Raw genomic sequence first — 63,182 nt, forward strand, 5'->3', positions numbered from 1 at the left:
ATCATTCCATATATCAAAACCAAAACCACTTGGATTTGATGCCATCATCATCATCTCATCGTTGGCATCGAAGAATTGCAAATCTTCCTCTTGAGACAAGTAATCCATTATAATTATTCCTTGAGGGTAGTTCAATCCATAAAAAACACAGAGCTTAAAGAAGAATGCTTTATTTCTTTTCTCTCAAAAGAGGAACTTCCCCAACTGCCAGTTTTGCTTCCAAACAAGCAACCTACAAGGCAAACTATATATAAAAGTTTAGAAAATAATATTTAAAAATTAAAAAATTCGTAAGAAGTTTACAAATTAAGCAATCACAGAGTTCGAGACAAAACGAGTTCACAAAATAAATAAAAAGAGTTGAACATCAATCTCAACCCAAAAACGCATTGAATCTAGTCTTTTATCTTCTCAGAGGCATTTCAACAAACAACTTATGTGGGTCGATCAATGTGTAAGCAAACGAAACCAAAAAAAACCCAATTTTTTAAAAAGGGTTTCATCTAAGCAGCACACAGAGAAGCTGAATTAAGCATAGCCAAAGTGAAAGATCTCATTTTTAGATCCTAAGCAAACAAAAATGCGTGAGCACGAGCATCATCAAATTCAATTTAAGTAATTGAATTTTTTATTAAAAAAAAAACAAAGATTAAAAATTGCATACATGGGTTTGTTCGTCTTCACAAGGTTTCTTCGAAATTGAAACAAACACATCCCAAAGAAGTAGCAGCAGCCAGTAGAGGTAACAGAGAGAGAGTCTCTATTAACCAAAACCAGATTAAAGAAAAGAAAAAAAAAGTAAAAGAGACAACTTTAATTATTTAAAAAAAGAAGGATCAAAGGTTTTTTATTTATTGAAACCCGTGAAGAAGACAGAGACAATAGAAGAAGAAGAAGAAGAAGAAGAATGGATTGTGTGTTGTCCGGAGAGGGAAGAGATTGAAGAATTGAGAGTTTTCGTTTTTAGGAGACGAATCTTTTCTTTTTTGTGTATGACCGTTTAATATGCCTTATTTAACCTCTCTGTCTTTATTATTACAACTTTTTTTTTTCTGTTTTTATGATGTTGTTTTCCTCTTAATCCATAAAATTATTCGGGTAATTAATTTATTAATTAACCACACGAGGCACGACCATATATATATTTTATTAATACTTAGGTTCACCCCTAGCGGTGAACCCCCTCTTCTCTCAGCCAATCAGAATCTTCCATCTAATATTTTATTTCAAAAATAAATTAAAATTAAATTAAAAAGCAAACCAAATTAAGGAAACAAATTCTGTATACTTTTAATTAAGAAAAATTAAATATTGGCTTGGTTTAGATTTTTAAACTTAGAATAAAATTATGTCGGTTTGGGTTTACAAATGAAGTGGTTAGGGTTTAGATTTTACAATTAAAACGAAATTATATGTCGGTTTGGGTTTACAAATGAGGTGGTTAGAGTTTAAATTTTACAATTAGAATGAAATTATATGTCGGTTTGGGTTCACAAATGAGATAGTTAGGGTTTAGATTTTACAAGTAAAACAAAATAATATGTCGGTTTGGGTTCACAAATGAGATGTTAGGGTTTAGATTTCACAATTAGAACGAAATTATATGTCGGTTTAGGTTCACAAATAAGATGGTTAGGGTTTAGATTTTATAAGTAGAACGAAATTATATACGGTTTGGATTTACAAATGAAATGGTTAGGGTTTAGATTTTATATATGTCGGTTTAGATTTATTAAAGTGCGGTTTAAANACAAAACGAGTTCACAAAATAAATAAAAAGAGTTGAACATCAATCTCAACCCAAAAACGCATTGAATCTAGTCTTTTATCTTCTCAGAGGCATTTCAACAAACAACTTATGTGGGTCGATCAATGTGTAAGCAAACGAAACCAAAAAAAACCCAATTTTTTAAAAAGGGTTTCATCTAAGCAGCACACAGAGAAGCTGAATTAAGCATAGCCAAAGTGAAAGATCTCATTTTTAGATCCTAAGCAAACAAAAATGCGTGAGCACGAGCATCATCAAATTCAATTTAAGTAATTGAATTTTTTATTAAAAAAAAAACAAAGATTAAAAATTGCATACATGGGTTTGTTCGTCTTCACAAGGTTTCTTCGAAATTGAAACAAACACATCCCAAAGAAGTAGCAGCAGCCAGTAGAGGTAACAGAGAGAGAGTCTCTATTAACCAAAACCAGATTAAAGAAAAGAAAAAAAAAGTAAAAGAGACAACTTTAATTATTTAAAAAAAGAAGGATCAAAGGTTTTTTATTTATTGAAACCCGTGAAGAAGACAGAGACAATAGAAGAAGAAGAAGAAGAAGAAGAATGGATTGTGTGTTGTCCGGAGAGGGAAGAGATTGAAGAATTGAGAGTTTTCGTTTTTAGGAGACGAATCTTTTCTTTTTTGTGTATGACCGTTTAATATGCCTTATTTAACCTCTCTGTCTTTATTATTACAACTTTTTTTTTTCTGTTTTTATGATGTTGTTTTCCTCTTAATCCATAAAATTATTCGGGTAATTAATTTATTAATTAACCACACGAGGCACGACCATATATATATTTTATTAATACTTAGGTTCACCCCTAGCGGTGAACCCCCTCTTCTCTCAGCCAATCAGAATCTTCCATCTAATATTTTATTTCAAAAATAAATTAAAATTAAATTAAAAAGCAAACCAAATTAAGGAAACAAATTCTGTATACTTTTAATTAAGAAAAATTAAATATTGGCTTGGTTTAGATTTTTAAACTTAGAATAAAATTATGTCGGTTTGGGTTTACAAATGAAGTGGTTAGGGTTTAGATTTTACAATTAAAACGAAATTATATGTCGGTTTGGGTTTACAAATGAGGTGGTTAGAGTTTAAATTTTACAATTAGAATGAAATTATATGTCGGTTTGGGTTCACAAATGAGATAGTTAGGGTTTAGATTTTACAAGTAAAACAAAATAATATGTCGGTTTGGGTTCACAAATGAGATGTTAGGGTTTAGATTTCACAATTAGAACGAAATTATATGTCGGTTTAGGTTCACAAATAAGATGGTTAGGGTTTAGATTTTATAAGTAGAACGAAATTATATACGGTTTGGATTTACAAATGAAATGGTTAGGGTTTAGATTTTATATATGTCGGTTTAGATTTATTAAAGTGCGGTTTAAATTTTTTAATTTTATAATAATGTATACAGATTTTATTGCCTTATTTTATTAGGGGGTGAATGGAGAAGTTCACCCCTAGGGGTAGGGGTGAACCTAAGTATTGTTCTATATATTTCCTTGTAATAATAAATCATTGTTAGTAGTAGTAATCTCTCCCCGTGCTCTGTCTTTTAGTAATAACAATCAATTCCTAATTAGCATTTGTTCCATTGAGGAGGAGATTTATGTAGTTACCGGTGGGTAAACTAAACTAGCAAAGGACCTGTCGAGGGCCGAGGGGGATACATTATTCATCATCATTGAACTAGATTCTTAATTACACATCAATCAAATCTCTTTTCATCTGATTAGTTTACTACTACTACTAGTATCAATAATTATATTCGTTATGCGTAGACATCTCTTCTTTTTTTTTTTTTTCAACAATAATAATATTTTGTGGTACATGCTTTGTTGGAGCCCACATATCTGCATGATGACTACGCGGCATGTTCCCCATTCGCTTTGCCTCTCTCTCTTTTGATCGTATTGATTCTAAAAAAAACTCCTTATTATGATCTCTCAATTATATCTGTCATATTAACAAACTTAATCTCCAGTTGTTTGATACCTTAATTATTCGTCTTCTTAGTATTAAACTATATAGTTCTTCTTTTACTACTCTGTGATTGTTTTGGCAGCACACAGGGAATGTTTGTTACTGCTACTCTTTTAAGTTGATCATCATGTATAGAGATAAAGATTAAAATAATTGAATTTTCAAGTTTGGATAAATCGGTATAATGGTAACAATTTGGAGAAATGACTTACAAGAGAATTTAAATATAAATTGAAAGAGTGATGAGACTTAATGATGTAATCATCTATCTGGACCATCTAATATAAAGAACTAAAACGACAAGATTAAATCGAGTTGTACTATATATTAACTTTTTAAAATATACTTATTAATTACTAGTACTACTACTAATTAAAGGTCCGTCATGGCTGAGCTAAGTCTGTCTTCCTGTTGAAGCAAATTCAACAAGTAGAAATTAACAAATCAATAATTAATTTAAATAATGGAATGATGAAAAATACTGCCTTTAGAGTTGCAAAGGCAGATTACCTGGATTCATGCAGGCTTGTATTGTAAAGAGAATATCTGTTGTCCCATTTACATCACATTTTTTGTAATTTTTTTTTTATTTCGAACTCTCTTAATATTTGTTTACTTATATCGGTTAAACAAAAGATCTTCAAGTATATTTCTTGATAGTAATGATATTATTATACATGCATCACTATATCATACTATAATACATACTATGGGCAAGTTGGTTTTCTCCTCCTCCTATTTTTTCATCGATCTTCATCCGAGATGACCGAGAGCCGAGACTCTTTTTAAGGAATTATATTAGACATATCTAAAACCTTTATATATATATATTTATATTTCCATCAAAATTTATACCAGTCAACACTGTTGTTCATGAACCATTTTTCATTCACAAGTTTTTTTGTCTCTAGTAACACAAATAACACAATTCAAATATTTGGATCGTTTAAGAGGTGTTAATAAACGAAGAAACATGTTGGCTTATCGACAGCCATCAAAATTTTATCCTACAGTATCTAGAATAACTGATCTAAAGTCTAAATCTTATCTCCTTGTAAGAGATATTAAAAATAGTTTTATGTCCAAGTAAAAAAAGAATTGTTTATGTCCAAGTAAAAAGGAACTGTTATTAATTCATCAGCATGTGTAGTATCTATAATGTGCTGATGTGGCTTGCCAACTAGGGAAGCTATCAAATACAACAGTTTAAAGCGCACGACCACCCATCTTATATTATATATTTATTGTTTTAGGATTATTATATACTATACGTATGAATATATGTTATTATATTTGCTGATCGTCAAAAAAAAAAAATTTATGTTATTATATTTGCATATTAGTATATCGAGTTAAAGAATACAATTTCAAAAATTGATACGGTTCATAGAATGGCCACTTCATTGCTTTGGTTGTTGAAACGTTGATGTTCTTCCTTCATGTTCGTCAAACTCAACCAGATTCTCCTAACCTTACCAGCTTCATTATTATCTCATTATATAGTCCTGTCACTTTTCTTATTCATTTTAAATTTTGTTTGTTTCTTTAGAACAACAAGATAAAGTTTAAGATCGATCTTGGCTTATGATTTATCAACGTGAGTAAATCACAAAGATATCATAGAGTTGTTTCATTGAAGTTTCCAGTTTGTATTCATACTAATTGTTTTGTGTTTGTAATAACATTAAAGGTTGAAAATGACTAAACACATGTTAGTCTAGCACCAACTTTATATAGCTAAATCATTAGTAACACATGATAAGAAACAACTTATTAATGCTTTATATCTTCTTATTATTCTTATGGTGCAATGAGTAAAAATGTAAACATTAAATCATCGGAAGTAGTAAAAGGGTGATTAACCTTAATTATTTAGATGAATAAACCTCGATCCGTTACATGCATGTGTCTAATTTCATACCAAAAAACAAAAGACATACTTAAATTTATTTTATCTAAACAGATATTTCCATCTGTGTATATCTATTCATCAATTCTTAAATAGATTGAAGGAAGAATATTGCTGCGATTTAATATTGATCAAGATAATGAAATTATATATTCATGCTTTGGAGTATTGGCCTTTAAAAAACGAAATGACTAGTAAAGGGGTGATTCACCTTAATTCACTCCGCCGACATTATAAACAAAACTAATACAATAGTAATGTGATGCTTAATAATCTCGCCACCGTATCAGAATAATGATAGTTAGTTCATTAAGTATATGGAAATATTCTTGTACGTAGTGTTGGATATGGGTTTTGCTCCCAACATTTACAAAAGTCCAAGCAGAAGATTTCAGGAAGATTTGAGCTAGAAGTTTTGGATTTGGCCCAACAGGCCGCATGAGCAAAATCGTCATTCTACCCGAAGCCAGAAGAAACCCTAGATCAAGGTCCCACTATAAATACCTGATGTCATTGTCAGAGAAAAGGATCCGAAATTATGGGCAATTAGAGAGAGAAAATCAATTATTTTCATATTAACTGCATTTAGCTCTGTAATCGCCATTTTCCTGTAAACCCTTCTGCAAATTCTACGTTAAATAAAAGGACCAGATCTGATTTATCCCACTTTACTTTTATTATTTATACTGTCGATTTCATACATCAACACGTAGACTGAAATATATATATATATATATATATATATATATATATATATATATTATACAAAGTAAACTAATTAAACGGATTATCTTACTAGGTTATAGTATAATTAACATTAATAAAGATATTTAAATTATCAAACATTTGCATGTCATGTTAAAATGCGACCCTTATCCGGAAGATTGGTTACTCTGTTAATACAGCTATACATATCCATTGTATAATCAAAGCTTCAATGTATATATATATATATATATATATATATATATATATTTGAATTACGTGTACATGAGTACATCGCATAAATAGTGTATACTTACAAACGAAAAGAGCAAATTACGTAGGCGCATTCTTTGTGTTGTCTTTTCCCGACGTGGTTATAAAACTACCGACGTATTCACTTGCGATATTGGACTCATAAAACTAGCACCTTAGCTTATATTGTACGGACTCTGACAATATATTTGGACCCACTATATCATACAATGGACCGTATAGTATCTAGTAGCCATTCGTGAATAAAGATTGAAGATACTTATGAATTTTATACATACGCGTATATGGGTGTCGGTGTACGAGAAAATAGTCAAAGTTGACTTCGGAGTTTGGGAGAATGAATGGAGCTTCACTAGTCTCTATGTTGATGATAGTTATGCCACGCATCAGATTATGATATATGTAGTAGTTGTTAAACTTTGGAAGTCAAAGAGGGTAAACCATATATATATACACCGGTTTCTTAATAAGGTATGATCTTGAATAGATGATAGTTATACCAAACAAACACATCATTTTCGTTCTGTAATATATATCGTTTTGGATTCTTATTTACATTATTAAATTAGGAGATATCCTGTGCTGTACAGCACGAGTCAATATTTTTTCTAAAAATAATAATAAACTTATTGTTATATTTTTTAAAAAATATTATTTTGTTAAGATAGTATTTATTTTTAATAATGTAATTGTTCGGTAAATCTATATATATCTTTTTGAATATTAATTATTTTAGAATATTATAGTTTTAAATTTGTTTGATGTATAATACAGTTTTATATTGTTTGTTTGTATTATTTGCATCATTATTTTGTGAAATATTTTGAAGTAGTAATTATAATATTGTAATTGTAAGTAAATAAAATTTATGAATTTATCAGCCACATAAATTTAGTTTTACCAATCTACCAATGTGAAAAATTATAATACACATTTTTCTTCATAGATTGAGTAATATATCTTTGATTTTAAAAATTTAAATCACAACATATGCAGAAATGTTTTTATATATTTATCTTTTTTTAATGGCAAACAATTATATTATTATAAACATGTTACATAATACATGATACATGAACAATTCAAAAACAACCATTAATATAAATAAAAGAAATTGAACACAATTTCGATGAAGAAGTGGAAGTGACCCTGCTTTCTTAACGGAAGCCTTACAGGCAACAGATGAAATCTGTTAAGTTCCCTCTTCGTATACTCGTAAAAGACTAACATCTTATAGATGAAACTCCTAAATGCTTTTCCATCACTTTGATTAAAACAATACACTGATATGTTGCTTGAAAAGCTCTTGGATCATGTCTTTTGAAACGTTGTATGCGTCTTTGCCGGTTTGTGAGCATGGTTTCTCCGTTCATTAATCCTAAACTTTTTGATCGATGAATATAGAGAACATCATTGTCATACCATGTCATCCAAAGTCGAAGGCCAATACAAAGTCTGCGTGGATCAGTTCCTTCAAGCGAGATGGTTAATTTGTTGATTCCGGGATCGAAAATCCAAATGATATCTCTATACAAATGGTGCAGAGAAGAATCATCGGTTGAGAACCGGAGATAACGCCGGTGTACCACCGGAAACAAACCCTATATAGGGACAACCATCCCGATTCCAATGAATCGGTATTACATGAGACAAATNTGTAAGTAAATAAAATTTATGAATTTATCAGCCACATAAATTTAGTTTTACCAATCTACCAATGTGAAAAATTATAATACACATTTTTCTTCATAGATTGAGTAATATATCTTTGATTTTAAAAATTTAAATCACAACATATGCAGAAATGTTTTTATATATTTATCTTTTTTTAATGGCAAACAATTATATTATTATAAACATGTTACATAATACATGATACATGAACAATTCAAAAACAACCATTAATATAAATAAAAGAAATTGAACACAATTTCGATGAAGAAGTGGAAGTGACCCTGCTTTCTTAACGGAAGCCTTACAGGCAACAGATGAAATCTGTTAAGTTCCCTCTTCGTATACTCGTAAAAGACTAACATCTTATAGATGAAACTCCTAAATGCTTTTCCATCACTTTGATTAAAACAATACACTGATATGTTGCTTGAAAAGCTCTTGGATCATGTCTTTTGAAACGTTGTATGCGTCTTTGCCGGTTTGTGAGCATGGTTTCTCCGTTCATTAATCCTAAACTTTTTGATCGATGAATATAGAGAACATCATTGTCATACCATGTCATCCAAAGTCGAAGGCCAATACAAAGTCTGCGTGGATCAGTTCCTTCAAGCGAGATGGTTAATTTGTTGATTCCGGGATCGAAAATCCAAATGATATCTCTATACAAATGGTGCAGAGAAGAATCATCGGTTGAGAACCGGAGATAACGCCGGTGTACCACCGGAAACAAACCCTATATAGGGACAACCATCCCGATTCCAATGAATCGGTATTACATGAGACAAATGACATCGATCGGATGAATCTGACCAATACGGCAAGTTAAGATGATAGGCTATCGAAATTGGAGAATAAAGCAGAAACGAGTGAAAGCCCAAATCTTGAATCACCGGAAGAGAAGCATATATCACCATCGTCACAATATGGCAAAGAGCATAGATCTGAAATCTGTGATTTGCCGTTATTTACACTATAAAAACCAGAAACTTGGAGAGATTAAAGAGAAGTAAAAACTAGAGACGAAGGTGACCGACGCCGGAGAGACCGACGCCGGCCAAAAACTGTGAACTGTTAGTTTGTCTTCGATCGCCCTTTGAGTCGCTTGGAAGAGACGGTTACTTTTTTGTTTTTATATATTTATTAATCATAAGTATCATATGATAATTCAAAACAATTTGTAAATAAAATAAAAGAAAGATGATAGGAGAACCATAATTTAAAATTTTAACAAATCTTCCAAATCTAGTTATTAAAAATAATCATATCATCTACTTGAATATAAAATCTTAGTTTTAAAAATTCTGATTGGTTATATATTTTAAAAATAGATAATAATTTTCGTCCATAATTAATTAGAAAAAGAAAATATTTTTTTTTTCGAAAATTAATAATTATTTTTAAAAACTTATTATAAATTCTGATATATTGTTTATATTTGGTCAAAGTATTTATTATTTTTTTAAATTAAGTAACTAATCTTTATTAAATATTTTTGATGGCATTTGAATGTAATTTTTTTACACTTTTTAAGGTTAGTTTCATATTTGTACTTCTCAATTAATACAGTAGGATATCGCTTCGCATAGATTCTTTTAAAATATTATATAAAAATAGAATTAATGGTCATAACATTAATGAAAATCTTAATTAGTTAATTGATAAATTAATAGTCGTCTTATTATACTCCTTCTGTCCAATTTTATTAAATTTTCTAAATAAAAACACAGTGTAGAAACTATAAATTTTTGTTATTTTTACATTAAAATATATTTTAAACATCTATTCAAAAATTTTAACCAATAGAAAAAAGACTGGAGAATACAAATAATCATAAAATACTAAATAAATATAAATGATGCATAAAATTTTGAAAAATATCTTATAACATGAAAGCAAAAAAATATTGAAAATCTTATAATTTGGAATAGAGATAGTACTATTAATATATTGATAGATATAGTACTATTAATATAATGATAATTACAATGAAACGCTTGAATTTTTTATATTAACAATAACTTGCTTAAAAGGATTTATTAACTTAACATTAGAATGACTAAAGTGAATAACAGTAATAATAGAAAATAAAAATACCATATCAGAAGAATAAGTTAAATGAATACGTTGACAAGTTTATGAAGGATTAATGTTATTCGGCGAGTGGGTCGGAAGATAAAGGTATTCCCTTTCTGATGGAACGTCCCAAAGTTCAAGACGCATCATGTGATTGTGCTGTGTGTACCTTATACGCGCATGTATGATTAGGTGAGGTCGTTATACTATAACTAGATACTTACCTGTAATTGGGCTGTGTGGCTATTATGGGCATGTAACTTTCTTTCTATATATACATAATCGTTTCTGATTAATGTCCATGAAGTCGATGATCCAAGTTGAATATTTTTATCACTAAAACGTTTAGCGTAGTCAGCAAATCAGCAATAATAATAAAACCCACAGTAGATTTTTTTTTCCAAAGTAAAATTTTCAAACCATAAATTAGTTTAAGCGAATGTAACTAGATATAATTGTTCAAATATGTTTATGTGTGACTGTTTTACTTGTGTTTGTGATTTGGGATGCGGACTCTAGAGATATATTTAACTCATGTAGCTAGCACGTACATGTGACATAAATATAACCACGTAAACCTAAAACTGGAGATGATTTTAGAATGGATCAAACCAAAACTTAAAATAAGTCACATAACATCAATAGAACTAAAAATAAATCACATAACACCAAAAAAAAAAAAAAATCAAAACGGTTTACATTTATATTGCATAATCACAAATAAATATAAGTCGCAAAATAAAAAATCATATAATGAAAATTCGCATAGTAAAATAAGTATATATATTCACTTGTTTACACAATAAATTTTTTATTGTACTTTTTAGACAAAAACATAAATCATGCATTTTGGTAGACATTATGCAAATTCTTTTAATTGGTCAAATTCTTTCACAATCGCACTAAAACAGCCATTTCGCTATTATGCCTCTTACAAGATATTTTTATGGTTCTAAATTTGGATATCTGTCTACTTGAAAACTAGTGCCTTATTTTGAACGGATACAAAAATACAAAAAAACCTATCACATATAAGTTAGTGACCTCATAAAGTCACATCAACAGTGTTTGTGGGTCTGCGACCACCAATTATATATGTTAAATTGTAGATTATAGGATTGAAAGAACGATATGTAATATTGATTCTGTATTCCGTTAAAAACCCCGGACCAATTCTTTTTAACAGTTCAATTTATAATAAGTAAAATATAATTGTCTTTCTTGTTTTGTTTATCTATTTTTAAATGTTTATACAGTAGAATCTCTATAAATTAATACTTTCTGTAAATTAATAAATTCTTCCGGTCCGGAGTTGGACCGATGTAAAAAATGATATATTTCGATAAATTAATAAGATAATATTTTTTTTGGAAATCCTATGTAAAAATATGGTCTCATCAATATCATAAATTAATAATCATAAAAAGATTAATATATATATATATATATATATATATATATCTAAGAAAATCTAGTGAAATATGATTATTGTTTGCGTATTCTTGAATTTGCATTCTTATTGGAGCTTATCTCTAATTTTTTTCATTGTCGTCTTTTCAAATTGCATCAAAAAATTGTGAAGGGTTCTAAATATGATAATTGCTTCTTTATATGTAACTTGTTCTAAAATTACCGCAATATCTTATTCGACTTCATCATTACCGTGGATGATACTAGTAACAATTTCTTCTAAACTCTAAATTTTTAACTTCTATCATTTACCTAAACTCTAAACTTAGCAATTATGATAGACAAGATTATAAATTAAGATTTTTAAAAAAATATGAATGATAACAAAAGTATCTTATTTTATAATATAAAATTTTCAAAATTATGAAAATTAAAAATCTCTTCATAAATTAATAAAATATTAATTATTAATTTATCAATAAATTAAAACCTCTATAAATTAATAAAATTTCATGGTCCCGACTTTATTAATTTATAGAGGTTTTACTGTAAATGAGATGTTTGGTCGAATGGTTAACTAGCTTTAGAACAAATAGAAACGCAAATATGAACCAATCAGAAAGGAATAAAAAGGATAGTTGCTTCACAATTCTTGTAAGTTGTAACGTTGAACAGAGAATGAGCCACGTAGTCATAAAATTTGGTCAACGACATCGGAGAGTCTCCTTCGACCTTTATTATTTATTTTTTGCTATTCAGTGAGATTATTGTAATGGGCGATTTAGTGGCATACTGAATGATGTCATCATAGTAATTTAGGTCATACTTGAGGGGTTTACTAGGTGGGATACTGATGATTTCGAGGGCACTGTTGCTTTGAGTAGATGTATGACAATCTCGTACTACTTATAATCTTATCATTCACCAAAATCAAGGTCACTTTTTCTTTACAATATAATTCTTTCTTCAAAGTCAATATGAATACTAGCAATGAACAATGAGTTATTGACCGTGTACGTAGATTGTGTTATAAGTTATAACTATCAAATTCCACAACAACCAGGTGTTATAGTTTGACCCGTCTACCTCGAGTTGATTAGCGTTTTTAAACAGATGAGTCACAATTTATTTCGAGCTTAGTTAACGTTTCCATAAATCCTGACTGTTGATCTAACTTAGAGACTGATCAGTGTGACAAATTAATTCCGACGACATGCATATCCGATCCTAACTGTTAGTAGGGTTGGATAGATACATGGTTTTGTATCTGAGTTAGTAAAGTTCGTCAGAAAACAAATCTTGCGTTTATTATGTCGGTCTGGGGTTAAACTGTGTATCTTACATATATCATTTAAAATAATAAGAGTCATATTGAAACTCAAACTCAAACAATATATGAGTATTTATTTTGCTTGTTGGAATGGATTAAGCAATCCAACCCGAATTAACCGCTTCCGTTAGTGCATGTCAGTGAGCTACAGTATATTGTAGAATCCATTGTATACGATGGAAGTTAGGTTCAAACTGAAAATGTGTAGACATGCATCAATCAAAATACTAAGAGCGTGGGACAAGAAGTTGATGGAAGTTAGGTTTAAATTCAACACGACTCAAAATCCAAGACAACTGGACAAATAAACTCAAGACAGTTGTTAAAAACTTAAACTTAAGGAAATTAAATGTAGAAAAGAAGCCAGCCTGCTACGGTTTGGTCCATGCATGCATATGAGCAGTGAAAACGGGTACGCGGAAGGACCACGTACGGGATGTTATGGACTTGCGATGGAAGTAGGTTTCTAATTAGAACATATACCTCGACTTAAGTGAAGAAATTATAGGATCCACATTTTAAATGAAGAAGATAAGTCTATGACTCTTGTTATTATTTTCTCCTTAAAGCCTTAGTTACAACATAGTTCATATTTATACTATGAGGATTAGGTTTAACAAGTCACCTCAGCTTCCAAACCCTTAGAATCTATTGGTTAACACTATTTCCTGATTGGAACATTTGTGATTGCTTTTGAGGCATTGCTTGACAGCTTCTTCATCTAGATTCTTCTTCTCTTTATCTTGTTTTGTAGGTGGGCTTGAGACTTTCTTATTGGGCTCTGATTTCTTGTTATCGGATTTATGCTTAGTGGGCTCTGCATTCTTCTCAACAAGTTTGGGCTTCCAAACTAACTCCGGCCCACTATCCTTTTGCTTTGTCTTCTTGTTGTCTGAACCAAAAGAGAATTCCTCTAGGGTTTTCAATTCTCTTTTGTTGTCTGTATTGTACTTTGCCGAGGAATGAACCTCCGATCTTTTCTCTGACTCAGATCGTCTATTAGCCCCCCGCAAACTTGGCGTAGGTGGCACAACGACGCCGAGTTTGGACCGAAGCGAAGCAAAAGGCCCTGGTGGAAGAGATTTGGTGAAAATATCGGCGATCTGAAACTGATTGCTGATATGAGTGACAACAATGTTCCCAAGAGCAACCTGTTCCCGAACATAGTGGTAGTGAGTCAAGAAGTGTTTGGTTCGCTTGTGAAAGGCAGGATTCGCCGAGAGATAGACGGCGGAGAGGTTGTCGCAGTACAGATCCGGAGTGCGAAGCAGAGGGATCCCCAGCTCCTTCATAATCTTACAAAGCCAGGTAATTTCTGACGCCGCCTCAGACATAGCTCTATATTCTGCCTCTGTCGAGCTTTTTGAGACAGTGTTTTGTTTTTGCGATTGCCATGAGATAATGTTACTACCCAAGTAGGTACAGAAACCTCCTGTCGATCGACTTGTAGACTTACAGCCTCCATAGTCACTGACGCTATAAACTTGGAGACGAAAGTCTGTGTTTTTGTTGAATGAAATCCCCATTGTGACTGTCCCTCTAATGTATCTAAGAATTCTTTTCAGCAGATGGAAGTCAGATACTGTCGGAGCATGCATACGCTGACAGACAAAGTTCACCGCGAACTGGATGTCTGGACGGGTCAGAGTAAGATATTGGAGCTTACCTGCTAAGCTTCGAAAGTAGGTGGGGTTTTCAAAGAGAGGTTGCGAAGGTTTGATCTGTCCAAGTGTTTGTGGCAGAGGAGTTGGCATTGTGGCACACTCGGACATTCCTGCAACTGCAAGTAGATCCTCAACATACTTTTGTTGCGAGAGGAACAAACCACCGGGATGGAAATGAGCCTGAATTCCTAGAAAATAGCTAAGTTGTCCCAAATCTTTCATCCTGAACTGTTTATTTAACTCACTAAGTAATGTTTCTAACGCTTGTGAGTTGTTTCCAGTTATAGCCATGTCATCTACGTACAGGAGCAGGAAGATAATGTCCTTTCCCTTGAAGTAGTAGAACAAGGATGGATCAGACTTGCTGCAGCAAAAACCAAACTCAAGGAGAAAGGTACTAAATTTGTCAAACCAAGCCCTCGGTGCTTGCTTTAGACCGTAGAGAGCTTTGTGTAAGTGACATACATAGTCTGGTTTTGCAGGGTCAACAAAGCCAGCTGGTTGAGTCATGTAGACCGTTTCTGTCAAGTCACCATGCAAGAAGGCATTCTTCACATCCATTTGTTTGATGTCCCAGCCCATAACCGTTGCTGCATGAAGAACAGATCTTACTGTTGCTGTTCTCACAACTGGACTGTAAGTCTCAAGGTAATCTATGCCTTCTTCCTGGTCATATCCCTTTGCTACTATTCGTGCTTTTAACTTGTCAAGAGAACCATCTGCATTGAGCTTTGTTCTAAAAACCCACTTACTACCCAATACGTGCATCTCAGGAGTTCGAGGAACAAGAGTCCAGGTTCCTGCCTCTTTGCAGTTACCGTATTCTTCTCCCATGGCTCCATTCCAGCCTGGATGCTTGAGGGCAGCACTGACCGTTCTAGGTTCAGGGTTGGATACTTTTGAGGTGAGTAAAACGTATCTTGGGTTAGGTTTTCTTATTCCTGCTTTTGCTCTTGTAACCATCTTGTGACCTGGTGTTGAAACAGGTGTGCGTATAGGAGAAGGGTCTTCAATCAGTTCGTTGACTTGAGTGGATTCATGAGGAGCTGTTTCAATGATATTGTCAGTCATTACAGTGTCAGTCGAGACTGAAGGAGATGCACTGGCAGAGTCATCCTCGGAGTGAGAAGATGAAGGAGAGCAGTTGCCTATAGGAACAGGGTCAGAGCCTGCCGTACACCCAATACTCTCCTTATCAACCACAAGAGGTGAGACTGCAGTCATCAAAGGTGGAAAATCTTGTTCATTGTAAGTGAACTGAGCTGACTGAGGATGGGGAAATGTCCCATTGACAACATTTGATTCGATTGAAGACTTCTCTTGTATTTCTGCAGGTTTCTGACTGGTGAAACTTTTGTTCCAGGCTTGCAGAAGTGGTGTGCACAAGGTTTGCGTAGAGGAGGATACATTGTGAAACGGAAATTCCTGTTCAGCAAACAAGACATGTCGACTTATGAAGACACGCCCAGTAGAGACAAGTAAGCACCTATACCCTTTATATTTTTCATTATACCCAAGAAATACACACTTCAAAGACCTTGGATCAAACTTGTTATGAGCGTAGTCTCGAAGTGTAGGATAGCAAGCACAGCCAAACACTCTTAATGATGTGTAGTCTAGCTTTTGACCGTGCAGGACCTCATAGGGACTGCGATGATCAGGGAGAGTAGAGGTTGGCAGTAGATTGACAAGGAAGTTAGCTGTGAAGAAAGCTTCAACCCAGTATCGATAAGGTACTCTGCTCTTGCACATCATTGCTAATCCTAGTTCAATTAGGTGCCTGTGTTTTCGTTCTGCTAGACCGTTTTGTTGTGGTGTGTGGGGGCATGAGATTAACTGTTGAATCCCATTTTGTTGAAGATGACTCAGAAACTTAGTACTTACGAATTCTCCACCACCATCACATTGAAAACTGCCAATTTTATTCTGAAACTGATTTTCTACTAGAGCTTGAAACGTAGTGAACACAGAAAAGAAGTCTGATTTAAACTTAAGTGGATACAACCAGCAGAAGCGAGAGAAGTTATCTATGAAAATGACATAGTACTGAAATCCTTGCACTGACTTTATTGGTGCAGGTCCCCATAGGTCGCAGTGAATGCGTTGAAGAGGCCTTGAAGTAGTCGTGCTTGAAGGAGAGAAAGGTAATCTAGTGCTTTTCCCAAACTGACATGCTTCACAGATGCCATTGGAGCCTTTATTAATAACTATTGACTTTATTGCAGATAACTTCTGAAGGACTTGTTGACTTGGATGCCCCAACCTCAAGTGCCACACATCTTCAGAAGCTGAGTGTTGTCGAGAGGAGTAGAGAGCTGAGTGATGAACCTGAGAATCCTTCAGAGTGTAGAGACCTTCGTTACTGTTGTTTCCCAGAGCCAGAAGCTTCTTTGTTGCCTTATCAAGAATTTCAACATGATCATCATCGAAGTTAACAGAGCATGGATTATCCCTGGTAAGTTTCGAAACAGATAACAAAGATTTTGCAATGTCAGGGCAGACTAAAACATCTTTTAGAGTTAGCTTACCTGAGCTTACTGGCAGACTGGTTGATCCCGTGTGAGTGATGGGCAGAAAATCTCCATTACCAACCATGACAGCATCTGACCCAACGTATGGACTTGACTGTTGCAGGTTGTGGTGAGAGTTGGTGATATGAGAGGTGGAACCGGAGTCAGGAACCCATTCATTGCCAGAGTGATCAGTGACATCAGTAATACGCATAGCGGTTAAGGCCAGTGGGAGCTCCTCTTGACGGTAGCTGTTGTTGTATCGATGCCAACAGGACAAAGCAGGATGACCCGGTTTTTCACAGATTTGACAGATGACTCTGGTTTCTGAGTTCGAGGGGCTACCAGATCCTTGAGTAATTTGCTGATGGAAGCCTCTGCCTTTTGTGGTAAAACCTCCACGACCTCTTGAACCACCAGAGCGACCATTGCCTCTTCCTCGACCAGAGTAGTTGGTGAAGAAGGCTAAGTGAGAGGAAACATCAACCGAGGTGTTGTAGGTGGATAGTCTATCAGCAAAGGTAATCAACCGAGAGGCCACATCATCAAAGGTAGGAGATGGTTGAAGATCAATCATGCCTTCAACTGACACTTTCACAGGCTCATATTCTCTTCCTAACCCTTTTAATGCAGCAAAAATTTTCATCTTTTCAGGGACAGGACTACCTATGGACGCTAGCTGCTCACAGACATTCTTGATGTCTCTCAGGTAATCACTCATAGTTTTATCTTTTATCTCAGACCCTTGTAGTTACCTTGCAGTTCAAAGAGGCGAGAAGAAGATACCTTGTTGAAATGATTCGCTAGAGCTAACCACAACTCTTGAGATGTCTTGGTGCCAGATACTTCTGCTAGAATATCTTCGGAGAGAGAGCCAAGTAGCCACGAACGCACAATTCTGTCTGCTCGAAACCACTCACCGTAGTCTGGATTTGGAACGGTTGTGACTTTGCTTGTCTGAAGAGATACTGGAATCACCTCAGGTGGAGCAGGAAGACCACCATTGATGAAACCAAGTAAGTTTTGCCCAGATAGGAAAGATTCAAACTGCTCTTTCCAAGAAATGTAGTTTTTCTGTGTTAGTTTGAGAGTAACACAGTTTGTGATGTTCAAAGCAGGAAAAGAGTAGAGATCCATGGATGGATTAACCAAGGATCTACTGTGCTCTGATACCATGAAGAAATTATAGGATCCACATTTTAAATGAAGAAGATAAGTCTATGACTCTTGTTATTATTTTCTCCTTAAAGCCTTAGTTACAACATAGTTCATATTTATACTATGAGGATTAGGTTTAACAAGTCACCTCAGCCTCCAAACCCTTGAATCTATTGGTCAACACTATTTCCTGATTGGAACATTTGTGATTGCTTTTGAGGCATTGCTTGACAGCTTCTTCATCTAGATTCTTCTTCTCTTTATCTTGTTTTGTAGGTGGACTTGAGACTTTNTGAAGAAATTATAGGATCCACATTTTAAATGAAGAAGATAAGTCTATGACTCTTGTTATTATTTTCTCCTTAAAGCCTTAGTTACAACATAGTTCATATTTATACTATGAGGATTAGGTTTAACAAGTCACCTCAGCCTCCAAACCCTAGAATCTATTGGTCAACACTATTTCCTGATTGGAACATTTGTGATTGCTTTTGAGGCATTGCTTGACAGCTTCTTCATCTAGATTCTTCTTCTCTTTATCTTGTTTTGTAGGTGGACTTGAGACTTTCTTATTGGGCTCTGATTTCTTGTTATCGGATTTATGCTTAGTGGGCTCTGCATTCTTCTCAACAAGTTTGGGCTTCCAAACTAACTCCGGCCCACTATCCTTTTGCTTTGTCTTCTTGTTGTCTGAACCAAAAGAGAATTCCTCTAGAGTTTTCAATTCTCTTTTGTTGTCTGTATTGTACTTTGCCGAGGAATGAACCTCCGATCTTTTCTCTGACTCAGATCGTCTGTTATTAAGAACTCAAGACAGATCTATTTTGTACTTTGGTCTTTGGAATTTGTGCCTTCCCTTTTTTGTGATTCTTCTCGAACCAACCAACATGCCTACTTTAAGATTTATTCTAATTAGTTTGCACGAACATAAACGATTATTTTGCATTGAGCTTTTTATGTAATAAGAACAAAGAATTGGTACAGATAAAATTTTGGTTCGAACTTACACGACCACTCAATATATGTAATGTAGAAGGATTCATAATATTGAATATACTATCCAAGCTAGAGATGGATGATATACAAGAATCGTTTTCAATGACAAATAGCCATCAAATGATTAATTTCACCTGTAAAGCGACAAAAACATTACTCTACAAAATACTTCTAAAATTTGAATTTAAAGATTGGATATAATTTGGTCGACAGATAGATATAAGACGAACAAAAGAAGATTTCATCTGGAGAGGATTTGACAATTATGATGAAAGAAACATTCTGTACTAGATATACTCTTAAACCATCTAATCTCTTGATTTTTTTTTAATTGAGACATCGGCAAAAACAAAACAAAAAAGAAGTAAATGTTAACAAACATTCTTTATGATCCTACTTTTTTTTTTTAATATATATATATAAGAGATTTCTCAGATGAAAAATGACAAAAAAAAAAGGAAAGAGAGAAGTGGTCACATCTCTTATGGGCTGTAACATTGGTCCTGATAATTAAAACGCATTTGGGGTATTAGTGAATTAATGAGAGGAAAAGAGTCATTGCAGCCTGCGGAAAGGACCACCCCACTGGTCACCGTGTGGGCACGATTTAGCTGTGGCCTTTCATCTCAACATCATCACACTACTCTATTATGTAATTATCGCAACAACTGTCTTTGTCTTTGATCATCTCTGTACGTCCCACTAAATAATATGTGGGACTACATCAGTTTTTACCGTACGAAAATATCAGAACAAAGCAACAACAACAAAATAAAGTAAAAAAAAAAGAAAAAGTCAATGTCTGTACTTTGGTTGGTTAATTTTGTGTCTGTGGGTTGTGGGGATAACATATTTTAGAATCTATTTGATATTTTTTTAAAATACAAAAAAATGAGTTTAACTTCGTTTAATTATAGATTGTTGTGCTTATCAATCATTAAATTACTAGTAAGAATAATAGAGTTTGATTTTAGTATTTGGTTCATATTTGATGATAATCACAAATATCTTAGGAAATTTATTGACGGGCCTAATTGATAAACTACATGCAAGGTCTATATTTGGATATAAGGTCCAATTAAAATCCAGAAATAAACGATTTATTCTTGTGTTATCCACTAGGAAATTTTTGTTTAATTGCCTTCAAGTGTTTATGCACTTAACTCTCCTGTTTCATGTTTCAAAGTGTTGGCGTTTCCTCTTGTTTTTAATTATATGATTGAACTTGTCTTTTTGCTATATATGTTGTAAGAATTCTGAATCGAGATAATTACTCTTTAACGAGATCGATATTATTGATTTGAAAAATCTAGTATTCTGTTATAATAAGAAAATAAATACATCTTCGTTTAGGGGATAATGAATTTTATAAGAAAAAACAATTTTGTGACACTTTTTTTCTTCCAAATATATATTTTTTTTTGGTGAGACTTTTTTCTTCCAAATATATTGCCAGGCCTGGTGGCCATGGAATTGGGTTTTAGCTTTGATTATTAGATCCCAAACCCAAACAATACGTAACGTTTGATATTTCAGTATCCGACTACTTGAAATTGATATTCCCAAATTGATGTCTAAAGCTACATACACAACTCGTCCACAACATCTTCTTGACTGATTGGTTTTGACCAAAAAAACTGACTGATTGGTCAAAACTGTACTGTAGAGATTTTAAAAACTTATCTAAAAGTTTTAACAAATCAAAGCTTTAGGCAAAACAAAGTTTGATTGGTTCAACTTAAGGACTCTAGATAAAGCATATTTTTCGTTAATTTGTTTCAAAATGATATTTTTTCTACTTCATTTTTTATAATCTCGTCTAGATAATAGGAGATTGGTTAGCAAAATTATCACGGCTTTTACGTATACAAATGAGATTAATGGATAGATTCAATAAGTGAGAATCTTTACTGAATCTTAATCTTTGTTTCACCATTGAAACCCTATAAAATAAAAGATTCACCACATTTTACACAAAACTCATATAATCACAAACACCAAAAAAAAAACACCTCTCGGATCTTTTCAATGGCCGAGATTGTAGAAGACTCGCCCAGAGTCATGGAGATAGAGGAGATAGAAGGAGAGGTTAATGACCTTGACCGTTGCGTGGTGGAGGAGGTTGAGCTAACCGTTCCCAAAACCGATGATCCAACGTTACCGGTTCTCACTTTTAGAATGTGGACTCTAGGTCTTGGTGCGTGTATCATACTCTCGTTCGTAAACCAGTTCTTCTGGTACAGGCAGATGCCATTGACCATAACCGGAATCTCGGCTCAGATCGCGGTGGTGCCGCTCGGTCACCTGATGGCTAAAGTGCTTCCAACAAGANTCCCATCTTCTCAAGTGGGCTTTTCATGGGAAATGGCTCTTCCTATGATATTTTAAGCATCATTGATAATAAGTTTCATCTCAACCGCGAAATCTATGCAAAGACTGGTCCTATTCATATGAGCACTTTCTTTGCAGTCACATATGGGCTAGGGTTTGCTACTTTGTCCGCAACTATTGTCCATGTTTTACTTTTCAACGGAAGGTAACGTGTAACTCAATCAGTTCCTTATAGCTACATTTTACTTCTTTTTTAATCTAAACTAAATGTCTGAAACTAGTCTTGATCGAAGTTATCTAACTAANCCGTTTCTACCGGCTTTTCTCCTTATGATCACTACGCAGGTGATTAACTTTTCTGTGCCGTATTTAATATATAAGCATAAAATGATTTATTTGAAATTTGTATGTTTTAAACAAAAAAAAAGATTATATTTCTCTTTATATATAGATCCTAGACGATAGAGTGATTGATAAATTATAAATAGATAGATAGAGATTTGCGTTGACCATCTCTTAAATTACTAATTAAACTCAACTTTGTCTTATGTAAAGGATAGTTATTGGCTTCGTTTAAAGTTTGTGGTGATTGGTTAGACTAAAACGTGATTACTTGTATTATTTTGAGACTCTTTTGGACATTTGTTACAAAAAAAATGTTTACGTTTGGTGTACTTTTTTCATATATATATATATATTTTTTAACCCACGGAATCTCCTTGTAGTTTCTCGGATTTGGGTGGGCTGGTCTCTTCCGTAAACACCTTGTTGAGCCTGGAGAAATGTGGTGGCCAAGCAATCTAGTTCAAGTGTCTCTCTTCAAGTAATACTCTTTATTTTACATTCATAAAGAAAAACATCTTCATAATTAGTCTTTAACTACTTAATTAGCTCATTAATCATGCATTGTAGTGCCTTGCATGAGAAGGAAAAGAAGAAAAAGGGAGGCATGACCCGAATTCAGTTCTTCCTAATTGTCCTTGTGGCCAGTTTCGCATACTACATTCTCCCCGGTTATCTATTCACAATGATAACTTCCATCTCATGGGTCTGTTGGCTTAGTCCCAAATCGGTTTTAGTCCACCAACTCGGTTCAGGTGAACAAGGTCTTGGTATTGGCGCAATTGGTATTGACTGGGCTACAATTAGTTCTTACTTGGGTAGCCCACTCGCGAGTCCCTTATTCGCTACCATCAATGTAGCCATCGGTTTTGCGGGGATCATGTATGTCGCCACCCCGATTTGTTATTGGCTAAATATATACAAGGCCAAAACATATCCCATCTTCTCAAGTGGGCTTTTCATGGGAAATGGCTCTTCCTATGATATTTTAAGCATCATTGATAATAAGTTTCATCTCAACCGCGAAATCTATGCAAAGACTGGTCCTATTCATATGAGCACTTTCTTTGCAGTCACATATGGGCTAGGGTTTGCTACTTTGTCCGCAACTATTGTCCATGTTTTACTTTTCAACGGAAGGTAACGTGTAACTCAATCAGTTCCTTATAGCTACATTTTACTTCTTTTTTAATCTAAACTAAATGTCTGAAACTAGTCTTGATCGAAGTTATCTAACTAATTTCCTTCTATTTTACAGGGATTTATGGAAACAAACAAGAGGTGCTTTTCAAAGGAACAAGAAAATGGATTTACACACGAGAATCATGAAGAAAAACTATAGGGAAGTTCCCATGTGGTGGTTTTATGTGATCCTCGTACTTAACATTGCGCTCATCATGTTCATCTCTTTCTACTACAATGCAACCGTGCAGCTACCTTGGTGGGGAGTGTTGCTAGCTTGTGCCATTGCCGTCTTCTTCACTCCTCTTATTGGTGTTATCGTAGCCACCACTAATCAGGTACTTACTTAAAACTACATGAAAGTAAAGAAGCAAATTAGTGTTTAAAAATTATTCTTTTCAATTGTGTAGGAAGCATAATAACTATATAAAACATAATCATGAAAATAATTCACACATTCCTCTAAAAAACTGAAAAAAAAAAATGTAAACAAACTTAAAAAAGGAGTTTTATTATTTTTACTTTTTTTTTGTCATAAGATTTTTCTTATTTTTTAGTACTTTCTTTTACAAATCATATTCCATTCATATATGCCTTGTTCATTATCATTGACTAGTTAGAGGCAGCTCTTTATTTTTTCTTTTAGGTAAGTGACAAGTTTATTTTAACAAGGCTTTTATTGCTTTAGGCACCGGGTTTGAACGTCATTACGGAATATGTAATCGGGTATATCTATCCAGAACGTCCGGTTGCGAACATGTGCTTCAAAGTGTATGGATACATCAGCATGACTCAGGCTCTAACATTCATCCAAGACTTCAAACTCGGTCTCTACATGAAGATCCCTCCTAGAAGCATGTTCATGGCACAGGTTATTGCATCTTTGACCATCGTTAATTATTTGTTAAACACAACCTAAATCATATACTAACACAATATTTTTCAGGTGGTTGGGACGCTTGTGGCAGTGATAGTGTACACAGGAACTGCTTGGTGGTTAATGGTAGACATTCCTCATCTATGTGACAAATCTTTGCTTCCTCCAGATAGCGAATGGACCTGTCCGATGGACCGTGTCTTCTTCGATGCTTCTGTGATTTGGGGACTTGTGGGACCACGTAGAATGTTTGGTGACTTAGGGGAATACTCAGCCATAAATTGGTTTTTCCTCGTAGGTGCAATCTGCCCTTTCTTTGTCTGGCTAGCGACCAAAGNAAACTAAATGTCTGAAACTAGTCTTGATCGAAGTTATCTAACTAATTTCCTTCTATTTTACAGGGATTTATGGAAACAAACAAGAGGTGCTTTTCAAAGGAACAAGAAAATGGATTTACACACGAGAATCATGAAGAAAAACTATAGGGAAGTTCCCATGTGGTGGTTTTATGTGATCCTCGTACTTAACATTGCGCTCATCATGTTCATCTCTTTCTACTACAATGCAACCGTGCAGCTACCTTGGTGGGGAGTGTTGCTAGCTTGTGCCATTGCCGTCTTCTTCACTCCTCTTATTGGTGTTATCGTAGCCACCACTAATCAGGTACTTACTTAAAACTACATGAAAGTAAAGAAGCAAATTAGTGTTTAAAAATTATTCTTTTCAATTGTGTAGGAAGCATAATAACTATATAAAACATAATCATGAAAATAATTCACACATTCCTCTAAAAAACTGAAAAAAAAAAATGTAAACAAACTTAAAAAAGGAGTTTTATTATTTTTACTTTTTTTTTGTCATAAGATTTTTCTTATTTTTTAGTACTTTCTTTTACAAATCATATTCCATTCATATATGCCTTGTTCATTATCATTGACTAGTTAGAGGCAGCTCTTTATTTTTTCTTTTAGGTAAGTGACAAGTTTATTTTAACAAGGCTTTTATTGCTTTAGGCACCGGGTTTGAACGTCATTACGGAATATGTAATCGGGTATATCTATCCAGAACGTCCGGTTGCGAACATGTGCTTCAAAGTGTATGGATACATCAGCATGACTCAGGCTCTAACATTCATCCAAGACTTCAAACTCGGTCTCTACATGAAGATCCCTCCTAGAAGCATGTTCATGGCACAGGTTATTGCATCTTTGACCATCGTTAATTATTTGTTAAATCACAACCTAAATCATATACTAACACAATATTTTTCAGGTGGTTGGGACGCTTGTGGCAGTGATAGTGTACACAGGAACTGCTTGGTGGTTAATGGTAGACATTCCTCATCTATGTGACAAATCTTTGCTTCCTCCAGATAGCGAATGGACCTGTCCGATGGACCGTGTCTTCTTCGATGCTTCTGTGATTTGGGGACTTGTGGGACCACGTAGAATGTTCGGTGACTTAGGGGAATACTCAGCCATAAATTGGTTCTTCCTCGTAGGTGCAATTTGTCCTTTCTTTGTCTGGCTAGCGACCAAAGCGTTTCCAGCTCACAAATGGATCTCGAAGATCCATTTTCCAGTCATTTTAGGAGCAACCTCCATGATGCCACCCGCGATGGCGGTTAACTTCACGAGTTGGTGTATTGTGGCATTTGTGTTTGGACACTTTTTGTTTAAGTACAAGAGAGAGTGGTGGAAAAAGTATAACTACGTTCTTTCAGGCGGTTTAGACGCGGGAACTGCTTTTATGACAATACTGATATTCCTATCGCTTGGACGCAAAGGAATTGGATTGTTATGGTGGGGAAACGCTGATGATAGCACAAACTGTAGCCTCGCCTCTTGTCCTACCGCTAAAGGCGTAATGATGCATGGATGTCCTGTTTTCTGACCTTGTCACTTAAATACAAACCCCTTTGATTAGATTTTCTTTCGGAACTAGTTTTTTTTTTTAAATATAAATTTGTTTTGTACATAACTCTACAAAGCTCGAGTATTGGATATCTTTAGAATTATATGTAAATATAAAAATAAAATTTATATGATGGCAATTCATTTTTATTTATAGCCTCTATTGATGATATTTTTAATTGTGCATGAAAATGTATCAACCTTTAGAAATCTTTATCAAGATTTATATCATTAAAACATTATCGTGAGAAAGGTGATTTTAAGTGAAATATATCGAACGAAGAGTTAGGACGAGTAAGTGTAACTTTCTATCTATTTTTAAAATTTAAAATATATTTAATTTTGCATGAAAATGCATGACTGAAAAATTATAATAAAATGACATAATTTCTTGAGAATAAAATAAACAAATAATTAAAAAATAAATACTTTTGATGAAGATTTTGATAATTCAATATTTCAATGCAAGCGTAAAATACATATTTAAATTTTTATTAACTTTCTAGATTATTATAATTATTCTTCTTATTAAGTGTGAAAATTATAATAATGTGAATAATTATTCTTCTTATTAAGTGTAAAATTTATTCTTCTTATTATAAGACAAGTTAAAAGTGTCATTTTAAAATTCTTCTTATTAAGTGTGAAAATTCTAGAAATTAGATTAATAAAGAACCGGTAGAAAATTAATTAGATTTATAGCTAAATACCAAAATTGATGGAAATATCCAAAAGTTTTTTTTGTTTTGTTACAAATGTCAAAGTTAAGCTAAACTAAATCAGTTTTCAAGGTTTTTCGTGTATACAATATTTTTGATATCTGTCTGGTTCTAAAATTTGTAACTCAAACCAATCCGAATCCAATAGTATCCAAATTGAAAGTCTAAAATTATCCGATAGATAATATTTTCTTAAACCCGTTTACCCTAACCCGATCATGTAATACACCAAATAATACCCATATGCCCAGGCCATCTAAAACCATAATAAAGACTTAACAATCCCATGGATTCAGGAAATATGTTTCCCTTGATATTATGTTACAGTCAATAGTAATCTGCAAAAAGCAAAAAAGTCTTATTTGGTTATGTATCCATTGTATATACTTCCTTTTATAAAAAAAAAAATCAGTAAAGATATGGTACCAAAATTAATAAATTAAAATACTATACCCTATATTTCTTCATCCAAAAAAGACAAAAATAAAGAAAAAAAAAATCTGTTTCACTCAGAATCTCACAGATAAATCACACAACCAAAGGAAGCAAAAACCTCTGTCTGTGAGTTTTTTTTTGTTCGTTTGTTTGTTATTTCCTCTGTTTAATTGAGAACACTAAGAACTGTTATAAACACGATCACACTAACACATAAACACAAACCCTTTATTTTTATTGTATTGCAAAGAGACAACAACAGAACATCAATCCTCTATTTCTGACGACCAATGCAAGAAATTACAGAGATAAGATCGGAGTCTGAGTCGGATTCTTATGCCGACGATGAGATAAGTGTAGTTCCAGAAGTGGAACTAACGGTGCCCAAAACGGACGATCCAACTTCACCGACGGTTACATTTAGGATGTGGGTTCTTGGCATAACCGCTTGTGTTCTCTTGTCGTTTCTCAACCAGTTTTTCTGGTACAGAACCAATCCTTTGACCATATCCTCTGTTTCGGCTCAGATTGCTGTTGTTCCCATTGGTCATCTCATGGCTAGAGTTCTTCCGACAAGGAGGTTCTTTGAAGGAACGAGATGGTCTTTCACAATGAATCCTGGTCCGTTTAGTACCAAAGAGCATGTCCTTATAACCGTATTTGCAAACTCAGGCTCAGGTTCTGTTTACGCTAGTCATATTATTAGTGCTGTTAAGCTTTACTACAAGAGAAGGCTTGATTTCTTACCTGCTTTGCTCGTTATGATCACCACTCAGGTAAAAAGTGATTGATTTATATATGTATTGCATTTCTAGGTTTAGAGGTTTGTGAACTGACTTTTTTTCCTGTTTCTTGTGCTACAAGGTATTAGGATTTGGTTGGGCTGGTATGTATAGAAAACATTTAGTTGAGCCTGGTGAGATGTGGTGGCCAATCAATCTCGTTCAAGTGTCTCTCTTTAGGTAATGCTCCCTCTCTAATGATGCTCTGATGTTTTTGATTAAGCATTTTTAAAAATATATCTGATTTTGCATCATACACAGAGCATTGCACGAGAAAGAGAAGAGAACGAAATGGGGGATTAGTCGAAATCAGTTCTTCGTCATCACGCTCATCACTAGTTTCTCCTATTATCTCCTACCTGGTTATCTCTTCACGGTCTTAACCACAGTCTCTTGGCTATGTTGGATTAGCCCTAAATCGATTCTAGTCAACCAGCTCGGTTCAGGGTCAGCGGGTCTAGGTATTGGTTCCTTTGGTCTGGACTGGTCAACCGTCGCGTCATACCTTGGAAGCCCACTCGCTAGCCCTTTTTTTGCCTCTGCAAATATTGCCGTTGGGTTCTTTCTTGTGATGTACGTTATTACACCTCTCTGCTACTACCTAGATATCTACAACGCCAAAACCTTCCCAATCTACTCCGGTAAACTTTTTNTTCACGGTCTTAACCACAGTCTCTTGGCTATGTTGGATTAGCCCTAAATCGATTCTAGTCAACCAGCTCGGTTCAGGGTCAGCGGGTCTAGGTATTGGTTCCTTTGGTCTGGACTGGTCAACCGTCGCGTCATACCTTGGAAGCCCACTCGCTAGCCCTTTTTTTGCTTCTGCAAATATTGCCGTTGGGTTCTTTCTTGTGATGTACGTTATTACACCTCTCTGTTACTACCTAGATATCTACAACGCCAAAACCTTCCCAATCTACTCCGGTAAACTTTTTGTAGCCAGTGGGAAGGAATACGATGTAAGAAGCATCATCGATGCCAATTTCCGCCTCGATCATAAGGCTTACGCAGAGACCGGACCAGTCCACATGAGCACTTTCTTTGCCGTGACCTATGGACTAGGTTTTGCAACCTTGACTGCTAGTGTTGTCCATGTCCTACTTTTCAACGGCAAAGATCTTTGGAATCAAACCAAAGGAGCCTTAGGGAAAAACAAGAAAATTGATATACATACAAAGATCATGAAGAGGAATTATAAAGAAGTTCCTCTTTGGTGGTTTCTTTGTATTTTTGCTGTGAATCTTGCAGTTATTATCTTCATATGTATCTACTATGAGTCACAGATTCAGCTTCCATGGTGGGGAGCTTTCTTGGCTTGTTTGATAGCTATCTTCTTCACTCCTCTCGTTGGTGTCATCATGGCCACTACTAACCAGGTTAGAAGAAAGATACACCCGTTTAATAACTTGGCTTCACGATCCGGTTATGATCATTAAATCGTGTTTCTGTTTTTTATTTTGTAGGCTCCGGGTCTGAACATTATCACCGAATACATAATTGGGTATGCATATCCAGAGAGACCAGTTGCTAACATATGCTTCAAGACTTACGGATACATCAGCATGTCTCAATCTTTGACTTTCCTCGCTGATTTGAAGCTTGGAACTTACATGAAGATCCCACCAAGAACCATGTTCATGGCACAGGCAAGTATTCATAGTTTTATGTGTATGTGTCACATAAATCTCTCAAAAAGATAAACACTTGACAAGTTTGTTGTTGTTTTCACAGGTTGTGGGGACTTTAGTAGCAGTATTCGTTTACGCATTTACAGCTTGGTGGCTAATGGCAGAAATCCCAAATATCTGTGACACTTCTCTGCTTCCACCAGGAAGTCAATGGACTTGCCCAACTGATCGAGTCTTCTTCGACGCGTCAGTGATTTGGGGACTCGTGGGACCAAGAAGAGTGTTTGGTAATCTTGGAGAATACTCAAACATAAACTGGTTTTTTGTAGGAGGTGCAATAGCTCCAGCATTGGTCTACTTAGCCACAAGACTCTTTCCAAACAGGAAATGGATCTCAATGATTCACATCCCTGTTCTTATTGGAGCCACGGCTATAATGCCACCAGCTTCTGCGGTTAACTTCACGAGCTGGCTCATATTGGCGTTTGTGTTTGGACATTTCGTGTTTAAGTACAGAAGAGAGTGGTGGCAGAGGTATAACTATGTTCTGTCTGGAGGAATGGATGCAGGAACTGGATTTATGTCTGTGCTTTTGTTTCTTGCGTTGCAACGTAGTGAGATTGCTATTGACTGGTGGGGAAACTCTGGTGAAGGTTGTTCTGTTGCTAAATGTCCGACGGCTAAAGGTGTTATTGTTCATGGTTGTCCTGTTTTCTAAACTAAGATTCTCAGCTAAACTGTATTTGTATTCCTTAAAAACATTTTCGTTTACAACTTTGGTTTATCTGTTTCCTGTAAACAAAGCTGCTTCTTCAATAACATAAGACAACAAAAGAAGTACATTTATAGAAGGAGGAGACAATAGAAGTCGCAAGAATCCAAAACAAAGCAAAATAACATTTGGGTCGTTGAACAAACTACAAAGATGATGTAACTTCACCACTACAAGTCCCAACCAATTTTGCATACAGAGAATGTCTTAAAAAAAAAGGCTTTACAAAGTTCTGAAAAATCATTTCTCTCTTCTCTTTTGTAAACATCATGATGCCTCTTCCTTGAGCCTGTACAACGTGATCTCTTGCTGTTTGAAGTAACGGCGATCCTCTTCATCCACCAGCACAAGATTCAGATAATACTTTACGCTGAATTTGTTGTTGATGTTCGTATGTGTTGGTGTCAGATCATAAGGTGACAAGAAAACTCTTACAGGTATTGATTCGCCTGCAACAATAGTCGCAAATCAATACTTCGTTACAAAACTCACAAAAGGTCTGAATGAGTTTTGGAATGTATGATGAAAATGTACCTCTAACTGGAGCACCATCCATTAATTCAAATTTGGCTAGTGTTTCTGTCTCGACGTGTGTATTAGCTCCTGCTCCTGTTGATTCTCGCCGTCTGATCTCAAGATCCATATTCTTTATCTTGATTCTCACCAGAAGAAAGTATATTTTTCCAAGGATAACATCTTTTAGGTGATATCTGCATCCAGACCGTAGCAGATTAACTCTCAGTTGTCAATCTTTTCTTATCACTCGAGCCTAAAACTAAAATTCTGCAAATCAAGTTGTCTTACTTGCTTTTGTTGTACTCAAACTCGATATGAAGGCAGTCCTCGATTCCAACTTCCATCTACACAACGGGTAAGGATCCAATAATTAAGCACATCTAATGCTGATAAAGAAATGAAATATTAGAAGGTCATTCACTATCAAAGCAAGAGCGATAGGGAATCAGAGTGAACAAGGTTGAGTTTGAGTTCAACTAAATAACCTAGAATCTTTTCTAAAACGAAAAACTTGCATCATATCAGAACTCACCTTAATGCTGTTATTGATTGGAGGAGGTGGGACATAGTTACGGACCTGTTTCAAACCAGTATAAAAAAAAGCTAAGCTTATCTTAAAAACTATGGTGTCACAAAGATACGCGTATAAGTAAAAAAATATACCACAAAGTCCTGGTATTCCACGATGCTTCCAGCGTAGCCCCGTGTAACTGTTACTTTGAGAACATACCTGAAGAAAACAGAGACAAAAATAATGTACTACAGTACGCAGAATTAGGAACTTATATATCGTTTTCCATCTGATGTGAAAGAATAAAATTATCATACTTTAGGCGCACATTCACACCGTTGTATGTCTCATATGGCATCTCAACGCTCGAAAATTCAAAAGGGTATGTCTTTCTTTCATATATTTCTCCAGGTACATCAAGCTCACGCACTGGAAATTAGAAATAGAAGCAACATAGATAGTTGATCAGTCAGTTACTTATATAAGCCACATAGATAGTTGATTTGTCAGTTACAACTAGGAGAATACTGGAGAAAACACATAACCATGTCATAATAATGGAACCCCTAAGTTTTGACTCACCCAAGGAAGTGAAGTCATAAAAGTTTCCTCTGTCAAAGTACATTTCTGTAAAAAAAGAAACACAAATGTCATCGATAAGCATTTTAAAGACATGAGTTAAAATCCAGATAACGAAACCGACATAATTCAGAGTATCTACATACCTATTTGACCAAGAAGCTCAACTTTTACACCATTATGCTCGACCTTTTTCCCTTGATATGGATCAATGTGAATCTGAGAGAGACAAGTTATGAAAAAAGAAAGAAAAAAAAAACTCCTTTTAAGCAATTCCATAAACCTCCTGATGACTAGGATATCACAACAAAAACTAAAGTACCTTCCCAGCAATAGTTTCTTGACTCTGGAATAGTGGATTCATAACTATTTGTCCATTATCTTTCTTAATGGGTACCTACCGCAACAGAGATCGATGAGTGACATTAAGAAAACCTGCAGCCTAAGGAGAAGCAAAATAGAGAAACGTATGTACCTGTTTACGATTTTTCCCATCAGTAAAGGTGATTGAAATATTACATGCCGGCTTGAAAGCTCCAAGAAGAAAATTCTGTGATAATAGTCCCACAGAAGAAAAAGGTATTAGAACAAGTTCACGCTAAAGAGAACCCGCCAACTACACAGAAACAACAACACAAAGCAAAGAGCACTTACCATGATCAGAAGATTCAATCTCAATCCCAATCACAATAACCTGTTCACAGAGCACACAGATGAAACAAAATCAGCGGCATTCCCAACTTGAAACACCAAATAAAGGTTTGGTTTTTAAGCTAGAGCAGCTTCCAAATTTTTAGGCTAACCAGTCTGTCACCAAGAAATAGAAATAAACCCTAATCCCAAATCTCAATTTCTGAAGAAGTAATCAAATAAACCCCTTCAGATAAGACCAAATCACATAGTAATGATACAACGATGAGAAACAAGACTTGATCGAGAGATTAGCCGCGAGATCAAAACTGAGATCCCCACGAACTTAGACTCAGATTGAACAACTTAACAAAATTTGGTACCTTCTGAGGTGAGACGGAGAAGAATCGATCAAATCGACGAAAGATTCTGACAGTTTGGGTTGAAGACGATCGACAGAGTCACGGAGGACGACAACAAACAAAACAAAAGAAAAAACAAAACTTTTTTCTCAAGTTGACTCAAAGCCCAGTTATATTATAAACCGATCAAAGCCCAGGTGGTATCATTGTCATTGACATTTTACATGACCGTATAACATTCTAAAGCTGCCATTTTTATATAATGAAAGAAACCAAAGCTGATATTTTTATTCAAAATTTGAAGAAAAAATAACAAATTTGTAAAATGTAAAGAACATTGCTCGAACTAGAAATGATGTTCAAGTGAATTTAATTTCCTAAAGACAGCTTTTTAAGGCAACCATAGGAAAGGTACCAACTTATTCATCATATGAGCCTATAGAGGGTTTACTAAAGTATAATTTCTTTGGTTATACTTTTTGTGGGCTATACAAAACTTTGGTGAAGAGCCTCTAATCCGAATCCCCTTCTGAATCACGTTGGTGTGAATCCTGAGAATCTGGCTGAATGTTTCTATTCCGAGAAACGAATAGCTTTGAGATGCCCTTTATAAATGCTTGGACCTCGTCGGGATCTGCTTGGCTTCTCAAAACGGAGGATTGCGAGTTTAAACCAGAGTACTCGCTTGCAGCAACCTGAGTCTTCTTTGAGGTAGCAAGAACCTTTTCCAAGTCTAATTGTGTCAATGGCCTAGGCTCCTACAAATTTCAGGCGACTCAAGATGTCAGTACTCAAGAAATCAGATGGAGGAAGAAAAAATTAACATTCCTAAAACCTGGTTTCTTACTTACCGAAATCTCTCTGCCCTTTCTCTCCTCCTCTAGGATTTCTCTAATCGGGAAGTAGGCTGCTTTTTTGCAGAGTTCAAAGATATCTGATCCGGTATAACCTTCACATAAGCGAGCTACATGATCATAGTTGATATTTGGTTCAATCCTCTCTCCTTTCAAAATCACTTTCAATATTTGTGCTCTCTCTCGGCAATCAGGCATCCCGATCTCAAAGGCCTGAGGAAAACGCCTCAATATTGCTTCATCGAGCTCTGAAGGTCTGTTAGTTGCAGCAAGAACCATCACCCTCGCGTTCTCTACAAAACAAAAACACATCAAACTTCAGATAACACTTAAGTTACATAGTTTTACAATAAAACGAGGACAAGAAAGTTTCACTCACGGTCTGTAGTAAACCCATCCCATAAAGCCATAAACTCAGTTTTCATATTCGACATTGCTTCATTATCAGTAGAACGACGCTGGCCAAGAAAGCTATCCACCTCATCGATAAAAATAATAGCAGGTTGGAGTTTGTAAGCCAAGCTAAATACAGCAGCCACTGAAGAAACAAACAAAAACAACTCATAAATCTGTAACACAACCTTATAACATCAGTAACTTTGACACATAAAACAAAATCTACACCTACCAAGCTTCTGTGCATCACCAAACCACTTGCTCATCAGATTCGAAACCTTCACATTGATAAAAACAGCATCTGATTCTCTAGCAATGGCTTTAGCAAGCATAGTCTTCCCAGTTCCAGGAGGACCATACAACAAAACACCCTTCTGAGGACCAAGTAACTTCCCATAAGCAAAGAGCTCAGGTCTCTTCAATGGTAGAATCACAAGCTCATACAAAGCTTGCTTCATTGACTCCAAACCTCCAATAGAACCAAACTCCACATCTATGTGTAATGGGTTTATAACATCACAAGCTATTACATCCTGTTTTCACATATAACACAAGATTTGAACCTTTAAATCCCTAATCTTTCGATTGAAATTTTACTATTTCGAACTCAAACTTTGAATACGAAATTGAATCAATTGGAGTCACGAAACTACCTCGTATTGATTGGTTTGAATAAGAGGACGACCCAAACGTTTGGCGATTTCTCGCTTATGCTGAAGAGACTTTTTAGCAGCGTCACGGTTAGGGTCAATTGCTCGAAGACCCACATAGAGAACCAAGCTACTCAATGCTGCACTAGCGACGTAAAGTATCAATTGCTCTACGAAATTTGAATCTTTTCTCTTCATATCTATTCGGATTTGGGAATTTTAGAGAAGATACGAAAAAAGAAAAAACCCTAATTCTTGAAGAGCGTGTGGGTTGGAGACTTGAGAGAAGGATGGATAGGTGAAAGGAAGAAGAAACTGAAATTACAGGAAAGGAAATGCTCTGGTGGCACTATCGTAATATTTGTTAATAATTTTGTGTATTTTCGGATAGTAATTTTATCATCAAACTGGCCTGATAGGCCTTGTTGTGTGGGTATTAACTTCACCAATGGATCTTAAATTAAAAGCCTTCGAAAGCCCAATTTTTATATTAAGATTTTATGAGTTTTTCGTTAGAAACATTTTTATTTAAAAAACCTTTATGTAATACTATTAGTTTAAAAACATGTAATTACTGTTAACAAATATATATATATATGATGGTACAAAAATAGTTTTTTTTTTTTTTAAGAGAAATACTCTCTCCTTCATCATCTTTGTTATTATTTATTAACTTCATTTGATACAACTACAAGTGCATGAGTTTATCATATCGAGTTATCCCTGACACGTTTGACGTTTCCTTGTTTCAACTCCGGTGCACTAGTCTTTTCCGTTGAATGGAAGTGGAAGAGAGAGTTGACCTTAGCATGCATATAACGCATCAACTTCAAATTTTATTATTATAATCCGATATCAAACCCAAAACGTAAATTAATGTATTGTGGGAAATCATCCTCATCGTGACTATATATGAGTTTGACACTTTGTTATTATCACCTTTTGTAATTTAATTAATATATATATATTTAAAATAAAGATACACATTTTCAAGATGAGATTAATTATATAAATTATTTGATTGATTTAAAATGTTACATTTGGAATTACTAAAAGACAAAAAAAACACTTTAATGAAGTTGATTTCAACTTATAACATTCAATGACACCCCCTTAGTATTTAGTAGTATGAAATTTTTTGTGACCACACACATAACTAGTCAAACAAAATTAATTGAAGGAAACGAAAAATTCGTATGATTTTTTTTTTCCTTTTTGTCGTCAAGCTACACTAGCTCGATGACTTTGACTGTAACTCAATAACAATAGATTTTTTTCTTTCCCCTTTCTCTGTACACATCGAATGNTTCCCAGTTCCAGGAGGACCATACAACAAAACACCCTTCTGAGGACCAAGTAACTTCCCATAAGCAAAGAGCTCAGGTCTCTTCAATGGTAGAATCACAAGCTCATACAAAGCTTGCTTCATTGACTCCAATCCTCCAATAGAACCAAACTCCACATCTATGTGTAATGGGTTTATAACATCACAAGCTATTACATCCTGTTTTCACATATAACACAAGATTTGAACCTTTAAATCCCTAATCTTTCGATTGAAATTTTACTATTTCGAACTCAAACTTTGAATACGAAATTGAATCAATTGGAGTCACGAAACTACCTCGTATTGATTGGTTTGAATAAGAGGACGACCCAAACGTTTGGCGATTTCTCGCTTATGCTGAAGAGACTTTTTAGCAGCGTCACGGTTAGGGTCAATTGCTCGAAGACCCACATAGAGAACCAAGCTACTCAATGCTGCACTAGCGACGTAAAGTATCAATTGCTCTACGAAATTTGAATCTTTTCTCTTCATATCTATTCGGATTTGGGAATTTTAGAGAAGATACGAAAAAAGAAAAAACCCTAATTCTTGAAGAGCGTGTGGGTTGGAGACTTGAGAGAAGGATGGATAGGTGAAAGGAAGAAGAAACTGAAATTACAGGAAAGGAAATGCTCTGGTGGCACTATCGTAATATTTGTTAATAATTTTGTGTATTTTCGGATAGTAATTTTATCATCAAACTGGCCTGATAGGCCTTGTTGTGTGGGTATTAACTTCACCAATGGATCTTAAATTAAAAGCCTTCGAAAGCCCAATTTTTATATTAAGATTTTATGAGTTTTTCGTTAGAAACATTTTTATTTAAAAAACCTTTATGTAATACTATTAGTTTAAAAACATGTAATTACTGTTAACAAATATATATATATATGATGGTACAAAAATAGTTTTTTTTTTTTTTAAGAGAAATACTCTCTCCTTCATCATCTTTGTTATTATTTATTAACTTCATTTGATACAACTACAAGTGCATGAGTTTATCATATCGAGTTATCCCTGACACGTTTGACGTTTCCTTGTTTCAACTCCGGTGCACTAGTCTTTTCCGTTGAATGGAAGTGGAAGAGAGAGTTGACCTTAGCATGCATATAACGCATCAACTTCAAATTTTATTATTATAATCCGATATCAAACCCAAAACGTAAATTAATGTATTGTGGGAAATCATCCTCATCGTGACTATATATGAGTTTGACACTTTGTTATTATCACCTTTTGTAATTTAATTAATATATATATATTTAAAATAAAGATACACATTTTCAAGATGAGATTAATTATATAAATTATTTGATTGATTTAAAATGTTACATTTGGAATTACTAAAAGACAAAAAAAACACTTTAATGAAGTTGATTTCAACTTATAACATTCAATGACACCCCCTTAGTATTTAGTAGTATGAAATTTTTTGTGACCACACACATAACTAGTCAAACAAAATTAATTGAAGGAAACGAAAAATTCGTATGATTTTTTTTTTCCTTTTTGTCGTCAAGCTACACTAGCTCGATGACTTTGACTGTAACTCAATAACAATAGATTTTTTTCTTTCCCCTTTCTCTGTACACATCGAATGTTGACTATCTTTGTAAAACTTACCAAACACAAATAAGTATCGAATTCAAAAGCGCAATCAATGATATCAGAAAATGGTTTTGGTTTGGAATCAAATTGCACGTGGCTTTCCGAAGGCGCGTTAGACAAACGCAGATCTAAAAGACGAGTGAGTTTCTTTTCAACGGCATCAACCACGCTTCATCTTTATTCACCAAAATAAAACAATCAAAGACATACAGTCATGCATGCGTTTCACAACAACAATAAAAGAAAATGTATGTTTTGCATCGGTCATACTTTCTTTCGTCTGTTCTATAGCTTATTTTCTGTTGTTATTACCATTCGAACGTTAACACTTTTGAAAGAAAAGGAAAAAAAAGAAGCACCGTACCAAATTCTCAGCCTTCCACTTGTCGTTTGTCACTTTATGTTTGGGTTCTCATATTCCATTTTTATGCTTTATCCCAAACCAAACAAACAGTTGGGGATGCATTACTATCCACTAGAATATTAAGAATGTTGATTAGGGACAACTTTATAACGACGTTTGAGAACGGCGATGTAATGTCAATGGAGAACAACGAAGTGGATTGATCGATACACGTAGGTGAAGTTTTAAGATCTAACTATATAGTATCTTATAACTTTCTTTTTAGTTTGGCAGTGGAGAATCTCTCTTAAGCTACACCAAACATGGGTGGAATATGTGAACATGGGGATGGTTTAAATCATGCTGATAAAAATAGAATTCGTTCATGACTTTAAATACCTTTAAGGGTTGAAGAAATTGATACGCCAAAAACATCTTTTATAATATGTTGAGAGACTTGACATATCAACTAAATAATTTGGCAGACTGACCAAAATATCGAACATTATAATATCAACGCAAAAACGGTTTATGAAAAAAGAAATTGTACTTTATAGTTACTTAAATAAAAATCGATAAGCTAGGGCAATGATGGCTCAAATACGAATAAATCCATAGAGGACATAGGCGATAGAGCTGGGACATGTATATGGATAATAACAAAAGTACTTTATAATATATCTTTTGTCAAATTCGGTGAAGCTAAATAAATATTATACTGCAAAAAATAAGTGGCATAGTGGTCCATACATTCTTATAATTTACTTAGAATATGTTATATTACAACCTCTTAGAAGGAAAAGGATAATATCAATGTATTTACACAATAGAATATAAATGGAAGGTTTGCTTCTTCAATAATTGTTGTGAAAAGAGACCGTATAAAAATAACTGAAAGTGCCATTTTATACCAAATCCTCTTTGCTTGGTGCGTATCATTTGGCATAAAGTGAACTATCATTTAAATGTCTAGGTCCAATATCCTTAAAAGGCGAAGACAAAAATGGGGTAGACTTAAAAGAGTCAATTGATCAAACATGAACTAAAGTTGTGTAAGATCATATTTTCAATCATTAGAAACTGCAGCTGACCCATCGATTCCTAGCTGGGAAGCTTAGGACATAAAGAAAACTTAAATAGATAAGTCATATGGTTGATCTTGCCAAACTAAAAAGAAAGTTATAATTCGGTTCAAATTTGGCAGCCGGCGCTGACCCAGTGCAGGAGGTGCTTTTGCACCATGTCTCCTGAATTTTTAATTTTTTTCTTTAAGGTTTTAGGCCTTATATTTTAGATATTTTGTATTAGGGTCATAAAGTTTGAAACATTGCAACTATAACCTTAGTTTTGGGGAAAAAAATAAAAATTTGGCACCAGATCCCAAAATTTTTTTAATTTAAAAATGAAATAGGTTATTATCGGATTCAGTACCCATGTTGTGAAAAAAAAGTCAAAATGATTATTCAAACAATGCATGGAAAAAGCATTGGAACCTTCGTTGGTTTCCATCAAGCAATCAGATACTATTAACTTTTGCATTCAAATATTGTACGTAAGAAAAACTATCAAGAAGATTTTACTCATACTTTATAAATTTTTTGTTATCTTCCTTTGATACTGCGTAACCACATCACTACAATGTAAAATATGGCAAAGTGCCACACTTTCAATATCAATACCAAATACCAATAGAACGACATTTTAAATAACTCCACCTACCGTTTTAATAAATACTATTTCTTGATCATCACGTGTTGTATTCACCAAATTATACACTTTCCTCTTTAAAAGCCTTTTTCATATTGAGTACTGTATAAATTTAACGTTTATTAATTCCCAAAAAAAAGAAGTACGTCAAAAAAGTCAGAAAAAAGTATTATTCGTACAAAAGTGAGTTGTATTGTTCTGTTTTACTTCTCCGTAGTGCCTCGTAGTATGTGCGTAGCACAACAAGATTCGATCATATACTTGCATGCATACTAGACATCCGAAAGTTATATTGTCTAATATGGTTTGTACTCACACAATCTCTGTGTTACAATTCGGTTCAAATTTTATAATGTTTAACTTGTATGTAGACGACAAATGAGGATTAATATAGGGTTTGTTTGCAAACCAATACGTTTGTAAACTTAATTGAGAAATTAATACAATTACTATTCATAAGTGGCACAAAACTATATATACCGTTGTACAAAGAACACTCCGTCTGAACTGGATATTCTAAAGAGCTGAAAGAAAAAACCAAATAAATTATTATTGAATTAACAACAAGCGTTACCCGATGAGTGCTAAGAGTTATTTAGACTTACTGAACACATTGATTTCTCGCGACTATTTTTGCTTGCCCCTGCTCAAGTTTTTAACCTTGAGACTTGCAGAGAAATGTGAATCTCGCATTAGCATTTTTTTTTTTGTTTTTTGGATCTTTAGTTCATGTAAAATATTTTCTGTTATCCTATTAACTATAACTAGGATGTCGGCCCGTGCATTGCTGCACGGGAAAGTAAAAACTTGAAATGACTAGCGTTGTTAATTTCACATTTCGAATGAAAACTTTATAGTAATTCTTTAATTGTATAGTATAAAAGTCATAAATAATGACTAAGATAAATCAACCAAATTAATTAAATAAATGTTTGTTGTATATATAAAACTCAATTCAGTGACAATAAGAGAATAATGTTAAAGATATATGAATCAAGGCTTGCTGAATCATAATCAATTTTGAAAGATAATCACATAAAACAAAATTTAAATTATTATTCTATCTAAATTTACAAAAAAAAAAAATAAGAGAAGCAGGGAGAAAGAGCTCATAGATGCAAGCCTGCAACCAACCAAATTGTCTAAAAAGATAAATCTATAAAAAATTATAAATCACAATCAATTACCTAAATTAATACTTGGAAGATATGATCGATGTGGGTATTAGATGGAAAATGACACCAAACAAAAGTTAGATGAATGAATCAATAAACAAAATAATCCAAATTTAAACAAAGATGAGTGAATCAATGTTGATTAAAAAATTGAAAAAAAATAATACTCATAATTTTTAAAACTTGGATATGTGAAACAATACTCAAAAAAACAAAAACTCTTTTCAAAGTTCATAAAAATCTGTATATATATAAAAATAAAGTGGTGTGAAAACAACGATATGTGAAATAAAAAAGTGTGAAACAAAAATCTGTGAAAACTACCAAGTGTAAACATCAAAAGCTAGGGGTACGACGAAGAAACATTTCAAAACAGTGCAACTTTTGAGATTATTAACAAATCTAGCCGTTAGATGAGACAATAAAAACAATCTCATCCATTTGATTTAAATTGCCTCTTAAAAGTGGGTTTGCTATTATATATAATTTTTTTAAAAAATACACTCCAATTCTTTGATTTTATTTATTTACTTGTAAGTTTAAAATTAAAATAATACTCAGAAAACACTAAAATCAAAACTTGTTTTAATAGTCCATAAAAATATATATATAATAAACAAAGAGGTGTAAAATACAGAGTTGTAAAACATAGAGATGTGAAACAAAAAGGTGTAAAAATTAATAGGTGTGATTTTTGAAAGATGGATGTACCACGAAGAAACACGATTATTGGAAAAAAAATCTTGCATTTGTTGGGATAAATAATAATTATAAACCGTTAGATGAGATAATAGAAATAATCTCATCCGTTAGATTAAAGTTGACTCCCAAAAATGAGTTTATTAGAAATAGAACAATACAAAAAAAAAGAATAAATTAAACTTTGTATGCCTGAAGGTTTATGTCTTTATAGATTATTAATGTTATACTCTTTCTGAACAATATGACCACACATATAATAATAATAATTTAAAAGAGAATAAATTAACTTTATTCGTATTTAACCGAATGGACACTAACAAGTTCATAAGTAGACACTAACATGTTTATTCGTAAGCTTTTGTCATTGGTTCGGTGATTTTCATAAATCTATCTATATCTATTACAACACAACACAAATATAAAAATACCTTGAATTGAAGATTGATGCAAGTTAATTAAAAAACACTCCAATAAAACAATTCTTTGATTTTATTTATTAACTTGTAAGTTTAAAAAATACTCAGAAAACAATAATTTGAAACTTGTTTTTGTAGTCCATATATAAAAGTTTATATATAATAAACAAAGATGTGTAAAATATAAAAGTGTAAAACATAGAAGTGTGAAACAAAAAGATGCCAAAACTAATAGCTGCAATTTTTGAAAAATGGGGGTACGACGAAGAGATACAAAAATTAATAGGTTCGATTTTTGAAAGATGGGGGTACGACGAAGAGATGCAAAAATTAATAGGTGCAATTTATAAAAGATGGGGGTGCGACGAAGAGACACGATTATTTGAAAGAAAAAAATTTGCAACTGCTGGGATTATTAATAATTTTAAACCGTTAGATGAAATAATAGAACTAATCTCATCCGTTGGATTAAAGCGGACACAAAAAAAAGTGAGTTTGCTATTATATATAGAAAACAATAAATTTGAAACTTGTTTTTGTAGTCCATAAAAGTTTATATATAATAAACAAAGATGTGTAAAATATAAAGGTGTAAAATATAGAGGTGTGAAACAAAAAGATGCCAAAATTAATAGCTGCTATTTTTGAAAGATGAGGGTACGACGAAGAGATGCAAAAATTAATAAGTGCAATTTTTGAAAGATGGAAGTACGACGGAGAGACACGATTATTTGAAGGAAAAAACTTGCAACTATTAGGATTATTAATAATTTTAAACAGTTAGATAGAATAATAGAACTAATTTCATCTCTTGGATCAAAGTTGACACAAAAAAGTGGTTTTGCTATTATATATAGATTTATTTATTAACATATAAGTTATACAAATACTCAGAAAACAATAAATTCGAAACTTGTTTTTGTAGTCCATAAAGTCTATATATAATAAACAAAGATGTGTAAAATATAAAGGTATAAAACATAGAGGTGTGACACTAAAAGGTGCAAAAATTAAAAGGTGCGATTTTTGAAAGATGGGGGTACGACGAAAAGATGCAAAAATTAATAGGTGCGATTTTTAAAAGATGGAGTGCGACGAAGAAACACGATTATTTGAAGGAAAAAAACTTGCAACTGTTGGGATTATTAATAATTTTAAATCGTTAGATGAAATTATATAACTAATCTCATCCATTGGATTAAAGTTGACACAAAAAATGGGTTTGCTATTCTATATAGAAAACAATAAATTTGAAACTTGTTTTTGTAGTCCATAAAAATTTATATATAATAAATAAAGATGTGTAAAATATAAAGGTGTAAAACATAGAGGTGTGAAACAAAAAGATGCCAAAACTAATAGCTGCTATTTTTGAAAGATGAGGATACGACGAAGAGATGCAAAAATTAATAGGTGCAATTTTTGAAAAATGGAGGTATGACGAAGAGACACGATTATTTGAAGCAAAAAAACTTACATTTGTTAAGATTATTAATAATTTTAAACCGTTAGATAAAATAATAGAACTAATCTCATCCTTTGGATTAAAGTTGATACGAAAACGTGATTTTGCTATTATATATAGATTATGTAATTCGAGTTTAATTAAAACTTTTTATGTATTAAATTATATTGAAGAACAACCCAAGGATTATGAATAGTGATATTTACAATCGTTTGGCTGGAATTTTTAGAGGACCGTCGGAACAGTAAATTTGTTCTACTGCAGTACGTACGTATAGTGACTCTTGCGTCAAAATATTACATGTAATCGAGTATATATTTAGACTAGTAACATGTGACGTAAACGTGCATATGGCATCATCTGAATGACTTGAAGATGTTACATAGACCATGCATATGATGAAATTTAATTAGGGTCAAAGTCAGACTACTCTTTGATGAACATTTGATAGCAGAAAAACAACCCTTTCCAAATTCTAAACCAAAATAGATAAATTTGAAAACAATATTTTTCTATATGCATGTTGTCTAATTGTCATGCATGATATAGATTAGAAGCATCTTAAAATAATGTGGTTATCTTCTTAAAACTCAAAACTCATAAATGGTATTTATACCTCTTGTAATACTTCTTTTTTTTTTTAATTATTTGTTATTTTAGATTGTTTCACACAAATTAAATAAATATATAGTATATTATACTCTTGTTTGATTATTAGAATTTCAAAATTTTAAATATTTTATTTATTTAATAAAAGACAAATAATATAATTTTCTACTAAAATAATACTGGAAAACGAAAATAACAATTAAATTAAAACAAAAAAAATTAATTTAGCATGATAACTACTATGAAACAGAGGGATTATTTTGTAACTAAGTGGAAGTAATTTTCCAAAGATTAGTTGGTGGCTGGACCATCTTCGATACCCTACTTTTAAGTTTTAAGTTAGCACCCTTTCCTTTATATAGAGATCTAATGCTAATAGTATATTATTTACTGGTAGGACTAAGAAATAACTATTACAATAATCACTTCTGTGATCTGTCTAATCATATTACTACAGTTTTTATACCACTATGTAAAATAAAATAATTGAAAAATAAATAACTAACAGTTGAGCATTAACTAGCCAACTAGAGTCTACACAACATTTAAATACAATAATGTGAACATAAACTTAATTACCAGCGGCTATTAAACAATCGTACATTAAATTGTTTATGACGAATTAAATCAGTTTAATTGGGACCTGCCTTATAAATTTCAATCTAAAACAAGTCTTGCGCAGATTCAATCAATCATATGTTGTTGCAGAAGAATGGTATAATTGGATTGAACTTTTTATATGATCTTATCCGATTACGCAGGATTAGTCTTTACATCGACGTACCAATTCAGCCAAGAAACGTCCGAATATTAATACTCCAATTCTACTTATAGAGAGTTTGACGTGTAGACGTAAAGAATCAAAAGTCGAACATGTTGAATAATTTATTCGACTTTCATTTTCTCTTGGGTTTTGGTATGTTTGTGACCACATGGTATGGAGTTGACATTTACCAATTTCTTGCCTGACTACCTAAGAAATTTTTTTAAACAAATCTTATAGTATAAAAATATTGTTCACATTGTGGAGAGTTATGTTTCCATATTTTGTAGTATTTTAGTACTCCCTCCATTTCAAAATATAAGATGTTTTGAGTAAAACACGCAGATTAAAAAATGATCACTTTAAAAAAGTTAACCAATCATAAACCAGAGTGTATAATATAAAGTACTAAACTAATATAAAAGTTACATAGAAACTTGAAAACATCCTATATTATGAAACAAAAAACTTCTCTAAACATCCTATATTATGAAACGGAGGGAGTATTAATCATGTGGTCAAGAAAAAAAAAAAGATAGTTATGGCATAAAATTGCTCATAATGTCATCATCGTGTTTGATTAAAAAGACAGTCACATGAACCGGAATCTTGGTTTTACCAAATAAATCCAGCTTTATCAGTCAATTAAAGGATAAATGTCATAACATCTTTTGAGTTTCACATGAATGTCACCAGATTCATTGAGTTAAACATGTACTTTTTTTGAGGTCAAAAAAAAAACATGTACTTTTCTATTATTACAAAAAAGGTTAATTATGATTTTTAAAAAGACTTCAGATTTTGTAATCTGTGACTGGTTAACTTAATATGTGAAAAAATCTCTTATAAGTAGAAAAACAAATTTGGTGAAAGGATTAATCATGAAGTAAGAAAAATTTATGAAGTTTCTTTAATGACATATATGAAGGTTACATATGGGATTAGATATAATTAATTATTACTCCTCCTTTTGATGATTAGCCCCTTAATAATGATTATTTGTACTACATAACCCCAAAAGAAACTTTTTTTTTTCTTTTTTCCTTTCTTCTTTAGTGTAGTACTACTGATGTCAACGTGCGGTACACAAGAACCCAAGATCCCTTTTCTTCTTCGTTTTTAAGCTTTCTTCTTCATCTCTGCTTCCTCTATATATAAACTTTTAAACAAGTCACCAAACTCCATTTTTCTTTTAATCTACTACTACCACTTCTGGCTATTCCCTTGAGTCTTCGTTTCCTGTAAGCATTTAATGTTTTGGTCTGCTTTTAATCTTGTTTTTTTATCTCTTTGGGAAGTGTGGAGTGTGGTCTTCGTGTGTGTCTGACTGTCTGTTTCATTTTATCAGTTACGTTTCATTCTCTTCTTCTCTTGATTTCAGAAAAAAAAACTCATCTTGTTACTGTTCTTGATTCTTGAGTACTATAATCCAATGTTATTTTATTATATAGATCTCTCTGAGCAAAAGAGATAATTTGCGTCATTTAATTTGATTCTATAGCTGAAAGATTATGCAATAGATTAAAATAATCTCTAGCTTTACTTTTTTTTTTTTTTCTTTTTGCTAAGTAACTGTTTCTTCCTATTCTTCAGATAATTAAGCTTGGTCCAAAAGTTCTAAACTTTATATAAAATTCCCAGAATCGGATTGATCCAAAAAGAGGTACCTTTTTTTTTCCTCTCGTCACTATCTCTAAAAAATAAGCTTTTATTAATTGATGTTAATTATTACAAGAATCTGTCTTTTGGGTTCTTGTTTTTCCAGTATTAGCACCAAAAAAAAAATCAAGAAGAGGAAGAAAAAACAGAGTAAAAATGAGGAGCTTGATGTTGGAGAGAGAGGGAAGGAATGAGATAGAGAGAGAAGAACTAGATGACTTGGAAGAGACGCAAAACGAAGCAGATGATTTCAAGTCAATACCTCCATGGAGGAGTCAGATCACTGTTAGAGGAATTGTTGCAAGTTTGATCATTGGTGTTATCTACAGTGTGATTGTGATGAAACTAAACTTAACTACAGGTTTGGTACCAAACCTAAATGTCTCTGCAGCACTTTTAGCCTTTGTCTTCCTTAGAAGCTGGACCAAGCTACTGACCAAAGCCGGGTTTGTGACTAAACCTTTCACTAAACAAGAAAACACTGTGGTCCAAACATGTGCTGTCGCTTGTTACAGCATTGCAGTTGGAGGTTTGGGGAATTCTGACCAATTGATCTTTTTTTTATTTCTTGGTGTTGGATAGATTTTTTTGAGCTTTGCGGTTTTTGTGATTTGCAGGTGGGTTTGGTTCATACCTTCTTGGTTTGAACAAGAATACTTATGAGCAGTCAGGAGGAACTCACACTGATGGGAATTATCTGGGAAGCACCAAAGAGCCTGGAATTGGTTGGATGACCGCTTTCTTGTTCTTTACTTGCTTTGTTGGTCTTTTAGCATTGGTTCCTCTAAGAAAGGTAGACTTTAACTTCATGTTTCATTATATTGTTACTAGAGATGTTGTGGTAGGCCAAACTTTGCGGGTCATATGGGCCGAACCAAACCCACTAGAGCCAACTTAGTACCGGGATTAATATAGGCCAAGTTTGGACTATTTGGCTGGTTTGGTCTATCGCAACATCTCAAGATGTAACTGGCTTGGGTCTAGATTGCTAAGCTTTCAGTATGCTTTGTTTTGTCAACCAGATCATGATCATAGACTACAAGTTGACATATCCAAGCGGAACAGCTACCGCGGTTTTAATCAACGGATTCCACACTCCTAAAGGCAATAAAATGGCCAAGTATTAACTCTTGTTTTTTTCCGTAGTCTCTTTAGATCTCTTTCGCCACAACTTCTTGAGTTTCTGATTAAAATTTAAAACCTTTTTTTGTATGCAGGAAGCAAGTGTCTGGCTTTGTGAAGTACTTCTCGTTTAGCTTTATTTGGGCTTTCTTTCAATGGTTCTTCTCTGGTGGTGCAGATTGCGGATTCATTCAGTTTCCTACTTTTGGATTAGAAGCTTGGAAAAACACGTGAGTAGTAGTATTCTTTCGAATCGAATTATCATATACATTTCAACTGATACAAAATAACAGAATTTTGATGAATCTTGAAAAACTTTTGACAGATTCTACTTCGACTTTAGCATGACATACATTGGAGCAGGAATGATCTGTTCCCACATTGTCAATATATCTTTACTTTTCGGTGCGGTTTTGTCTTGGGGAATCATGTGGCCACTCATTAAAGGTCTTAAAGGAGATTGGTTCTCATCAACTCTTCCTGAAAGCAGCATGAAGAGTCTCAATGGTTACAAGGTTCCATACAAAACAAAACAAAAAGACTAATACTCTTACAATAATACTCGCTCTCTCTTCCGTGCAATTTCGTTCTTAATCTGTTCATAACTCCGCAGGTGTTTATATCAATCTCATTGATCCTCGGAGACGGGCTTTACCATTTCATCAAGATACTTCTTATCACAGCAAGAAACATGTACTCCAAGTTAAAGGATCACCACTCTGGGAAATCTAGTAAGTATATATACACCAAAAAAATATCGAAATCGTCATTTTTATAATGTATCTGATATTGAAAACGTAAATCGCAGATTCGGAGAAAGACAAACAATCTATTGCAGATCTTAAAAGAGATGAGATCTTTGTAAGAGACAGCATTCCATTATGGGTGGCAGCAGTTGGATACGCAGCGTTCTCTGTTGTCTCTATAATCGCGATACCTCTAATGTTCCCCGAGCTCAAATGGTACTTCATAGTTGTAGCTTACATGTTAGCTCCATCACTAGGTTTCAGCAACGCTTATGGAGCAGGGCTTACTGACATGAACATGGCTTATAACTATGGTAAAGTCGCTCTGTTCATCTTAGCTGCTATGGCCGGGAAACAAAACGGTGTAGTCGCCGGACTTGTCGGATGCGGGTTGATAAAATCGATCGTATCGATATCTTCTGACCTAATGCACGATTTCAAGACAGGGCATTTGACTCTGACTTCGCCTAGGTCAATGCTTGTGAGTCAAGCTATTGGTACAGCGATAGGTTGCGTCGTGGCTCCTCTCACTTTCTTTCTGTTTTACAAAGCTTTCGATGTTGGAAACCCTGAAGGAGAGTATAAAGCTCCTTACGCTTTGGTTTACAGAAACATGGCGATTCTTGGAGTAGAAGGTTTCTCTGCTTTGCCTCAACATTGTCTACAGCTTTGTTACGGGTTTTTCTCATTCGCGGTGGCAGCGAATCTTGTTAGGGATTTGTCGCCGGAAAAGTTTGGGAAGTGGGTTCCGTTACCTATGGCAATGGCGGTTCCGTTTCTTGTAGGAGGGTACTTTGCCATTGATATGTGTGTTGGTAGTTTGATTGTGTTTGCTTGGAATATGAGAGATCGGGTTAAAGCCGGTTTAATGATACCAGCGGTTGCTTCCGGTTTGATATGTGGAGATGGTCTTTGGATTTTACCGTCGTCGGTTCTTGCTTTGGCCGGAGTGAGGCCTCCGATCTGTATGAGCTTCATGCCGAGTAAAACTTAGCTTTTGTGACTTTTACTTTTTTTTGTGTGTGTGTGTATCGTCAAATTAGCTAAAGAAATGTCTAGGGATTTTCGAAATTAAAAAAAAAGAGGTTAAATAGTTATATAAAATTGTATAGTATATACAAAAAAAAGAAAGATAAAAATGTTGTAATAAAAATGAGTATAACAGGGTTATTAGATTTCTCAAAGATTGTTATAAGTAAACTAAACCATAAGTCAATTGATTTTTTTAATAATACTATTTGTCCACTTTTAAAATCAATAAACGCTTTTTGAATCCATGTCCCAGTAACCTTCTTAAATTCCATGAATAAATCAAATATTTTAGAATTAAGGTAAAACTGAATTAAAGTTTTTCTAAAAGATATTTACCTTTTTGCAAAAATAGTGATATACAGTTAAATTACTACTATAAAATATGCTGATAAAAATAATTAAGGGATCGAATGGTTGTGGCAATGGACAAATTAGTTTGTAGATTTGAGCGGTTTTTATTTAGCAACCACAAATTATAATCCATAGTTGTATAAACCACTTACAAACCACTTTTACATGATCCAAAATAAAAATGGACTAAACCGCTCCAAGATTAGTCCGTTTTGTCCATTCAAAGCCTAGACTATAAACTGATCGTAGATTAGTCAGTTTTGTCCATTCAAAGCCTAAGATTCTTTTCCTTTCTTTGACAGCATTTGAGATCATCATACGTTGTGTTTGTTTTGTCTTGGGGTCAAAAACAGCACACTGAGACCACACGTCATATTTGCATTTTGTAGATACACGTGGACCAGAAATGTAGAAAACTTTTTTCACAATGTGATTTTGCAGAAAGCCCAATTAGATTGGTTGAAAGTCAAAGCTCAATTGACCAAAACTACCCCTGGTCATCGCTTGACAAACCAAACCCTAGGCAAAATTATTAAGGGTAATGTCGTCTTTTAATCAGAAGTTGAGCACAACAAATTATGAGTAGGTGAGAGGAACTCCATTTACTTAACCCGTCCTTTTTGCCTGCTGATTTGAGCTTTGTAGCTATCGAACTTCTGAATCTGAAAGTCGACAAATTTGTAATTTATCACCCTTTTGATTATTTCGATTTGAATCATCTGTTTATTTTTTATTTTTTTTGTTCTTCTTCTACTAATCTTGATTATTATATATCAAAAAGATTTGATTTTGATCTCTGATGTGTTCTTGATTTTTGGCAGTTTAAGGAGATATGGCTTCAGATCGCAAGGTTTTAACTTTCGAAGAAGTTTCACAGCACAACAAAACTAAGGATTGTTGGCTTATTATTTCCGGCAAGGTTAGATCTCTTGTCTCTTTGTTTTGAGTTTTGAATTTCACGAACATAGTTAAATCTCTCCCCTCATTGATTTGTGTTAAAGCTTTGATTTTTAAGTTGAAGAGCTTGATTTTTACTTTTAGAAGCTTTTACTCGAGCTGCTCACTGTTTAAATTCACAATCTTTGTTGGCCCTTAATGTCGTTTTACGGTTTTACTTTACATTGGGAGATTGATTTTGGTGTGTTGATATAAACATAGTTAGTTAGTGGTTTCTACTTGAGTATGATCCGTGATTGTTGCGTTCTTGAGGTTGAAACTATTAGTTTATTAGTGGGTTGATGGTTGGTTCTTGAACTGTGAGTTCAGGTGTATGATGTGACCCCATTCATGGAAGATCATCCTGGAGGTGATGAAGTCTTGTTGTCCTCAACAGGTGTGGCACAAAAGTCTTAGTGATTATATAACTCGCTGATCCAATTCGGGTTAGGGGCTGTTTGATAATGATGACTATGTTCTGTTGTGGTGTGTGTTTCAGGGAAAGATGCTACAAATGATTTTGAAGACGTTGGTCACAGCGACACTGCCAGGGACATGATGGCGAAATATCACATTGGCGAGATCGATTCGTCTAGTGTTCCTGCAACAAGGACGTATGTTGCACCACAGCAACCAGCTTATAACCAAGACAAGACACCAGAATTCATTATCAAGATTCTTCAGTTCCTTGTTCCGATCTTGATCTTGGGACTGGCTCTTGTCGTTCGTCACTATACCAAGAAAGACTAGAAGAGAGGCCAAAGGCTTTTGCTTTTGCTTTTGCTTGTCATGGAATTATCTCTGTATTTTCTTTCTTGCGATAAAATACTGTTACTGTTGTTTGGTCTTGGTCTTAGATTGTGCCCCTTACTGATTCTTGTTGAAATTTATAGACCAATAATCAATGTGTTGCTAGTGTTGCTGTTTTGAGTTTATGATAACATGTTTTGATGATATAATAAAAGAGTGCTTCTTTTGCCACATGTGTTGCAGTGGGAAACTGGAATTCTAAAATTGAGCAAATAAGATTCATACGATTGTGGAAACGACAGTACTATTTTGATTGTGATGTTTAAACATGTCTTGTCACATTTTCTCAGGGATACGAACTTCCAGTTTGATTGTGTGATGTTTAAACATGTATTGTCACATTTTCCTAGGGATACGAACTTCCAGTCTGATTGTGTGATGTTTAAACACGTCTTGTCACATTTTCTCAGGGATACGAACTTCCAGTCTGATTGTGTGATACAGGGATACGAACTTCCAGTCTGATTGTGTGACATTGTCACATTGTCACATTTTCTCAGGGATACGAACTTCCAGTCACATTTGCCTACTTTAAGAGTGCAAAAAAGAAGCAGACACTTAAGAGAGACATTGCAGGTTGAATCAGCAAAACTCATATCTTTATACGCAAAACTACTCAAACAAACTATATACCTTATAATACGTTGCGTTATATACAATACAAACTCTATAAGAAACTACTCAACAATAGACCCAACTCTCAACTCAAACAACTGCTACTTGCCTCCAAATCCGTCTGCCATCTCCTTGCAAGTTCCTGTTGATATGTCTTGTTTATATCTTTTTCCTTTTCGACTTTGACCTCACTGTTGGGTTCCCATTGCTCAACAACAGACGCAAGAACAGAGACAACATGACTCATCTCTGGCCTCTCCTCTGGTTCCATGCTGCAGCAGTGACATGCAAGTTCAGCTACTTCCTGGATGCTTCTTCGAGTCTCTTCGTCGACCTCAATGATGTTGTCAATTGCCTTTGCTAATGAATCTTTCTCAAACACCATCTTCCTGAACCAAGTCGCTATGTGAGTATCAGATCGAGCCTCATCTATGGCATTTTGGCCGGTTAAAAGCTCCATTAGAATGACTCCATAGCTGTACACATCAACCTTTCTAGTGAGCCTTCCCGTCGCTGCAATCACAGAGTTTTCAGATGTTATTAGTTACAAATCAAACACATTAGAAAAAGAGTAAATGAGAAAACCGTACATGTATATTCCGGTGCGATATAACCGAATGTTCCAACATACTTGGTTCGAATCGATTCTCTGCCTTCTTCTATAGACCGGAGTAAACCGAAATCAGAAACTTTCGCGCGCAAATCTTCTCCCAGAAGAATGTTGGAGGGTTTCAGGTCCCTGTGGATGTAGCTCTGACTCTGACGCGCCAGGGTATGGAGATACTCTACTCCTCTAGCGACATCCAACGCAATAAGGAGGCGTCTAGTCCAGTCGAGTTGTCTCAATCCCTGGTCCTTCCAGTCAAACAGATGTCGGCTTAGCGTCCCCTGCGGCATGTACTCGTAAACAAACATGCTGTCGTTTCCGTCGAGGCAGTAACCATGAAGAGTCACAAGGTTACGGTGATGTACCTTGGTTAGAAGTCTAACCTCGGATCTGAAATCATCAGCGCCTATCCCACCTATGACAGGCTGTTCCATCCTCTTTATAGCAACCTCTAACCCATCCTGGAGTATGCCTTTATACACTACTCCGAAACCGCCTCTCCCAACTATGTTTCTATGGCTGAAGTCATCCGTAGCGTTCTTGAGAACCTGCAACGGGAATGCCCTGTTCTCGAGTTCGAAGACCTGCTGCTCAAAAGACTGTTGCGTGAGTTCCAAGGCTTCATTCGGTTCTGATTGCCTATCCGCTCGCTTCGATCTCATAAGAAGATAGAGGGCAACAAATCCTCCTCCGATAATTAGCAAACCAACAGCTAAAATGCCAATCAGAAGACCCAAACTGACTGATCTTTTCTTGTTACCTGTATGTGAAGGAACAAAAATGTTGGTCGTGTTAATAATCCCCGGATTCCCTTCAACGTGTGGAGCTATCGTCTTGAATTGAGGAACTTTCCCGTGAAGCTGATTGTATGAAAGATCTAGAATTGACAACAGGTTCAGCTTGGTGAGCTCCCAGGGAATAGTTCCGGTAAGACTGTTGTGCGAAAGATCAAGCAGAGTGAGTGATGTGATATCCGCAAACTTGGGAGAGATTGTACCCGTCAGGTTCATGTATGTGAAGCGAATTGCCTTGATCTGTCCGTCTAAGCAGAGTATTCCATACCAATTACAAGTATCATCCGATTTCCAACTCTCTGCATAATCCCGCGGCAAACCAAATTCTCTGAGTATAGAGAGAAGAGTATCTCTGTTGCTCCCTAAACTCAACTCCCCTTTCACCAGTAGCAACAAACAGAGCCAGAAGAAAATCCTGAAACAAAAACAAGGATTAGGATATCAAGTACTAACACAACTATGAACTATCATTAATTACTTATTACCAATCAGAACAAAAATAATCTGTCAAACCGGTTCAATTAGGTTTTCTTGTTGCATTATCAATGCCATAAGGCTCTTCTTAAAACACAAAGATATATCCTTAAAACGATATATACAAAATAATACCTGACTATATGGCACTTCATTGAGAGTGAAGAGAGATTGTCAATTAGTGTAGATCAAATGCGAGAGGAGATTGAGTGGGAATTGGCACTACAAGAAGATTTCGGCAAGGATTTGGTAGCTTAAGGGTCTGTTAGGTCGGATTGAAAAAATTCCAGAGAAAAAAAAAGTAGTATTCGATCATAAACCAATGAAACAAGTAGTTTCTAATCCAGTCCATTTTCATTCTCTTTGGTCAAAAAAGGTTAAAGCATTGTTTAGTTCTTGAAATGGTAATTGCGCAAATGATTTTCTTTTTATATCTCTCTGTTCAAATTTTCAATCTACCGCACATTTTGATGAAATTTCTAAAAATCAAGAATCTTATTGAAATAAAGAGAGTTTTGCATGCTTGACAAAAAATAAAATAAAAATAAAGAGAGAGTGTTGCAGAGGATGCCGTTAGAGTAGAAGATGAAGAAAAGATATATATATAGTTCAAATTATACCAGTGATATAAACTCAAATCGTTAATTTATGATTGTTAATTTTTAAAGTTATATGTATGTAGGAATTAATGTGTAAGATGATATACAGTAATTAATATTTTGATTGTTATATTAAAAATTAAGAGTTTGTATGTTTCTAACTTTGATATTTTTGTTAACATAAAATAAAAATAATGGATAACAACATAAAAAAATCTTTGATTTGTAAAAGAATATTCTAATATGTTGGAAAACTATAAGCATGAAAGAATTAATATGTGTAAGATAATATTTTCAAACTTGATTAGGCCTGCATATTAACGCGGATATAAAAAAATATGTGAAATTTTAAGTTGTATTCAAAATATTTATTTGATTTTTTTTAAAAACGAATTTAGAGTTCACACACTCCATCTTGCAATAAAATTTCTTTGTATATTACATGATAATAAAATTAGATTTTAATTATATGCACTCAATCCCAATGAGTAAAATTTATAATTTTCATATCAAAAAAATGTGTATTGTATCAAATTTTTATCTTACTTAATATTTTTAAAAAAAATTAAAATTAAGAAAACTTAATTCTCAAAGAAAAAACCGAAAACTAATTTTATCTCATATTGGAAAAAGTAACAATATCTCAAAAATATTTGTTTCATACGTAATAGTTTTACTACTTGTCCAACTAATTTTAAATAAAACTATATTAACATTATCATAAATTAATCAATAATTCAAAGATGTTATTATGAGAAAAGTTCTTTGTTTATGTAAAGGTTAGTATCTACAATCCTTTTTCTTTTAGGATTAATAACTGATAGTATTATTTATTTAATTATGGTATTATATTAATATATTGTGTAATTTTCTCAATTCTTTTTTCTTATAGAATTAATAATTTAAAATTAGAATTAGTATTATTTTTTATATTTATTAATCAATAATTCAAAGATGTTATTATATTAATACATATATGAATTATCTTTTATATTTATTAAATTGTTTAATTTTTTTTTTATAATTTACAAATATGTTAAAACAATGTTTCTTGTATATAACACATCACAAAATTTTTAATTGTTAAAATTGACACGTGTCGCGATCACATGAGTTTTTAACTTTGAGAACCAATGTTTATATAATAACATAATATTAAATACGCTATCAAATCATTCACCGATTAAAAAACTTAAGAAAATTACATTAATTTCTTATTTTGTTTCTTATATTATGTTAATCACTAATTTTAACACATTAAACCTTTTTATACTTTAATCACTTTTCTGTATAAATTTCTTTTTACTATATGATTATAATAAATAATAAATGCAATTAAATTGCAAATATTTTCCTTATTAATTGCACATATTTTCCTTATTAATTGCACATATTTTCCTATTGATATTAATAATTTAGTAGATAACTTTCCTATATAATAGATTACTTTTAGTTTTATATACTTTTCCAAAATATTAATTATAATCCTATTAGTTTTAGAATTTTTAATTTTTTTATAATTATTAAATAAAAATTATTTTCACAGATATCAAAATATTATCGATATACTTGACACATGTCGCGATTATATGAATTACTAACTTTGAAAACTAAGGTTTATATAATAAGATACTGTTAAGTAAAAACATAAAACCAAACAAAATGATTTTTTTATTGTATTATTTGACACCTACTCCGTTTTTATGTTTACAAATCGTTTAACCCTGTGACTTGAGCAGATAACTACTCTTCAAACGGATGCACATACTCAGACACAATGTACTGTACCCTCGGGTCAAACAGCCTCATTTTTCATTCAAATAAAACTTGTAGGGCAGAGTTTACAAGCTCTTCAAGCATAACAAGGGATACAAGAAACTTTAAAAGGGTTACAAAAAGCTTAAGAAGGCATACAAAAGCAATAGCGAAGGTTTGATAGTCCATAGAGGATGGGAGACCGAAGCAAAAGAGCCACAAGCCACAAGCCATCTCATGGTGTGTCACAGACACTTCCGCGATAAATTCGGGGAGATTTAGACTGGGTCACCTTCAAAACTGATTCATGTGACGTTGATAAGCTGACATATACCTCATAGTTTGCCGGGACAAAGCACAAGAGGGACAGTGGATCAGAGGGTAGCAACAAAGCTGTTTAGGTTGAGGAATCTCCGGTAATCACCGCCCCAAGGATTTGGTAGCTGAAGGCTAAACTCTTTGCATTTTTTGAAAAAAGCAGTATTCGATCATAAACGAATGAAACAAGTAGTTTCTAATCCAGTCCATTTACATTCTCTTTGGTCAAAAAAGGTTAAAGCATTGTTTTGTTCTTGAAATGGTAATTGCGCAAATGATTTTCTTTTTATATCTCTCTGTTCAAAATTTCAATCTACCGCACATTTTGATGAAATACATTAAAAATTCAAGAATCTTATTAAAATAGAGAGTTTTGCAGAGGATGTCGCTAGAGTAGAAGATGAAGAAAAGATATGTAGTTCACATTATACCAGTGATATAAACTCAAATCGTTATTTTATGATTGTTAATTTTTAAAGTTATATGTATGTAGGAATTAATATTTATTTGTTATATTAAAAATTAATAGTTTGTATGTTTCTAACTTTGATATTTTTATTTTACAAATCAAGATATTTTTTACATGTTGTTATCCGGATAACAAATATTTTTAAATATTTAAATATTTACATGTTCTAAAATTTTGACATATATAACAAATATTTTTAGATATTTAAATTATTTTAGGTAATTAGATAGAAAATTAATGGATATATTCAAAATCATAATTATAATTTTGGATAATTGAATTAGATGAACACTAAATATTATTAATATTATAGATATTTCTATATTTTCAGGTTTTACGGGTACCCGATTGGGTAGCTGAAACAACCCGACCCTTTTTTTTTTTTTTAATAATTAAATACAATATAAACAATTATGCAGTCTATACTATTTAATTAAACCAATCCAAACCACAACTCCTCATTAAACCAATAACAACCCGTACACACAACGGAAACATACCAACCATAAGAAACCATTACAATATCAATACAATAACAATCCTAAGCATTCTATCCATCAACCTAGCATATCTCTATCCAAGGTTCCAACAACATATCCAACAATCCAATAACACACAAACGAGACCCTAGATCATCCTCCTCCTCATCGCCATGATTCCACATCACAAACCTGCACACCACAAACAACTATTGAGATGCGTAAGTATTATCACAAATACTTAGTGAGGCAATCCTCCCATCTACTGGGCTATACACACAAGCAATTGAGAAACCAATGCTTAACAAATAACAACCAAACACAAACAAACCAGGAAAAATCACGAAACAAGCAACTTGGTGTCGACCGACACCAGAGAGGTGTCGATCGACACTGGCCAAACATGGTGTCTACCGACACCTAACTGGTGTCGATCGACACTCCCTTCACAGACGCGAACTGCACGAATCCGAACGACGAACCTCCATTTCAATCCGCCTCCAATCTGTCCCAAACTCTCCCAAAAGCCTCAGGAACCTATAATAACCATAACACAACCACCACAAGCAAATACAACACCACAAAACACAACTAATCAAGCAAACAAAGGATTCTCAGACTTAGATAAGCCATGGTCATGCACTCACCTCTTCTGTAGGAAGATTCTGACCAAAGGATGACGAATCCAACACCTTAGGAAGCTTCTAACACTTCCTCAGCTCCAGATCTCCCAAGAACACCAAGAAATCTCACCAATATCCCCCAAAACTCAAGAACAAAGTTTTCTCTCCTTTTCCCTTGTTTCAATGGCGACAAAACAACAAAACACGACCTAGGTCGTTTTCTCACTTAAATAATCCGGTTCTATGGTTTTCTTTAAACCAAACCGGTCCAAGTCGTTAATTAAAGCAACCTGGTCGAACCAGAAATTACTGGTGTCGATCGACACTACACTGGTGTCGATCGACACCCATCCCCAAAATCCCCTATTTTGGTTCGCGGATGTTACAATTCTCCTCCACAATTAAGGATTCGTCCTCGAATCCCGCAACACCATCCATCCGTCAAGGACCTCTGTGCCACCGTCAACACAGCCCGCACGTCCTCCGACCGGACTAAACACCGTCAGCCAAGGTTTCCCGTGCAACTGTCGCAACAGCCCGCACACCTCCGACTGAACCATGAGGTCTCCCTCTAGTCAATATACTCACATCCTAGACATTATTTGCTCACAACTCAGTGCTTCGCCCGTCCATGGTCGCAACCAACGAATCATGCCGACTCGCTATCAGGCTAACCACCTTAAGCTACAGCATCCAGGAAGTCACTCACACTCCCCCCGCTCTCAGGTTACAACCTTCGAGTCATACCGGCTCACTGCCAGGCCATACCCTACAGCTACGGTATCCAGGGAGTCTCACACGCCCACTCCCCCCACTCTCGGGTCGCAACCCTCGAGACATACCGGCTCACTGCCGAGCCGCGGCTCACAGCTACAGTATTCAGGGAGTCTCATAATCCCGCTCTTGGGTCGTCATCCTAAAGCGCGCTCTCGGATCATCATCCGAAGCAAACATACCACTCCCACTCTCTGGCCACAAAGTCCATCGAGCTATCGGTATCACATGAGTTGGGCCCACACAATCTTGAGCAAACAAGTCTGATGTCATCGAGTATCCCCCGACTAGATCTACCTCAACTCTTTCCATTAATAGGCAAGCTTTAACTATTCATAAAACTTCCCATTTTTTAGAAACTTTCCTTTTATAATGACATTCTATTTATAGAAACTTTCCTTTTATAGCAACCTTCTATTTATGGAAACTTTCCATTTATAGAATTCCCGAGCTATTTCTTTTCCACTGGTTTCAAAATTCCCAAAACCAAAGAACTCCACTTTTATTAGAATCTCAAATGCAATAATCGTTTACAACTCCAAATAAAAATAAATAATGAAAGAAAGAAACAAAAAAGCTAAAACTAAGCGCCGGAATGGACACCCGGTCCTCCCTTCGGCTGCGCTGCAACCTCCATCATCTGCCTCCTCTTAGGACAGAAAGGCCTGATATGCCCTTCCTCCCCGCAATGATAACACACTCGACGGTACTTCTGCGAATCACCTCCCCTGGGCCCGCTTGCCGACACGTGATCCATGCTCCCGCGCCCATAGCCTCCCTGGCCACCTTGGTTTGCCACTGTCGTCTCTTCCCGCTTCCTTTTACGCCTTTGCTCCAACTGCCTATCCTTGCTTGGAATGCCCTGCTCCAATGTCTCCTCTGATCGAGCCGCTGGACTGACCACCACTAACTATGACCTCAAGTCATCATCTATCCCAGCTGCAACCTCAACCAGCTCCGCCCTCGTGGCATAGCTCCTCACTCTACACCGAGTCCTCAGATCATCCCGCAAAGCCAACAAGAACCTCCGCACCTGAGCCGACTCTGGCTCCCATGCCCGACCTGCTTACCCCACCAGCCGACTGAACTCTGCATCCAGCTCCCACACTGTGCGGTCCCCCTGAGTCAACCATAAGAACCGTGCCTCCATGCGATCAAGAGCCTCCTGTGGAAAATACTTGGAGTTAAACTCCCTCACAAAATCTCCCCAAGACATACCCCGCTGCACCCTCCGTGCTGTCACTGACCTCCACCACACACATGCATCTCCTGACAAGTAATACACTGCCAGATCCACTCTATGCCGGTCAGGACACCGAAGCGACTGGAAAATATCCTCCATCCGCTCCCTCCACTCATCAGCTACACTTGGATCCATACCTCCCGAGAAATACCCCGCTCCCATTCGCCGCAGCTGCTCCATCATCTGCACATACTGAGCATCCACTACCTCGGCCCCCGGCTGCACACCTGCCTGCAAACCCGCCACAGGCTGCACCGCTGGAACCTGCCCACCAACCACTGGCGGCACTACTGGACCCTGCCCACCAACCACTGGCGGCACCACTGGATCCTGCCCACCAACCACTGGCGGCACCACTGCTGGAAGTCGCTGCAAAACCTGAGCTAGCAAGTCCATCAAGACATCCTCCCTGCCCGGAGCACCCTCTGCTGCAACCCTCACACCCAGGGCAACACCGTGACCGACACCGGGCCCATCCGCCCTGCCGTCACCCAAACCAGCCTGGTCTCCAGACACACTAGGATGAACCTGTGACTCCGCTACCTCTTCCCTGGCCATGCTCTGGGTCACACTCTCACTGGCCTCAGGAACCTGACCTCGTCCCCGACCACGACCACGACCACGCCCACGACCACGACCACGACCGCGACCAACAGCACCATCTCTAGCCATCTGCACTACCCATAACAGAAGGCTAAGCACACAATTCAAAACCGCACATAAAGTACACATCTTACCGTGGAATCTCATTGAAGGCTCGAAGAGGATGATACTAGGACTCCATACTACAAACAAATTGTCTAACTACACATATTCAATTTCATCACACAACATCATGCATCCAGCAACAAGAAAACAATTCAACCAATTAAATTCCTAAACCGTTCAAAACCATTCACTTAACCATCCTAGAACCGTATGGGCTCTGATACCAAAATGAAACAACCCGACCCTTTTTTTTTTAATAATTAAATACAATATAAACAATTATGCAGTCTATACTACTTAATTAAACCAACCCAAACCACAACTCCTCATTAAACCAATAACAACCAGTACACACAGCGGAAACATACCAACCATAAGAAACCATTACAACATCAATACAATAACAATCCTAAGCATTCTATCCATCAACCTAGCATATCTCTATCCAAGGTTCCAACAACATATCCAACAATCGAATAACACACAAATGAGACCCTAGATCATCCTCCTCCTCATCGCCATGATTCCACATCACAAACCTGCACACCACAAACAACAATTGAGATACGTAAGTATTATCACAAATACTTAGTGAGGCAATCCTCCCATCTACTAGGCTATAGACACAAGCAACTGAGAAACTGATACTAAGATTTTTATGTCTCCTAGTAGGTTCAATTAACCTTATGCGTTGTAATACTTAAGGTGTCAATCCAGTTGGGAAATTTTACTATCACTCAAGATGCAATCAAGATGTCACAAGTTAAGCCAATTCAAAGAGTGTTTTTGTCTAACAGTCCTAGAATGATCAAAATGCGAAACGGAAGTGAGTCACAGAACTAGAAACAAGAATGCATGACAAGAAGCAAAAGTGAATAAAAACGCAAACGATTCTAAGTATGAACAAACGAAACAGTTCCAGGAATGTAATAAAAATCAGAAAGAAAGAAGTCCTGAGAATGGGGTAATTGATGTCGGTGGAGTATCCTAGTCTAAGGAGTGTTTAACATACCACAAGCAAGGTATCCCTAAACAATGAACATCACAACTTAGCTAATCCAATCTCTTGGCAAAAGCTACTCAGACTCTACCACTTCCATAACTAGCTCTCGCTAGAGAAACGTGGTCGAGCAGGTATGACAAACAAGTTCATTCACGTCAACAAACATCCTAGACAACTAATCTCTTAGGCTAGGAACGTAAGTCTCTGGCACTAGTTGGTCAGACATTTCATCAAACACCTTTTGGGTGCGGAAATGTCTCGAACCTAGTTCCAATTGATCAGAGAGAAACTAGTAATTCTAACTCTAGTCCAGAAGGGAATCATACAATCAAAGCTTAAACACTCTACATCCTAAGATCCTCCACCTAATCTATCCCATCCTCAAGAACTAACACACTACTCGGATCCGAAAATCATAGTCAAGGATGCAAAAACAGAAATCATTGAATCAAGCATAATAAGATAGATAAAAATAAGATGAACAACTTTGTAGAAGGAATCAAATGCAAAATCTGAATAAATCTCAAAATATCGGAATACAAGTCTCAGAACGTATTGGTGGCTAGGTTCAGAAATCTTCTGGGAACGAAAACGAGATTAAAAGATAAGATGTCTCTGCAAAGACTTAACAAAATGTATATATAGTAGTCCAACATGTAAAGCCCTAAAACTTAAAACGACAAGGTAAAGCGTCGGTTCGGTAATCTACTGAAGCGTGTGAAACCAAACGTCCTTCTTCCTGACATGTGCGATCGAGTCCGTGTGCGTCGAATGGAATGCAATGTCATCATAGCTCGGATGGAAGACTGAGGAGCATGGCGTGGACGGATAGCTCGGACGGAACGGAGATGGTGACAATGGCTCGGACGAAACGGAGATGGTGACAATGGCTCGGACGAAACGGAGATGGTGACAATGGCTTGGACGAAACGGAGATGGTGACCATGGCTCGGTCGAAACGGAGATGGTGACAATGGCTCGGACGAAACGGAGATGGTGAC

The 63,182-nt window shown here is 34.7% G+C and overlaps 9 protein-coding genes across 15 annotated transcripts in view; 5 read left to right on the plus strand and 4 right to left on the minus strand.

Moving 5' to 3' along the window:
- Positions 1-2,421, minus strand: part of LOC104728602 (WD repeat-containing protein 44-like) — a 5,401-nt gene extending 2,980 nt beyond the window's left edge. Inside the window, exons 1-2 of one of the 3 annotated variants that reach the window (XM_010447565.2) lie at positions 2,087-2,421; positions 1-244 (exon numbers count right to left, since the gene is read on the minus strand). The exon at positions 1-244 is cut by the window's left edge and continues 918 nt beyond it. In XM_010447565.2, coding sequence (XP_010445867.1) covers positions 1-108 — 108 coding nt within the window. In that variant the 5' untranslated portion in view covers positions 109-244; positions 2,087-2,421. Of the gene's footprint in view, positions 245-664; positions 1,000-2,086 lie in introns of those variants that run through there. The other 2 variants (XM_010447570.2, XM_010447562.2) reach the window with 2 other exon arrangements.
- LOC104753628 (oligopeptide transporter 9-like) lies at positions 22,703-24,547 on the plus strand. The gene is made up of 4 exons (XM_019230842.1): positions 22,703-23,283; positions 23,402-23,663; positions 24,014-24,196; positions 24,272-24,547. Exons 1-4 carry the CDS (start codon positions 22,703-22,705, stop codon positions 24,545-24,547), a joined length of 1,302 nt encoding a protein of 433 aa, XP_019086387.1.
- On the plus strand, positions 24,611-26,190 carry LOC109128845 (oligopeptide transporter 9-like). The gene is made up of 3 exons (XM_019235962.1): positions 24,611-24,865; positions 25,216-25,398; positions 25,475-26,190. The coding sequence occupies exons 1-3, from the start codon at positions 24,650-24,652 to the stop codon at positions 26,093-26,095; spliced, it is 1,020 nt and encodes a 339-aa protein (XP_019091507.1). The 5' UTR covers positions 24,611-24,649; the 3' UTR covers positions 26,096-26,190.
- Positions 27,560-30,397, plus strand: LOC104728622 (oligopeptide transporter 8). The gene is made up of 6 exons (XM_010447584.1): positions 27,560-28,045; positions 28,134-28,231; positions 28,313-28,512; positions 28,796-29,427; positions 29,515-29,697; positions 29,783-30,397. The coding sequence occupies exons 1-6, from the start codon at positions 27,560-27,562 to the stop codon at positions 30,395-30,397; spliced, it is 2,214 nt and encodes a 737-aa protein (XP_010445886.1).
- Positions 30,496-33,208, minus strand: LOC104728628 (vacuolar protein sorting-associated protein 26A-like). Its single transcript, XM_010447587.2, has 12 exons — positions 33,071-33,208; positions 32,712-32,751; positions 32,533-32,607; positions 32,380-32,454; positions 32,204-32,276; positions 32,061-32,105; positions 31,796-31,907; positions 31,631-31,697; positions 31,500-31,544; positions 31,256-31,311; positions 30,986-31,161; positions 30,496-30,900 (listed from the first exon to the last, which is right to left on the minus strand). The coding sequence occupies exons 2-12, from the start codon at positions 32,712-32,714 to the stop codon at positions 30,719-30,721; spliced, it is 909 nt and encodes a 302-aa protein (XP_010445889.1). The 5' UTR covers positions 32,715-32,751; positions 33,071-33,208; the 3' UTR covers positions 30,496-30,718.
- LOC104728633 (ATPase family AAA domain-containing protein 1-like) lies at positions 33,316-36,900 on the minus strand. Of its 2 annotated transcripts, none has more exons than XM_010447597.2 (5): positions 36,574-36,900; positions 34,532-34,832; positions 34,283-34,441; positions 33,901-34,196; positions 33,316-33,807 (listed from the first exon to the last, which is right to left on the minus strand). In XM_010447597.2, the coding sequence occupies exons 1-5, from the start codon at positions 36,766-36,768 to the stop codon at positions 33,562-33,564; spliced, it is 1,197 nt and encodes a 398-aa protein (XP_010445899.1). In that variant the 5' UTR covers positions 36,769-36,900; the 3' UTR covers positions 33,316-33,561. The 2 variants fall into 2 exon arrangements, with proteins under 2 accessions (XP_010445899.1, XP_010445896.1); XM_010447594.2 differs by lacking the exon at positions 36,574-36,900 and adding an exon at positions 34,953-35,284.
- LOC104728648 (metal-nicotianamine transporter YSL3) lies at positions 46,113-49,766 on the plus strand. 4 transcript variants are annotated; one of them, XM_010447606.2, is made up of 9 exons: positions 46,113-46,305; positions 46,658-46,727; positions 46,800-47,252; positions 47,341-47,516; positions 47,746-47,843; positions 47,941-48,075; positions 48,171-48,360; positions 48,459-48,576; positions 48,654-49,766. In XM_010447606.2, exons 3-9 carry the CDS (start codon positions 46,880-46,882, stop codon positions 49,583-49,585), a joined length of 2,022 nt encoding a protein of 673 aa, XP_010445908.1. In that variant the 5' UTR covers positions 46,113-46,305; positions 46,658-46,727; positions 46,800-46,879; the 3' UTR covers positions 49,586-49,766. The 4 variants fall into 4 exon arrangements, with proteins under 4 accessions (XP_010445908.1, XP_010445905.1, XP_010445922.1 ...); XM_010447603.2 differs by having other exon boundaries at positions 46,830-47,252; XM_010447620.2 differs by lacking the exon at positions 46,113-46,305 and adding an exon at positions 46,314-46,411.
- LOC104728672 (cytochrome b5-like) lies at positions 50,544-51,891 on the plus strand. Its single transcript, XM_010447629.2, has 4 exons — positions 50,544-50,654; positions 50,796-50,893; positions 51,241-51,307; positions 51,410-51,891. The coding sequence occupies exons 2-4, from the start codon at positions 50,807-50,809 to the stop codon at positions 51,658-51,660; spliced, it is 405 nt and encodes a 134-aa protein (XP_010445931.1). The 5' UTR covers positions 50,544-50,654; positions 50,796-50,806; the 3' UTR covers positions 51,661-51,891.
- On the minus strand, positions 52,421-60,650 carry LOC104753636 (receptor-like kinase TMK2). The gene is made up of 3 exons (XM_010475861.1): positions 60,511-60,650; positions 52,926-54,151; positions 52,421-52,848 (listed from the first exon to the last, which is right to left on the minus strand). The coding sequence occupies exons 1-3, from the start codon at positions 60,648-60,650 to the stop codon at positions 52,421-52,423; spliced, it is 1,794 nt and encodes a 597-aa protein (XP_010474163.1).

Source organism: Camelina sativa, chromosome 2 (genome assembly GCF_000633955.1).
Source record: "Camelina sativa cultivar DH55 chromosome 2, Cs, whole genome shotgun sequence".
Lineage (NCBI taxonomy): Eukaryota > Viridiplantae > Streptophyta > Magnoliopsida > Brassicales > Brassicaceae > Camelina > Camelina sativa.

Bases quoted from the DNA above. Each gene is read 5' to 3' on its own strand.
- LOC109128845 (XM_019235962.1), top strand. From the start codon at position 24,650: ATGGATTTACACACGAGAATCATGAAGAAAAACTATAGGGAAGTTCCC. The intron at 24,866-25,215 runs GTACTTACTTAA...TTATTGCTTTAG, and splicing joins TCGTAGCCACCACTAATCAG to GCACCGGGTTTGAACGTCAT. The intron at 25,399-25,474 runs GTTATTGCATCT...AATATTTTTCAG, and splicing joins GAAGCATGTTCATGGCACAG to GTGGTTGGGACGCTTGTGGC.
- LOC104728622 (XM_010447584.1), top strand. From the start codon at position 27,560: ATGCAAGAAATTACAGAGATAAGATCGGAGTCTGAGTCGGATTCTTAT. The intron at 28,046-28,133 runs GTAAAAAGTGAT...TTGTGCTACAAG, and splicing joins TCGTTATGATCACCACTCAG to GTATTAGGATTTGGTTGGGC. The intron at 29,428-29,514 runs GTTAGAAGAAAG...TTTATTTTGTAG, and splicing joins TCATGGCCACTACTAACCAG to GCTCCGGGTCTGAACATTAT.
- LOC104728628 (XM_010447587.2), bottom strand. The intron at 32,455-32,532 runs GTACATACGTTT...CTGTTGCGGTAG, and splicing joins ATGGGAAAAATCGTAAACAG to GTACCCATTAAGAAAGATAA. The intron at 32,277-32,379 runs GTACTTTAGTTT...TGTCTCTCTCAG, and splicing joins AAGAAACTATTGCTGGGAAG to ATTCACATTGATCCATATCA.
- LOC104728633 (XM_010447597.2), bottom strand. From the start codon at position 36,768: ATGAAGAGAAAAGATTCAAATTTCGTAGAGCAATTGATACTTTACGTC. The intron at 34,833-36,573 runs GTAGTTTCGTGA...ATGTGAAAACAG, and splicing joins TTCAAACCAATCAATACGAG to GATGTAATAGCTTGTGATGT. The intron at 33,808-33,900 runs GTAAGTAAGAAA...TGAAATTTGTAG, and splicing joins GAAAGGGCAGAGAGATTTCG to GAGCCTAGGCCATTGACACA.
- LOC104728648 (XM_010447606.2), top strand. From the start codon at position 46,880: ATGAGGAGCTTGATGTTGGAGAGAGAGGGAAGGAATGAGATAGAGAGA. The intron at 47,253-47,340 runs GTTTGGGGAATT...TGTGATTTGCAG, and splicing joins TTACAGCATTGCAGTTGGAG to GTGGGTTTGGTTCATACCTT. The intron at 48,577-48,653 runs GTAAGTATATAT...CGTAAATCGCAG, and splicing joins TCACCACTCTGGGAAATCTA to ATTCGGAGAAAGACAAACAA.
- LOC104728672 (XM_010447629.2), top strand. From the start codon at position 50,807: ATGGCTTCAGATCGCAAGGTTTTAACTTTCGAAGAAGTTTCACAGCAC. The intron at 50,894-51,240 runs GTTAGATCTCTT...CTGTGAGTTCAG, and splicing joins GGCTTATTATTTCCGGCAAG to GTGTATGATGTGACCCCATT. The intron at 51,308-51,409 runs GTGTGGCACAAA...TGTGTGTTTCAG, and splicing joins AGTCTTGTTGTCCTCAACAG to GGAAAGATGCTACAAATGAT.
- LOC104753636 (XM_010475861.1), bottom strand. From the start codon at position 60,650: ATGGAGCAGCTGCGGCGAATGGGAGCGGGGTATTTCTCGGGAGGTATG. The intron at 54,152-60,510 runs GTATTACTTGTC...TTTTTGTTTCAG, and splicing joins CATAGAGTGGATCTGGCAGT to GATTTTCTTCTGGCTCTGTT. The intron at 52,849-52,925 runs GTACGGTTTTCT...CTGTGATTGCAG, and splicing joins TATCGCACCGGAATATACAT to CGACGGGAAGGCTCACTAGA.